Here is a 72,089-nt window from a genome sequence, read left to right as displayed (position 1 = left end):
AAGTATGTCCAAGTGTGTATCTCTGTCTATTGATTTTCCCAAAAGATCGTCAACATAATCTTCCACGGTTATGTGCATGAGATCATGAAAGATAGTAGTCATCACTCTTTGATAAGTAGCACCTGCATTTTTCAACCCAAAGGGCATGACGTTCCAACAGAAGGTTCCCCATGGACAAGTGAATGATGTTTTATGTTGATCTTCAGGTGCAATCCTGATTTGATTATATCCAGAAAATCCGTCCATTAAAGATAACATTTCATGACCTGCTGTGAGATCAACGATCAAGTCAATTTTTGGTAATGGGAAATCATCCTTTGGACAAGCCTTATTGATATCTCTAAAGTCTGTACATATTCGGATACTGCGATCTGGTTTGCTGACAGGTACTAAATTGGAGATCCATTCGGGATAATCAATTGGTCGTATGAATCCGACATCCAATAATTTCTCCAGCTCTGCCTTGACGAGTAATGCCACTTGTGGGTGCATTTTCCTCAATTTCTATTTTACTGGCTTTGCCCCCGGTTTGACTATCAAATGATGCATAACCAAATCCAGATCCAGTCCAGGCATATCAGCGTATGACCATGCAAAGTTGATTTGTCGTTCCTTGAAGAAGCTTATGAATTTTGCCCTTTCCGACTCTGTCAATGATTGAGCCAAGAATATGTTGTGTGGAACCTCTTCCATACCAATGTTTGTCTTTATAGTCTCCTCTACCAACATGGATGATTTTTCCTCATATGACGCTGGGAGAATGTCGAGCCTTCCATCTTCGGGTGCCTCAGAGAGGTTTTCGCCCTTAGATACGTCCTTTCTTTTTACTTTTTTAGAATCAGATAGCGCCACAGTGTGGTTTTCGCCATAAGACCCTTGTTTTGTTTTTATTTTCACATTTTTGCGACTAGAAGGTCCGACACCCTCACCAAAGTATGCCACATTGTTGAGCTCTATGGTGTATCCTGCCTTATGGTCCCCAAGGGGAAGATCATCTCGAATGCCAAGATAGTCGACAATAGCTTCGTCATTTTGAAATGTATCAAATTGTGCTGGTCCTTCATGATCCCAGTCAATGAGTTGGGGGTGAACAAGGGGAAGTTCTTTAGTGTTTTCAGAGTTTGTAGGGCTAATAGTGAAGATGTGGCTATATTCAAGTATGTCAAGGCAATCGTCGAGGTCATCGATGGCACTCTCCTCATTAGTTTTGATCGTGAGCGAATCCAAATTGTCATCACCAGTAGAGCCTTCTGGGGCAGGTGTCCTCATCCTATGTGATTTTGACCTAAGACCTTGAAACGAAGACTGTGTGGGATCCTTATGGTTTGGTTCTTGACCAACTCTGAATTTTTTATAAAATTCCTCCTCCTGTGTAGGTTCGTCTGGCTCTCTAAATGTCTCGGTGAGTTCATAGTCACTGGAGGATTTGTCTGAACCCCATTCCCATTCATTGGAATATGTAGAATAATAATCCTCTTGTTGAACTTCAATGACTTTGATTTGTGAGGTTCTTTCTGTTCTTTTATTGTGAATCTTGGAATTCAGAAAACCAAGTCCCTTTGAGCATTCCCTTCTTGTAGTTAACTCCAGTTGTAAGAGTTCCATGACACCTTCTTTGCATAACCCGAGAGGGATTTTTCCATCATACCCGAATCTTTGCAGAATTTTGAAGCATTTGCCATAGTTCTCACAGGGTATAATAATTTGAGCTTGTGTGTCCTCTTCAATGTCTTTATAGAGCATTTTATATAAATTTTCTTCTTCTAGTTCGCCCCATCTTTGAAAGGTAGTAGGATCCCATTTGAGTATCATGATGGAGATTTGCTTGTTAGGATGTGGCCTCCCATATTCTTTTGGAGAACTCATGACTTGCCGTAAAAACATGGTTTGATTCAAAGTGTATTCTCCCATGCCTTTGTTTTGAAACTTGCCTCTAAGTTCACCTTGTTTGGATGTCGAGGGTTTTAATGACTCAGGGTCAATGTATGCCGAAGAAGGAGTAGCCTCACGGTTACTGGGAATGATAGTCTCAGTATGTGATCTCAAGTTATTGCAATATATGAATGGATTTGGATCACCATTGACTGTTACCTCGACTCCATTATGAGGAAACTTAATGCATTGATGATATGTTGATGGGACTGCCCTCATTTCATGAATCCAAGGACTTCCTAGAAATATGTTGTATGTGAGATCTAGATCTAGGACTTGACAAACCACATCCTTTGTGACTGGCCCGATTCTTAGTGGTAAGGTAAATGTGCCCTTGGATGAACGCTCTTCATCATCATAAGCCTTGATGGTGATTTGGTTTGTAGAATTCACAGCTTTGTCAGAATATCCCAATTGTCTGATGGTGCTCAATGTACAAATATTTAGACCTGCTCCTCCATCTATCAGGACTTGCTTTATTCCATCTATGAGGCTGACTTATGGAGGCATCGTCGGCTTCTGTGAATGTGAGGGAGTGTGGAACGGATAGGTATCCCACCATGGCTTGAAACTGGTCCACGTTCAGATCAGTAGGGACAGCAGTGTCTCTCAAGATTTTGTCAAGGATGGCTTTATGTGCAGGGTAAGAGCTCAAGAATAGAGATGAGCATGGGTGTCTTCCCTAACTGTTCTACAAGGTCGTACTCAAGCTTGGTTGATGAAGGATTGGTATTCTTAGTGGAGGCACCTGGCAACGTGATTTTACCTCGATGAGTTGTAACATGACATTCAGAGGTATGCTCAGAAGAAGATCCCACACCCCTTAGGACAATCTTGGGTCTCTGAGAAGGATTCTCAGGATTTTTGTTCTTGATAGTAATAGTAGAGATATGATTGTCCATTGAGATGTGATTGATAGTAGAATCATAATTGTAAGGTGCTCTAGTGTAATTGGCTTGATCATCTGTGACTTTGCCTTTTCCTTTGTCATGTTTTGGGAATGGTTCCTTAAACATCTCATGCTCTTGATTAGATGAATGTCCCTCAATCTCAATATCACCTCTATCAATGAGATCTTGCACAATGTTTTTCAATCGATGGCAATTACTTGTCTTATGACCCTTGCTCTTATGAAATTCGCAATACTCATCATCATTCCACCAATTTGGTTTGACCTTTGGTTCATATGGAGGAAAATCTGGGACTGTGATCACTTTGTTTGCTACAAGCTTTTTGAATACTGATTCAAGTGGTTCTCCCAATGGAGTGTACTTCCTTCGTGCTTTAGAAGTTGTTTGATTGTTCACCTGATTGTTGGTAGAACTTGATCCAGAAAAGACGAACTTTGGTCTCATTGTATTGGCATCAACAACGCCATCATTGACTGTATTCTTGTTCTTGTTCCAAAATTTTGGTTTGTCCTTTCCTTTAAAGTCCTCTTTGTTTTCCTTGAATAGCTTGATAACTCCTTGTTCAATTAAGACTTTTTCTGTTGCTAGGCCCTTTTCAATAACATCCTTGAATGTAGACAAACAAGCTTTTCTGAGATCATAGCCAATAGCCTTATTAACGTTTTGAGTGAACATTTCTACCATTTGTTTCTGTGGGATTTCGCAAGAGCATCTGCTAGCTAAATTCCTCCATCTTTGTAAAAATGTTGCAAAAGATTCTCCTTCCTTTTGTTTCGTATTGCACAAGGTAGTAACTGAGACATCTGTTTCTATATTGTAAGAGAAATGCTGAATGAATGCCTCTGCTAAGTCACCCCATGACTTAATACCAGGAGGTAATTGAGAAAACCATTCCATAGCTTGATCGCCTAAGCTCTGTGGGAACAACCTCATCAAGTATGTTTCTTCTGTTGCTACCTCAATGCAAGCTGTGAAGAATTGTCTTATGTGTGCCTTGGGGTCTCCTTTCCCTCTATACTTGTCAAATTTTGGCGTCACAAAGTGTGCAGGAAATGGAGGCATTGGAATGCTCTTATCAAAGGGATAAGGACATATATCTCTCATAGTGTATGTTGGTTTTGATGTACTCATGTCCTCCATTTTCTTTTGTAAATCTCTTATTTGTTGCTCCAAATTATTTTTGGGAGGAGATTGATTTCTTGTAGCATACCCCATGTTTGAAACACCCATTTGAGGAGGAGCTTGTTGCATGTATGGATGATACTGATCGTAGACATGTCCATATGGAGGTCTATATTGATGTGGCATATATGGAGCACTTGGCATAACTTCATGTTGAGGGACCCCATATCTATTTTGTGCATATATACCATATTCAATAGGCATTTCATTTTCCATTGTGTTGCCCCCAATTTTGACATGAGGTCTCCTTGTGTCAAAATTTTGGGGATGCCTTTGTGTATCTACTTGTTTTGATTGATCCATACCTTGAGCATGTAATTGAGCATATCTATCCACATAAGGCCTCCATGATGGTCTTTGAGTGTAAGTATCATATGTTTGAGCTTGTGTATGTGGGATTGCTGGCTTTTGAAGAAAAACTGATGGTGACTCAGGCATCATATTATTCGGTCCTCTATTTCCTCCACTATTTGGTCTCCTTTGATCCATGTTGGATTGAGTTTGTTGTGAGGGTCGACTTTCCATAAGTTGAGACATGTCAAAGTCATGAGGTATTTTAACTCCACTTTGTGCCATCATGTGTAAAAAGTACTGTCGATCTCTCCTCATTATCTCTTCAACCAATCTATTGAAATGAGGATTCATTATGGATTCTTCTATGTCTGCTGATAGTATTGAAGAGTTGTCCACATTGTCATTGTGTGTAGTATTGTTGTTTATAGTGTTTGCACTTTCCACATTTGGATTGTTTCTATAAACATCCATGTTTGGTAATGTAGTGTGCTCAGGATTGAAGAATAAATCATTGTCATACTCATAAGAACTCATGTTTGCGGATTCTTGAGCTTCTTTAGCTATTCTCCTAGATTTTTGAAGGCGTGTTTCAACCATGAACTAGGTATTTGACCAAGATGTGAGAGACTAGATGAAAAATGGAAAAAGTATGGAAGACCAAGAGTTGTATGGAGTGTAAGTGAATCTTGAGGTGTACTTGCAATGTCCAAAGTGTAAGACCAAGTATGTAAGTAGTAGAGTAGGTGTGACTTCCAAAGAGAGGATAGTTTCTCTTGATGAGGTAAGTTGACCTTGACTCTAAGTAAGACCAAATGAGACCCAAAGGTAAGAAACCTTGATGAGGGACCACTTAGCAAAGTGTAGTTGTATGTAGTGTGTTGACAAAGTATGATGAGGACAAGCAAGTGACCTTTTTGACCCAAGTTTAGACAAGTATGAATGTAAAATGAGATGTGAAGCAATGATGGACTGTATGAAACCTTAGAACAGGCTGAATGCTAGATGAAACCTGAAGAGACAACCTAGGAAGCTCAAGTATGCTGAAACTAATTTTCTCTGTTTGCTGGACTGTTAAAGTTTTCAATTCCTGACACAGACGCCTCTGTATACTTCACAGACGCGATTCTCAGACACAGACGCTTCTTTGTTTGACACAGACGCTATTCTACCCTTCACAGATGCGATTATATGACGCAGACGCGATTAAAACAGACACAGACGCGTTTCTGTAACCTTAGTGCAATTTTTTCCGATCTGTGAAATTGTTTTGTTGTGACCAAATCCGACTGTTTGACTGTTTTTCGTGACAAGAGGACACAATGTTGATGACTCAATGTTTGCAAACTGTTTAGACTCCAAAAGTGTGTTGTTTGATGTAAAAAGTTTTGCATACACTTGAAGACACAAAAGACACAATGTTTTTTTTTGTTTTGTCTTGAATGTTTGAGTGTTTAGCATAAGACAAGCACAAATCTTAGGGCTGGCCAAGACAATAGTTGTTGATCCCACATAGGGTTTTACCCCCGAGGCTACGCTATTCAGAGCGGATACTTAGATGCTTGACCTCATTGGCTCCACCCTCGGCACTCACTTCTCGGGTCAGCCAAGCATCAGTCCCCATGAAAACTCCCCATGGTGAACTTTGTATCTCTACTAAGAACCGTATGTGTGTGGGCCGCTACCAGAGGTCCGACCTCCTGCCTCAACAACTAGAAGGATTTGGGCTTCTAAAACAAATAGGTGCTAGTAAGGGCATCCACTCGTGTGGCCATACATGCGGCACTTTCAGCTCTGTAAATACAGAAGGCTCCCAGCCGGTAGGGGTTACGCCCTACAAATGATCAAATAAATTTGATCAAACGGGTTTATGGGGAGACATAGTGTCTGTATGAACTAATCAGCACACATTATTCATAGTTTTCACCATGAATACATTTGATTATAGTGGTTTGGAAGAAGATGGCTTTTCTTTTGCTACCACTTGGGTCGTTCTCTTCTCACTAGTAGTCCTAATGACCACACGGGAAGACAGGCCCTCTAAAGATTAAACAAAAACAGCCTATTGCTCAAGACACAAAAGAAAATGATTCAATTTTAGTGCACCAATGGAAGTGTTTGCTAATCTATGAAAACAAGGCACACAACAAAATTACAAAACCCTAGCTAAGGCCCTGCAACAAAATTGTTAGTAGTTTGGGTTGTTTCAAATGATAACCCCTTCTTGCAGGCACACAAGTTAGGTAAATTTTAGAAAACCCAAAAAGACTTTGTGAAAAGGGGCCTTCAACAAAAACATTTTTTTGCCTCCAAAGCAAGCTACACAAACTTGGTTAGCTACATCTGCAAGGGTTAGCTGAAAATAAACCAGATCTGAAACCCTAAGTACAAAATCCGAAAACCCAAATCAAAGAAAAATTAAAAATTGTAAAACAGAAAGCACAGATGCAGTTATACCAGACACAGACACGTCTGTATTACACAGACGCGGTTGTGTGATTCACAGACGCGCTCATATAACGAAGACGCTTTTCCTGAACACAGACGCGATAATATCAAGCACAGACGCGGTTTTAATTCACAGACGCGGTTCCAGAAACCTGCAAAAAATAAAATCCGGCAAAAACACAGACGCGATTCACGATATTGCAGATGCTTCTGAAACACAAAAACGCGATCCGAACTCTCGCAGATGCGGAAAAACCTAAAATGTCGTCGAAAATTGTCCGATCTGCAACTTCAAAAATGCAAAATCTGCAACAAAAATGTTAAATGCAAAGGGACAAGAGTCCCACCGGGCGTGCGAAAATGTTTATGGTGAAAATGGATAACAAATAACAACAATATTGAAAGGCTAAATGAATTCAACCACCAAACCCTAGCCTAACAATGAACAAAGATCCACCATAACATATGAAGATTACCTAAGACAATGCAAATAACTCAAAATCACAAAGATTATACCATCACATGTCCAATAGGGTTTTGATCTCCATTCTTCCTATCTCCATTGATCTTGCTTGATATATTTGCTCTCATATTTTAATATGCACAAGAGCTCAACAAAGAACGGAATGTGGTTGCAAGTAAGATCGTAGTGAAGCCAAGTACTCCAAAATCAGTCATTAGGGTTTTGACAATGAAGAAAGCATCTCCTTAAATAGAAGACACAATAAGAAATGGAGGGTTAAGATTGAGAGGTGTAAAAAGAGAGGTCGGCTAGGATTAGAGGGTAGGTAAAAGAAATACCAAAATAATGAAAGAGGTAGGTAGTGTATGAATTAAGAGATGAATGACATGTGTCATGTGTAGAAAAAGATAATGAATTAATTAAATAAATAAAGATTTATTTAATTAATAGAAGAAATAGGACAATTAAACAAATAAAATATTTATTTAATTTAGGAAAGGGATAATTTAAATGTATTTATTTAAATGAGAAATAAGGCTAGAAGAGGATAAATGAATTAATTAAATAAATAAAAATTTATTTAATTAATAGAAGAATTAGGCTTAGATAATTAAATAAATAAAATATTTATTTAATTAGACATGACAATTTTGGGTGTCTATAGTAATCACCTTGTTTGGTTCGACCTTTGGTAGGTTAGTCTATGTTTGCATTTCTACAAAAAAAGGTTTGGGCTTTTCAGTTTTGGCTAGTGGCACTGTCTCTATCTGAACTTGTCTCTCAACCTGTACTTGTTCCAGTTTTTCCATTTGTATCTCAGAAGGTTTCTCTGATCTCTCAACAGCTGGTTTCTCAATCTGTGTCTTTGTATGCACTTCTGGTTTCTTTGTTTGTACCTCTGCACTATCCATTTCCAGTTCTCCTGACTGTTTATCAGTTGTATCTACCAGTCTCTCTAATGGTTTACCAGTGGTATCCTCTGTCGGTTGCTCTATCTGAGTAGGTTTTTCTGTGTTTATATTTATAGTTTCATTTACCTCAACCTCAACATCTGCAGTCGGTGACTCAATAGTCACATCTATCTTCTTGTCCTCAGTGGTTTCTCTATCAACCACAACATTTACTTCTTGAGTATCTATATTCACAGTGTACAAAACTTTAGACTTAGGATTTGTATCCTCTAATGGAGTCTTAATACTCTCAGTAGCCAGTTGACTATCTGTAGTATCTACCAGTGGAGTATCCGAAGGAGGTGGGGTTAAGTTATCAGTTATTTTTAGGCTTGGAGGTCCACCTACCTTACCTTTCCCCTTATCTCTATCCTTTTGGTATACTTTAATAGTCTTTGGTCTGAGTAATTCTTCTTCTTTTTCTTTTTCCACAAAATATATCCCATGCATCTATTGTTTCCTCAGAGACTTCATTCACTCTACCTGCCATTAGTGCTATGTGTCGGCGAGCAGTGGAGATTAATGTCTAGTTTGCTTCACTGATTAGTTTATCTATTTCATCAGGTGAGTTGACTGGATGTACTACAAATAATTTTTCAATTTTAACTTTCTTGTTCAGCTCAATGATGGCTAACCTTCTAGCTTATAATCTCCTATACAGATCATTTGGTATTTCATCAACAACTTCCATCAAAAATTTCTTATATATATATCCAAGTGTAAGGTTACACTGTTCTCTATGATTTCCTTGTCATCTGCAGATAGTGTGTTGTATATTTTACTAATGTTATTCAATTTACCATCTTCAGTTATTTCACTTAGAAGTTTATCTAGTGGAGCAATATCTTGTTTTACCTTTCTTTTCTTCTTAGGTGTCAACTTATTTTTCACTAGAGGCCTCACTGCCTATTGTTTTTGCCTTGTTTTCCTGGGTGTAGGTGAGGGTACCGGTGAGGGTTTTCTTTTCCTTTCTACCCTTTTAAATACCGCTAGCATATCACTCTCAAAGGAGGTTCCAACTAGTGAAAGATGAGCTTCTGGTTGAAGTCCTTCCAACTCACTTTCCTTTATACCAGTTTGCTTCAAAACATCTTCCTTAATTGCTTTTGCCTGTCGGGTTCCTTTTCTTACTATTTCTTCAATCTTCTTAACCCTTTTTCTAGACCGAATTCCACTCTCAATTGTTTCAGCATTTCCAAAAAATTTCTCAGTGGGTTCCTTTGGTGCTTCAAGGAGAGCTTTTGCATAAGTTTCAATAATATTGTCATCTATTTCATAGCCCATTTCAGTTACCTTGATAGTTCTACGGACAACTGCTTCCATCCAGATTTCATCCTTTTTAATTACAAAACAAATTTCTTTTTGATATTTGTCCACAATAGCTTGTGACAGTCTTACTCTAGTTTTCCTTTGAGCTTTCAATGCATGAAAATATTCATTTAAGTTTTTCTCCCTCTTATCTCCCATGTTGTTCAATAGATCCAATAGTTGCTTTCCTACCGGTATGTCAAAGCCAAAATCTCTTGCACCAATACTAGGTACTTGTTTAGTTATGTACAACATTAGACAAACAAGCAAATTTCCAAATCTGAATGTTCCTTTCTTATCTCCTTTAATCTTCCCTAGATTGTCTATCAATTCATCTTTGAGCCATTCACATACATCTATTCTTGCATTATCATTAACCATGTCATAAGCACTTTTAATACATAGGCTAGAAACTGAGTTCAACCTATTTGCATTTGTAGCTTTGTAGCCTAAGATCATACTGATAAATCTCACATTTATGTCCTTTACATCATTTACCCTTAAAGACCTTTTGTCGAATGTTGCACCGGTTAGGTTTATCACTGTGTCATTTGAGACCTTCTTTGTTTTGTCAAGTCTGCTATTGGTGGAAGGTAACCCTGTTACTACGTTAATGGCTTCCTTTGTGATTTTATGAATTGTATCCAACTAGAAGAATTCACCATGAACTCTTCTTAGCACAATCCTTATAATATCCTTGGGAAAATCTGGGACACTAAGGATTTGAGTAAAACCTAGGGTTTCCACTATCTTATGTTTCGGTTTGATATTTCCAGATTCATCAAAAATCATAGTGCTATACATGTTTTTGATCTCATCATCACCTAATTCCTCTATATGACAATTTATATACATCCTAGGGTCTTCAACATATACTAATCCCTTAGGATTTTGAGAAAATGCACCTATTCTATCATCTTTCTTTGCAATTTCAGGAACTAGTTCGAATACGGGTCTAGGGCACTTAATTACTTCAATCACAATAGGGTTTGCAATAAACTCAGGAGTGGATGAAGATGCCATGATTATAAATACCTCAATCTGCCTTTAGGATGAATGCTTTGATGAACTGCTTCACTTTTTCGCAAGGATGCCTTCGCTTGGGAATTTTCGCGCTCTCAAAGGTTTGAATGCTCGGTGAATGAAAAAGGAGCCAAAACACTTTCTTTATAATGTTATTTTCTCCAACTACCACATTTAATGCTCATCGGTTAAGTCACAACTTAGCTCATCTGTCGCTATAGAAGTAATTTCAAATTCTCACCATCAACCGAGGGAATAATAGCATGTTTTTCATTTTGTTGCTAACCCCAAAGGATTTTCCTTCAGTTAGATGAAGAGTCTCATGTCGGTGGAGTGATACTTTGTTCTACCAGTGGAGGGGTGTTCCCTTCAACATTCTAATCTAAATTTCTGATCCATTGTTTTGAGAATTCTTGCTTTACCTCTTCAACCTTTTCTTTACCTTTCAAACTAGGACCTTTGTTATTTGCCGATGGGGACTTGCTTCTACAAAATTTTGTAATATGTCCAATTTTGTTATAGGCATAACAAGTCACATTTTTTTTTCTGAATAGCTTTCCCATATCCTATGCCAGTATGTGTTCTACATTGATTAAATAAGTGTCCAAATCTTCCACAAACATAACATCTTACATTCATTTTGCAATTTACTGAATTATGACCAACTTTGTTGCATTTAGAACATTGACCAATGGGTGTAATAGTGTTCTAATAATTTCTAGATCTACACTCATTTTCTCTATGACCATACTTGTTATAGTTAAAGCATTTCCCATTGAATTTGTAAGCATTAGGTTGTCTTACCAGTTTGCTATGATCATGATTATTTGCAGTACCAGAGCTTTCACCAGTTTTAAAGCCAAGGCCATTTGTATCACCATTAGGTTTTTGATTCTTCAGCATGTCAACAAGTTCCTCTGAACTTTTCTTGAATTTCTCCTTCTGTTGATTTGCAGCAGTCAGTTAATTCTCCAAGATTCCTTTTTGTCTTATGAGTTCAGTTCTATCATTTTGTGTGTGCATTAAATGTGTCTTCAACATATTATTCTCATGACTAAGTCTTGTGTTTTCATTTCTATCATCGTTTAGTCTTCTAACCAAGTCTTCTTCATTCTTCTTTCTGTCTTCAATTTCTTTACAAAATCTCATAGTCATCTCTTGCATCTCATTCTTTGTTGTACTGATTTCTTGTCTTAGCTTGTTTACCAAATCATTAAGATTTTCCTTTTCATCTTCCTCTTACTGTATCTTCTCACAAATTTCTCTTCTTTTATTCCTTTCTATAGTGTAATTTTCTTGAAGTGCTTGAATGATATCCTAAGAAGCCTTTAGATCATCCTCAAGTTTGATATTTTTCACCTTTTCTGCATCATAGTCTGAAAGAGTTGTTTCCAATTGCTTTCTCAAGTTTTCCATCTCTATTGGTGTCAAGATCTTCCTCAAGCTGTTAGGCTTCTTAAAATAGAGGACCAGGCTCTAATACCAATTGTTAGGATTCCCAAAGGTATTGAGAGGGGGGGGTGAATCAGTATCTGACTAGTAATAATATTTTCTTAAGTTATAACATGAAAAGCATATTAAAACTATGTATTGGTAAACCAAAAATAATGCAGCAAATAAGAATAACAACCACAACATGAAAAGCACACCATAACACAATGTTTTAATGAGGAAACCCGGTGTGGGAAAAACCTCAGTGGGATTTGTGACCCACAATATTCACTTACTGGCCAATAAGAGAATATTACTGCTACAATAGGGGCCTGCACATGCAGGAAGGCCAAATGCCTAGAGCTCACTGCTTGATTACAAAAGAAGTCACACTAACTTACAAAAATGGATTATACTAATCCAATGTCTTGTACTGCTTCAAATTAGCATCTGCTATGCTAGATTCAGTACCGGTTTAAGTTCTGCTACATACATAAACCCGTATCCAATAATTTGCATAATAGGTCTGCTACCTTCCATCTTTTGCATCATACTGTAACATATATAAAATGATCTACAATGATCTCATACATATATGAGTCATATTACAATCCGCCATGTCATCTTACAAAAGATTTTACAATTAATTACAAAATACATTAATACAAAATTGTTGTTGACGAGGGTGCCGATATTCTTCCTTTTCGGTGCCGATGTTCTGTATGCCGGTGTAGAGTCTGTTGGTGCCAGTGCTTGTGTCTGTTTTCCGGTATCACATGATTGTAAGGTTTCCATCAATGACAATACCTTCAATCACCTACAATATCTCATTGGAGTGTGCATTTTCCAACACTCAAGTCCCTTGAGTTATAAGATCTGAAATATCCACTCCATGTTGATGTATATCTGCCTCTGACATCCACATGGCATCTGAATCAAGTAACTCTTTCCACTTAACAAGATAGTGCTTATAGACTCCTTTCCTTTTCTTATTTACTATCTTGGTATCCAAGATACTCTCTAACTCAACCGATTGACTAATTGGAAAATCCTTTGCCCAATCTTCATGAACCGGTGATGGCATGTCTATTTGATTTGTTGGTGTCTTTCCCTTGTATGGATAGAGGTCACATACATTAAAGATAGGACATATTCCCAAGGTAGGTGGAAGTTCAACCTCATAGGTATTCTACCCATACTTGTGCACCACCTTGAGAGCTCCAATTTTTTTCATCATAAGCTTGATATGCTACCCTTTTGGAAGTCTCTCCTTCCTAAGTTATGCCAGCACTAAGTCTCCTACTTTAAATAGTAGCTTCCTCCTTGTTTTATCATCTTGAACCTTGTACTGCTTGGATTTTTGTTGTAAGGGCCGCCTTACCTTATCATGCACCTCTTTAATGCCTTCTGCAAAGTTCTCCCCTTGTGCACTCTTGGGTGCCATTGAACTGAGATCTCTGAGCTCTAATATTCCCCTAGGATGGAATCCATACACTATATCAAATGGAATTTTACCTATGCTACGATTCACTAAGTCATTATATGCATATTCTATCTGTCAAGTACTAGATGCCAAGTCTGCCCATGTTGTTTGGCAAGGAATCTTAGCAAGTTACCCAATGACCGGTTGACTACCTTTGTCTGACCATCTGATTGAGGATGATAGGTAGACTAGAAAGATAACTTGGTGCCTAACTTCATCCAAAGTCTCCTCCAAAAGTGGCTCAAAAACTTCACATCTCTATCACGAACAATGCTGATTAAAAGACCATGAATGCTGACTATCTCCTTAAAGAAGAGGCCTGCAATATAGGTAGCATCATTGGTACTCTTGCAAGGTATGAAATGTGCCATTTTTCTGAGCCTATATACTAACACATACACACTATCAAATCCTCTTGGTGTCCTAGGCAAGCCTCTCACAAAATCCATGCTCAAACATTCCCAAGGCCTCTGAGGTATAACCAAGGGCCGATATAGACCTGCATTACTTGAGGTTCCTTTTTCTCTTTGGCAGATGGTACATTTCTCTACAAATCTTCTTATTTCTGATTGCAACTTGGGCCAATAATAAAACCTACCAACCTGCTCCAAAGTCTTATCAATGCCAAAATGACCTCCTAGACCTCCTTGATGCTTTTCTTGAATAATATTTTGCCTCACAGAACATTGAGGTATGCAAAGAAGATGACCTTTGAACAAAAAGCCCTCTTGTATCATGTATTCTAAATAAGAGACATGTGAGGTATTAGAAAAATCAAAACAAACATTATATATCTCTACAAAATCCTTATCATCCTTGTAGAGGTCTCTTAACTCACTCAAACCCACACTTTGCAATTGAATCTCTTGCATGGTCATGATTCTCCTAGTTAGTGCATCAACAACTTAGTTGGCTGTCCCTTTCTTGTGTTTAATAGTGAATGTATAAGATTGTAGGTACTCAACCCACTTTAGGCATCTTTGGTTCAACTTCTCTTGCCCATTGAGAAAACTAAGGGCATGGTTGTTAGTGAAGACTACAAATTCTTTGGGCAGCAGGTAGTGATGCCATTTTTTCAATGCTTGAACCATTGCATACAACTCCAAGTCATATGTGGAGTACCTTTTCTTAGCTTCATTTAACTTTTTTGAGAAGAAAGCTATAGGATGTCCCTCTTGGCTTAAAACTACCCCTATTGCCCTTTGGCTTGTATCACATTCTACTATAAACAACTACTTGAAATCAGGCAATCTAAGGGTTGGCAACTCTTCTATCTTGGTTTTCAACATCTCAAACCCCTTATTGGCTTCCTTTATCCACTTAAAGAGACATTTAATCCCTCCTTTAATGGTATTAAGAATAGGAGCACAAACATGGCTAAAGTTTCTCACAAATTTCCTATAAAAAAATGCCATTCCATGAAAGCTTCTAACTTCACTTATGCCCTAGGGATAGGCCAGTTAAGTATTGCTTCTACCTTACTTGGATCCATTTTTAAACATCCATGAGAAATAACAAAACCAAGGTATAAAAGCTCTGTTTTCAAAAACTCACATTTTTCAAAGTTGATCTTGGGTTGAGCCTCCTTCAACTTCTTCAAAACCATCTCCAAATGCTTGAGGTGTTCCTCCTTGAACCTATTGTCGATCAAAAATTCATCAAGATATACAATTACAAATCTACCAATAAACTCCACTAAGACTTCGTTCATGAGCCTTTGGAAGGTACTAGGTGCATTGGTGAGGCCAAATGGCATCACCAACCACTCATATAGGCTTGCATTGGGTCTAAATGTTGTCTTCCATTCATCTCAAGGTTTGATTCTAATCTGATGGTAACCAGACTTTAAGTCCACCTTTGTGAAGTAGCTTTCACCTCCTAGATTGTCTAATAGGTCTTCAATCCTTGGCATGGGAAACCGGTACCTTATAGTAATCTTGTTAATTGCTTTGGGAACATGGACTCAAACTCTTCTTGATAAACCCTTTGTCTAAGAGTTCTTGCACTTGTTTGGTGATCTCTTCATTTTGACTAGGTGTCATTTTGTAGGCAACTTTGTTTAGTAAATTGGCCCTTGGTATTAAGTCTATTTGATGATTTACATCTCTCATTGTAGGCAAAAAATTAGGTAAGTCATCCCCTATCACTTCTACATATTGTTTGAATAGACCTTGCACCTCTTGAGGCACTTCACTCATTGGATCTGCCCTAGCTTATTCTCTAAGTTTCAATACTATAGCATGGCCTTGATGTTCTTCTTGTTTCAACACTTTGAGAAACTCTTTTCCACTCATCAGCATCACACTTGAGCCTATTTTATTTTCTTCCCTTGGTTCAGGTAGTGGATCCATTTGATACTTCTTCCCATTTTTGGTAATAAGATAGTTGTTCTTCTCCCCATCATGAGTAGCTCTCACATCATATTGCCATGGACAACCCAACAGAAAATGACAAGAATCCATAGGCAATATGTCACATAATAATTTGTCCTTGTACTCACCAATTTCAAAATCCACCCATGATTGTTCATCAACCAATACATGTTGTCCCCAGTTGAGCCATGATACCTTATAGGGAGTGAGGTGAGGCAATCTTTTTAGTTTGAGTTTGTCCACCATTTCAACTAAGACAATATTCTTAGTGGAACCTAAATCTATAATTACTTTACAAATCTTCCCATGTGACCTACAAGTGGTCCTAAACAAGCTTTTTCTTTGCGGTGGCTCTTGAGCTTGGGGTATCTTGAGCATTGCTCTCCTCATCATCAAGTTTTCTCCATCTATCACTAGCCTTGCCTTGCTGATTGAAGAAGTTACACTCTGAGTGTCCTCCACTTGCAATAATTGAGTTTTTTTTTCCCTCATGTATGAGCTTGTGGAGCTTGAGGCTTTCCCCGAGCACTTACTCATGGTATGTGCAACTTGATTGCAATGGAAACACCTACCGGTGAAAACTATATTTCCTCTACCTGAGTTTCCAAACCTACCCCTAAAATTGCTCCTTCCTCTATAGGATCCTCTAAATACTACTCTTTGAGAGTCTCCACTACCTTCTTGCCCTTTTTTCTCTTCACTTCTTGGTGATTGCTGCCCTCTACCAAAGTTTCCTCTACCTCTAAAATTATTTCCTCCTCCACGTTACTAATTTTGTTCAGTCCTCCTTTTGATCTTCTCTTCTATCCTTAGGGCCAACTGATAACACTTATGGACAGTGTCTAGTGTGAGGATACTTATCCTATCTTGTATATTCTATCTAAGGCCATTCATATACCTAACCAACTTCGCCACCTTATTCTCATGCTTCCTAGCCCTCAAACTGAGCTTATGGAACTCTTCAATGTATGCACTAACATCTAACTCCCTTGGTTTTAGATTTTGTAGTCTCTTATGAATTTCAACTTCATAATCTCCTGGAAAGAATTGTGCCTTAAGTCTGATCTTCATACGCTCCCCTAAATTTATCTTATTTTTTCCTTCTTGTATCCTTTCTTCTTGCATCATAATCCACCAAACCAATGTTGATCCTCTCATTCTCAATTTGGCCACATTGACTCTTTTCTCCTTTTCTACCTCTTTGTAATCAAAGTGATTATTGAGAGCTTCTATCCAATCTAACAACTCCTCTCCATTGAGGTTTCCTCCATATGTGGGTAATCCATCCAGGTTGTCTTTAGAAATGGATTTGACTACATCTAGGAATAACTTTTGGTCTTAAGGCATAGCTATCGCTGTTGGTTCCTCTCCATATCCACTTCTTCATCAGTCTCATCACCCCATTCTGTCTTAACTTTCCCCTTCTCATACTCAACCTCCCTAGTTCCTCTACTTCCTTCTCCATCCTTCAATCCTTCTATCATCTCTGCTACCATCTGTTGGATGGCTTCTGGAGTCATTTCCTTTGGAGGCATTGAACTTGCTTTTGATTCTTTACAATCTAACACAAACCAAATCTTTCAAAGAATGGCTTTGATACCACTCTGATGCAGAGAGTCTTGGGGCCTTGTTTGATTCACCTTCTTGAGTGACTTGTCCTACTCAACCCTACAACTACTCAAGTCCTTCCTTTGGCACTTGGTAGGGATTATGATAATGAGACCTCCAAGGTCTGAACCTTCTTGACTTGCCTCCTAGGTATAGCCAATGGTTTCTGGACAATCAACTCCACCTCAATTACTCACACACTCCTCTCCTGGGCTCCAACCACTCCTGCAAGGATCTTAACACACAATCTCTTCCTATGGCTTCCCAATTAATAAACAAAGTGTCTTGAATTTTTTTTAGGTATAAGACTCACCAAATCCATCACATTGGCTTCTTAGCCCTTCTAGGTCTCTACCAACACCTAAATAGGCCTAATTGCATTAGCCCTCCCTAGGCGGTTTTAGGGGTTTAATTTGCAAAAGTCCCAAAAAAGCCTAGAAATAAATCATGGATTTGAGTACCCTTTTGGAAGTTACAGTAAATACTAAAAATTGCATTTGGGTTATTCGTACAAGTGGGGTTTCCGATGCTGCACTATTTTGAAGGCTTTTAGGCCTAGCCAATGAATTGGCAAGATGGGTCTAGAAATCTTCACCAGTCAAAAATACTACTCCAAAAACCTTGGTAACCTTCAAGGGTACTCAGAGGGATTTCCATTCATATGCTACTTGGTCATGCACCAATCTCCATGTGCTCACAAATCACATTTTTCTCGCTGTCCTAACTCACCTACTCCCAGTGTTGAGCCTAGGGCTTCATTTTTTCTCCTCCTCCTAGACCTGCAACATCACACACCCTATTCCTAATCTATGTACAGACCCTAACCTATCTTTCTTGGTGATTTCAATAGGTGCCATCAAATAATGCCTAGGTTAGAGCCATTTCTTTCTCTTAAACCCTACTTGCAAGGGTTTTGCTCCTAGTTGCAAAGAATGAAAGAAATCTCTACAACTTAGTATAATAAAACCTGAAAATCAACCTTAATGAAAGCAAATACAATAAACATACAATTATGGTAATGATTTTACACCATCTAGTCCATACTGGACCGTACAAGCAAGGAAAAACGAGACAAAACTATCAAAAACCAGTGGAAACAAGGTTGCTTCACAAACCAAAAACTTTCTCTTTCATTTCCAATCCTCCAATCCATATAATGTAGTGAAATTTGTCTTATATACATTTTTTTAAGTTGGTTCAACCAACTTCCTAATGCCCATAACCAAAAATGCAACTTTTGCAAGAAATCACAAAATGTTGCTCAACAACTTTTGATTACGTTTTCTCTAGGATGCAATTTTGCATTCTATAGCCTTCTAAGACTCTTGAAGGTCCTCAAACACCCTAGAAGACCTAAACACAACTCAATTGACTCCTAACACATGAATACATTCTTCTGGAGTATTTTGCCTGTGAACTACTTAAGCATCTCACTTCTCAGGCTAACAACATCCTGAGCACAATTGACTCAAGCCAAAATTTGGACAACTCAACCATGGCTCTACTAAGTCCTCAATGGTTGGTCTATTATTACATCACAAATTAACACAGAAACTAAAAATAAATCAAAGGTTTTATTCTTGGAGTGCTAGGTGCCCTGCACCAACCACTCTTATTCATTTAAACAAATTTAATTGTAATTGGTGTTCAACATTAATGTAACCTTTAGTATTTCAACCCTAGAAGATCTAGAGGGTGTTCAACATGTTGTGGTTGAGGCTAGACAAAATGATATTGCCCCATCGTGTAAAGAGTGCCACGATTATGTTCTTTAAATTAATGAAATACTTGTAACAATAATAAAAAATGTTTTGAATTTAACCCATTTATTTGTTATTGCAGAGGACCCCCCTCCGCTTCCGTGTCCTTTTCCTTAGTATAGGAATATGCATACATTGAGATCATGAGTGGAGGGCAGAACAATTAAAGAGGGGGGAAATGATGAAGAACACGATGCTCCACTTATTCTTTACATATCTTCAAAGGAAAAACAAAAAAAAATGATTGTAATCTACCTTATTTGATAATGACTAATTTTTATGTGTTAATGAATGTAATTATGTGCTAATGAATGGTTATGAATGATATGTGTTAATTAATATTCATGAATTTGCATTTTAACTAATGTTAATCAATGTTATGTGTTAATGAATGTTATGTGATATTAATGAATGAATGAATGTTATATTTTATTATTGGTAGAAGGAATGAATGAATGTAGATGTTAATGGGGAATCTAGAGTGATGTTGGGGGAGGAGGGGCCAAATGAGCTTCCACCTTCATGTGTTTGGCTCTTTTAAGTAGAGAATATTAAACTATTCTCAAAACCAAGTGAAGCTCAGTAAGATAACCCACTTTTCAATATTTCATTTGTTAGGAACTGGAAGGGCAACTGAGAGGGGGAGGGGGGGCGAGGTGAATCAGTTGTCAATGAATTTAAACCCAATTATAACTTAATAAGACTTTATACTTAATACTAGTAAACCAAAATTAATGTCGGTTAACATATTAGTAGTAAATATTAATACCGGTGAAACTTAATGTATAAAATAGAAAGAGAAATAACATCCACAACACATAACATAGATATTTTAACGTGGAAATCCTATAAAGGAAAAAACCACAGTGGGAAACCTTACCTATAATCAGATGATACTACTACAGATAGTATGTGTATACAAATAGGGTCTGAACATTCATAAAGGCCAATCGCCTAGAGCATACTGCTCAAATGGGAGTCACAATGACTACAATAGGATGGTTAAATCCTAGAATAATGTACTACTCAAAATAGCATCTCCAATGCTGGATTCAGTACCGGTTAAGCTATGATAAACACCTTCAAACCTTCCTTGAACCTTCTTTATGGTCTACTCATATGATCTTCAATATTCACATATACCATGTTACAATAGCATAACCTTACATACCATACATTGCTCTATGTCATCTCACAAATGAGATCTTATATATATACAAAACCTAAGACCAAATGTGTAGGTTGGCTCACTAAGAATATTACAATTTAAATAAATTGCAAATAAGTCTAGATGCGATGCATCATGTCGGCTCAATACATTTTAAATAATATCCAATCAATAAATCATCTCCATAATGTGTCATGCTAATCTGGAACAGATAACACATACCGGTCCATAACCTAGACCAATTTGCTTGTAACAACAAATATGTCAACCCGAATAGACCAATAACCAAAACACCAAAACCCAATATCCAAACCATGTCTTCGCATTAATCAAGTGATCTCCAGATGATAACAAGTCATCATCAGTGTTGATGAACCATATAACCTGTCGGTGAACAATATACCGGTGACTGTGCATAAGTCACTGAACTTGCTAGTGAACACAATGTGCCAGTTCAACATAACCATAGATCTCTAGAAGGATAAGTGTTGACATCAATGACAAAACTAATGCAACACATCCATAATACCAACAATCTCCCCCTTTGGCATTGATGGCAACACTAGATGGAAAAACATCTAAGTGCCAAAACAGAATGCCAAAAACCAAAAACCAACAATCTCCATAATAGATCAATACCAAAAATCAAAATACAAATGTATATCTCTCTCTCAATGAATAATGTCTCCAAAATAATAATCTCTCCCCCAAGGATAATGTTTTTCCATAGATATCTCTCCTCCTTTGACATCAAATGCCAAAGAAATTAAAATACAAGAACATACAACCAACTAATATAACCAATTACTCCCCCAGAGAAGTAGCTCCCCTCCATCAAAGCCGGAAAAAAGATTTCTCTATTAGTTTATGTCGGTTTGATGCCAATGTTCAATTGTCTAAGTCTCTATCAGTGACGGTATTACCCTAAGCCACTCTCTGAGATATTCAAAGGTTTCCTTAGGCAAAGGCTTAGTAAAGATATCTATAATCTGCTCTTTAGTATTCATATAAACCAATTTCACTTCATTTTCTTCAACATTCTCTTTCAGAAAATTATATTTGATAGAAACATGTTTAGTCTTAGAGTGAAATACCAAATTATTTGATATATCAATTGTTGCTGAATTATCACAATATATGATTATAGGTTCTTTGCATTTTACCTTTATGTCCTTCAACATTTTCTTAATCCATAATACCTGAGTACAATTAGTTGCTGCTGCAACATATTTTGATTCTGCTATTGATAATGATATACAACTCTATTTCTTGCTTAACCATGAAATCAATCTACTACCAAGATAGAATGCTCCGTCAGTGGTACTTATTCTTTCATCTACATCTCCTGCCCAATTTGCATCGGTGTATGCACATAAATCAAAAATTTCATCTTTAGGATACCATAAACCAAGATTTTTTGTGGCTTGTAGATACCAGAAAATCCTTTTTACTCCTGATTCGTGATTTTCTTGAGGATTACTCTGAAATCTTGAAACAGTACATGTTGCATTCATTATATCAGGTCTTTTTTGAGTAAAATACTAGAAACCTCCAATCATAGATTTGTATCTTGTCAGATTAACAAGAGCTGAATCATCCTTCAATGTCAATTTATCAGTTGTAGACAGAGGAGTAATTACCAGTTTAGAGTTTTTCATACCAAATTTCTTCAATAGTTCCTTCAAGTATTTTGTTTGAAATATGAATATACCTTTATCAGTCTGTGAAATCTGCAATCCTAAAAATAATTTTATCTCCCCAATCATAGACATTTCAAATTCTTCCTACATCTTATTAGCAAAGTCTTTACACAATCCATCTTCTCCTCCAAAAATGATATCATCAACAAAAACTTCAATAACCAAGATGTCATCATTAGTCAATTTGAAATATAAGTTGTTGTCAGTATTACCTTTAGTGTAACCAAGCTTCAAAAGATATTTGTCCAGTCTAGCATACCAAGATCTAGGAGCTTGCTTCAATCCATGCAAAGCTTTCCTTAATCTACAAACCATATCTTTATCATTTGTCAATGAAAATCCATCAAGTTGTTCATTGTAAAATTCCTCTTCAAGATCACCATTCAGAAATGCACATTTTACATCTATCTGATATACTTTATAGTTCTTATGTGCTACAAATGCAAGAAATAATCTAGCTGCCTCAATTCTAGCTACCAGTGCAAAGGTTTAATTGTAATAAATTCCCTCTTTCTGTGAATATCCTTTACACACTAATCTTTCTTTTTTCTTGATTACCTTATCATCTTCATTAAGTTTATTTCTAAATACCCGTTTAGTTCCAATTACATTTTTGTCTTTAGGTCGGGGAATTAATGTCCATGTATTGTTCTTTTCAATTTGTTCTAATTCATCTTCCATTGCTTTAATCCAATGTTCATCTTGATGTCCTTCAATAACAGATGATGGTTCAATTTGAGAATTTAAACACACCTCTTCATTTTCCAGTCTTCCTCTTGTCATAACACCTTGATACTTATTCCCAATTATCTGACTTTCTGAGTGATTTAGTCTTACATACCTAGGTTTATTCACATGTTGCTATTCTTCAGTCACTGTGGAATTCTTTGATGATGTCGGTGTGATTGGATCTACATTTTGTATCGGTGCACTCTATATTGGTTCATTTATGATCATCTCAATTGTCGGTTCAGAATCTACAGACCTTGAATTTCCTCTAAAGTGTTCATCTATCTTCACATTAGCACTCTCAATGATCTTTTGCAATCTTATATTAAAACATCTATATGCCTTTCTCTTAGATGAATAACCAAGAAATATTCCTTCATCACTTCTAGGATCAAATTTACCAACATACTCATCTCTCCTAATATAGAATTTTCTTCCAAATATTCTGAAATATTTAAGAGTAGGAGTATTACAAAACCATAGTTCATAAGGGGTCTTACCGGTTTCACCTTTGATGTGAACTCTGTTGAAAGTGTAAACCATTGTATTCACTGCTTCTCTCCAATACACATGAGGTATATTTGCTTCCAATATCATGCTTCTAGTTGCATCTAAAATAGTTATGTTCTTCCTTTCCACAATTCCATTCTTCTGAGGTGTCCAAGGTGCTGATAGTTGTCTTTTGATTCCATTCACTTCACAGAATGTATTAAACTCCTTAGATGTAAATTCCCCTCCTTAATCAGATCTCAAACATTTGATTTTCTTATCGGTTTCATTCTCTACCATGATTTCCTTGAATAACTTGAATTTTCCAAAAGCCTCTGATTTCTCCCTGAGAAAAGTAACCCAACACATTCTAGAATAATCATCAATAATTAGCATAAAGTATCTACCTCCCTGTAGACTTCTTTTTCTTGTCGGACCACACAAGTCAATATGAATTAAATCAAGAATATTATTGGATTTCTCATAAATACTCTTAAAGGTTTTTCTAACTTGCTTTCCCATTTGACATTCTTTACATACCGGATTATGAGGTTTCACAATCTTAGGTAAATCTATTACTGCCTTAGTTGAACTGATCTTTACAACGCAATCAAAATTCAAATGACAAAGTATCTTATGCCATAACCAACTTTCATCAATATGTGCAATCAAGCATGTATTATCACTATTATTCAAATGAAAGATATTACCTTTAGTCTGATTACCGGTTGCAATCTCCAATCCAGTTCTATTCATGATTTTGTAGTTTCCATTCTTGAATTGTAACTGAAATCCCTTTTCAACTAATTGACCAACACTAAAAAGATTATGCTTCAAACCTTCAACGTAATAAACATTTTCAGTATTGTGCTTACCATCCAAAGATATAGTGCCTTTTCCTTTGATTAAACAAACTTTATCATCGCCAAATAATACTAGACCTCCATTGTATTGATGGATAGATAAGAATTTACATTTATCACTAGTCATATGATGTGAACATCCGGAATCTATAATCCATTCATCTTTTTTTACAATTTTAGCTACTAGGGCCTGCTCTACCGGTGGAACGGTAGGTGCCGGTTGATCTTATTTTATTGCAACAAAAGACCATCCATTGTCTATTAGTTCTTCATTCAAATTATCTGTAACTCCTTCATTAGCATAGTAACAAGATTTATCTTTGTTCTTCTTAAATCTATATCTCTAATATTCAGGGTTAGGCTTATATGTCCTTTTAGCTTCTTCTCTCAATCTTGCATGTCTATTAGGACATCTAGATGCTATATGACCAACTTTATTGCAGTTAAAACATTTAAATGGTGCTTTACATTCATACTTACTTCCAATTGGACCTTTAGGAATTTTCCTTGCAAATAGTTCTTCAAGTTCTTCCAGTTCTTCATTTTTCTTCTTGATATCTTCAAGTTATTTTGCATAAAGTGATTTCCAATCAGATTTGTCAGATGATGATGATGATGATGGTGAAGATGATGATGCTTTGAAGGCTAAATCTGTCTTAATTATAGCAACAAGACTAAATTCCTCAAGCTCAAATTCTGAGAGTTTTCCGACCAAGGTATATTTAGATACTGATGTATTAGGCATTGTTCTCAACTCATTAATAGTAGTTACTTTCATTTTGTATGTTGGTGAAAAAGCTCTTAAAAATTTAGAAACAATTTCATCTTCACTTAAGGATCCTCCACAACATTGTATTCCTAAAACAATTTCATTAACTCTCTCCATATAAGAAAAAATTCTTTCATCTTCTTCCATTTTCAAGTTTTCATACCTAACCCGGAAACATTCCAATTTTGCAATTTTGATAGTGGTATCTCCTTCATTCAATGTCTCCAATTTATCCCAAATAGATTTAGTAGTAGATCGGTCTGATAATCTCATGATTTGCTGATATGATAATACGCTCAAAAGTGCTTCTCTTGCTTTGCAATCATTCTCTTGATCCTTACCCAATGTTGGCAGATTAGGTTGATTCGTAGTAGGACCAACATAGCCATTCTTTGTAACTTCCCATATGTCTCTTCCAATGCAATTTAGATATGTCTCCATTTTGATCTTCCATATACCATAGTTAGTTCCATCAAGTTTTGTACTGTCCTTCCTGAAAAATTTTGTTGCCATAGGATCTCCTCAAGCTATTGGACTTCTACAAAAAGAGGACTTAGCTCTCATACCAATTGTTAGGAACCAGAAGGGCAAATGAGAGGGAGGGGGAGGTGAATCGGTTGTCAATGAATTTCAACCCAATTATAACTTAATCAAACTTGATACTTAATACCGATAAACCAAACTTAATGCTGGTTAACATATTAGTAGTAAATATTAGTACTGGTGAAACTTAATGCATAAAACAGAAAGAGAAACAACATCCACAACACATAACACAAAGATTTTAACGTGGAAACCCTGTAAAGGGAAAAACCATGGTGGGAAATGTTACCCACAATCAGATGATACTATTGTAGATAGTATGTGTATACAAATGGGGTCTGTACATGAAGAAAGGCCAACCGCCTAGAGCACACTGCTCAAATGGGAGATGCAATGACTATAGTAGGATGGTTAAATCTTAGAATAATGTACTGCTCAAAATAGCATCTCTAATGCTGGATTCAGTACCAGTTAACCTCTTGTAAACACCTTCAAACCTTCCTTGAACCTTCTTTATGGTCTTCTCATATGATCTTCAATATTCGGACATACCATGTTACAATACCATAACCTTACATACTATACATTTTCTCTATGTCATCTCATAAATGAGATCTTATATATATACAAAATCTAAGACCAAATGTGTAGTTCGGCTCACTAAGAATATTACAATTTAAATCAACTACAAATAATTCTAGATGTGATACATCATGTCAGCTCAATACATTTACAATAATATCCAATCAATAAATCATCTCCATAACATGTCATGCTGATCTAGAATAGATAACACATACCGGTCCATAACCTAGACCAATTTGTCGGTAACAACAAATATGTCAACCCGATTAGAACAATAAACAAAACACCAAAACCAAGTATCCAAACCATGTCTTCAACATAACCAAGTGATCTCCAGATGATAACAAGTCATCATTAGTGTCGGTGAACAATATACCGGTGACTGTGCATAAGTCACTGAACTTGCCGGTGAACACAATGTGTCAGCTCAACATAACCATGGATCTCTAGAAGGATAAGTGTTGACATCAATGAGAAAACTAATGCAACACATCCATAATACCAACATCATTATGTTGCACAGTTAATCTTATTGGATAATGTATATTGAATCTTAATTACAGGCTCCAACAGAGCCAACACGAACAACAACACCACAAGTTGATGGGTATAATGAACTCCCATATTGCCTTGTATGTACACTAACAATATGAGTTGCTTCTAGTGTTGATATCCATGGCGGGACTACAAAAGTTATGAATATGCCTCATCCTTGTAAGTTTTTTTATTAGTTGACATTTTCTTTAGCATTTTTAAATTTTCCTTATCATTTTAAGTCTAGCCACTTTTATATGGAATTTATTGTTCTAGTTTTTTACTATCTTCCAAACATTATCGATACAAGGAGTTGCATTGCATCCATTTTTTCAATTAGGTATTATAAAGGGTAGGTTGTATTTGTAAATGTCTCTTTGAGTTCATCCAAATTTAATAACTGTTACCTCACATCTCGTTATTGCTGCAACGGGGATTATGGCCATGATAGGCTATGATTGCAAACTCCCGGTGCCATAGAATCTCTTTGTTCTTAAAATTATAGCGGACTATCAGGTACATTCCCTCTTTTGCATTCCAAATTATAGCAGTCAATGCACATGACCAAATTTCCTTTGAAATCTATAGCATAATATTATCTTTTAAGTAATAGGGAAAGGAACCAAGTATTCAAATTTGTAACAAGTGATATAATATTACTATTGCTTCTATCTTTATTTTTTGCTTCATGGTTTAAACTATTCATTTGTTCTTTTTTGCTTCGTGTTTTGAACTATTCATTCAAGAAGTTATTGTGTTTTTCTTTAGTTCTATATAATTTTTTTATGCATCTTGGATTTGCAAGTGCATCATAACTCACATCCTCTAATGGATTTTGCTACTACTTGCATCTTTGAAAGTGCATTCAACTTTGCAAATGAATCACTATTTTTCTGCCACCAAAATAGTGTAACCCACAACCTTTTTGAACAGAGATATAGAGTAGAAATCATCAATTATAGATGATTATAATAGAGAACTGATTTGCACAATGAAAGAATCCATAACACCATTTGCAAATAAAGGAACTGGCTTTGTATTAATCTGAAAATAATGTATTATTCTTTAGCACAGAAAGAAAAATTGTTCTTCGCTTTTTTTAATCTATTTTCTCCTACCAAAAAAATCCCCTATCAAATGATTACATCAAATATCATGTAACATATCAAAAGGTCATGCCTTTTGATCCAAGTCTTTTGAAAACAAAAGAGAAATAACAACTAATCACTTGGTTAAACACAAATGCACACTAGTTAGATGTGCTAGATACTTCTCATTGTATCTGGTATGACAATCATGGATGGTGTCTCAGGCTTCTACTTCCATCAAAACCATGCTCTCTATGAAGTTTGCCACCTTTCCAACATCCTAGTCTTCTGCTACTTTTAGTGCACTCTGGAGTATATGCCGGCAGTCAGAGATCTAGCCCATATTTTCCTTTTGTTCTCCACAATTGTTGAGCAATGAAGGAATACTATTTGTTTTTCCATCGAGGAAGGCTTCTCCTTCTTCTCTCAACTCCTCTAGATATTCTTTGTGAGCCTTTATCAAATCTTCATAGTTTTGTATATCACTAGGCTGTCTCTCATCCCTATTGTGTAGTTCCAATATTTTCTCATGTAGCCTCTTATCCAACTTCTCATGTTGTTCTATGATAGTGTGGTTCTTGTTGTATGTATCCCAATATTTATCCATCCATGTCATCATATTAGTGAAATTTTTTGAATCAGGGCTGACATGGTTTCATTTTTTGCTATCTTCAACTGGGCCTGCAGTTGATAGTTTTTTGTAGGTCCTGGGGACAACTGAGAGGGGAGGGGGGGTGAATCAGTTGTCTAATAAATTCACACCAAAATCTTATTAACCAACTTAATGCTTAGTACTGGTAAGACAGTTAAGTATGTCGGTAAACAGTGTTAACAGAAAATTGTTGTACCGTAAGAATTAATGCATGAAACATAAACATGAAGTCATCCACAACACATGACACAAATATTTGTACGTGGAAACCCTGTAGGGGGAAAAACCATGGTGGGAAACCTTACCCACAATAAAATGTTACTATTGCAGATAGTAAGTGTACAAAGAGGGATCTGCACATGCAAAAAGGCCAACAACCTAGAGCTCACTGCTCAAACACAAATGGGAGTCACACTGACTACAGTTGGATGGTTAAATCCAATGAGAATGTACTGCACAAAATATCATCTTCATATGCTGGATTCAGTACTAGTGTAATGCTGATATACTTCTACAAAAACCTAACTTCACCTTCAAATGATGTCTTTGTGTATATTCCTGCTTGATCTCGCATATACCCTTCCTTAAATATTTTTTGCATTCCACACATGATCTTACAAATAAGATCTTACATTTATACCATACCCTAAGACCAATTTTAGTAGGCTGGCTCTACAAGATATTACAATAAAACATTTACAAATAATATAATATCCAATGCAATAACTGATTGAACATGTCGGCTTAATAAATCATCTCCATAGCATGCCATGCTGATCTGGAAAAGATAAACCTACCGGTGTAACCCTAGATAACCTCGACCTATTTGCCGGTAAAAGAAAATATGCAAATAAGAATATGCCAATGATTATTACTTCAAAGAAAGGTGTCCACATGATGTCTTTGACATTACCAGGTGTCTTCCATGTCAATGTAGGTACTGGTGAACATTATATCCTGTCAGTTAACCATATACCGGTGACTATTTTGAATAGTTTACTGATTGTCGGTGAATGTTGTTGGATCTCCAAAGTAGGTGTATTTAGTAGGTGTTGACATCAATGACAAAACCATACCAAAATACCAACATTTTCTTCCTTCAATTGATCAACCTTGGTTTGGGGTTGGGAAGATTCATCCTATATTAACAATCTTTATGGCTCCCCCTGTTTCATCATTTCTCTAATTCGATCAATCTCTATTATCATTTTTACAATTTCAATCTTATTTGATTGGTTTTCTTTCACCGAGAATTGAATCTATGCTTTATTCAGTTCGGCTATGTTTATCCCTAAACCTAATGTCATCATGGGGTCTGCCTCTCCAACCTGTAAGGTCATAATGTTCCCGAAGGCCTTCTGAGTATCAATAACCATAGGCTTTTTTCTCAGAGGATATAGTGACCATATTTCCATGGCATGCTTGTCAGGGTTGTATAGTGATCCCATATACACTTGGGTCACACCCTTAGGAGATAATTTGTGCTTTGCACCAACATCATGGAGAAAACTGTCAAAGATCAGGGTTGAATTCATATCCCACCCAGGAAAAATCAAAACACCAGCATCATTTAGAAGCTTCCTCACCTTTTTAGGAGTCATCAGAGCCATTTCTTGCTACTTCATTTTCTAAGGTGACTGATAGTTGTCTTTCGTTGGGGGTATTGACCTTATCGACATTTTCTCTGATTACTTTCCCTTTTATCCTATATAAAAATGACATGAACTCAGGAGATGCTATGAAATCATCATCAAATATCAGAGTGTCACATGCCCATTGCCTTGGATTATCTTCCACCAGGGCTCCTTCATTAGGATCTCTTATAGGCAGCATGTGTTCCTCAATCAGTATTTTAGAGAATTGTTCCAATGAGAGCTCATCCTCCTCTGATGATTCCTTATCCTCTAAAGATGATATGTTTATAGTCGTCTTCTCCTTAGCCTTTTGTTCAACATCTCTATTGTGATCATCTATAGCCACTTCAACATCCTTTTCATCTATATTTCTTATCAAGTCATCTCTTAGATATAGGATGTGTTCATAGGCACCTAGTTTCTACCTTTTCTCACCGAATGATTATACCTCTCTGGGTTAAAGTATTATCTCGGTGCTCCCAATTTCATGTTATAATGGAACAATTTGTTCCATGTGATCTCTTTTCCTTCTCTTCCATTTACAACAAATTCTCATATGCATAGAGTCCCAGACAGAAATGATTGCTTATCATGTGAAGCCAAATGCATATAATTTGATTCCCCCATTTGCCTTATGATCTCTAGATAAGCTATGTTGTTGGGAACTATTTTAGGCAACAATATTGGGGCATCTTTGAAGACATACACCCTTATGATGGTTACATTGGAGAAGCAGTACGAATCTCCCCAATTGTGTTTGACAGTTTATGGTCCCCCAAAGTCTATAGGCCTCAAGAATATCTTTACATCTTCTAAAAGTGCAAAGTGGTAAGGATAACTATAAAACCTATAGTGTTTTAAATAAAATATTCTTCAAAATGAATGTAATTAGATTTGACAAATCTGCAATCCCATATTGAAGTCCATAATTGGATTGGCAGAGAATGGTTGTTATCATCATGTCTTCTTATCTTCATCTCTTCAGACCATAGACCCATCTCGTGCCCATATAATAGAACCATATGCATAAGTAGGGAATAGTATGACAAGTGAATTTTTGTAGAAACCCTTTGGATGGTTGTGACTCCAAGGACAAGCTGTTCTGCTATGAATGTTGCATAGTCAAATTCTCTAGCTTTCTACGATTGAATGTTTGTTGTAATGACCACAGATTCAATTCTCATGAAATATAGAGTATTTAGCCCTAGTTCTTATCCTATTGAATAATATGTGTATTTGAAGTAGTCATTGAATAGATTTATATGAAATGTCAGACTTTCCTATATTTCCAACACGACCTCAAGATTCAACAAATGAAATGGTAATCTCCACCTAGTATAAGTGGTATCCAATCTTCTGTATTCCTCCAACAAATTTTCAAGAATGATGGGATGGTCATAAACTCTAGGATAATTAAAAAATGGCATAAAATTCTTCTTGTGACATGAAGAAACAAGGATTTCCATCTTGGTCACATATTTCTCTTTTGTTTGGATTAAAATTCAGTGCTAACAATTCTAGGAGATCAATATTAACAAAGACATTTGGGACTACAAGTTTTCCCAAACCTAACTGCCATGGATTGTAGATGGGTTCTAGTTTCTCTCATTTGTGATAGTGAAACAAAAACAATTCATATCCCCTGATGGTTGTGTACACGTCTCCAACATCAGTATAATTATCCTTAATTTCCACTTTGCAGATCTCTTAGGCTTTAGGGTGGAACCTGACAGTTGATCCAACAAGTTCTGATTTAGTTTTCTATCTTCATCCTTAGTTTTAGGACTTGTCTCACCTATTTTTTGTTTCTTTCCCTTACCCTTTCTTTTTTCCCCTCTTTGTCTTTGTAGAACCACTAGGGTTTTCCATTTCACAAGCAATTTAATAGACTATTCAAAACAATAACAGGGGAATCGATCAGAGCACTTACTCACTGTTGTCCAATGTGCCTTCAACATACCACAATATCATCTCAAAGTCTCTATAATTTTGAATTCAATGTTCTCCTGAATACGCTTCTCAGAAAGCGTCTTTTGTACAGTAGTAAATGTGCCTTAACTCTGTGAATTAATGTACCATCTTTTTGAAATTTGAATTTTCTGATGATGTAGGACATTGCCTAAACTGCTTCCATCACTGCTCCAAATTTGGCACTTTTCTGACAAATTAGTCACCATAGATAAATATGATTATATTAGTAACTGTCTGCCTCTTGTGTCATTTCGTCTTGAGCTATGCCGACAAGTAATCTTCAATTTGTTTAATTTTTTATCTATCGTCACCTATAATGTCTCGATCGGTGTCCATCAACATTGTTTTAACTATCGCCATATGCAAAGTTCATTTTCCTATCACTACAAGTTATCCTGATAAGGGTTTTATCCTTCTCTCATCTACTATTAGGTTGTTTGTTTCGTGAATGTTAGATTGGGACAACTTTTCTGATGTTGTTTCATTTGTAAAGAATCGAGATAACTACATTGATTAGAGCGACTTTTATGTGCTATTCCACTTATGTAAGTTATTTCAAATACCTCTTAAGAAGTGCTTTATCAGAATTACCTTTGCCATCGACGAAGTAGAAAGATGATATCCCATCTTTATAAGTTATACCGATATAGGTACTTAGAAGAGGATGCATTGTTAGAGTGTCTTATTCCAATGTTATTAGATATATTTATTATCGGGATAGGATCTTCTATCGACCTTTTGTTGATCCTATTACTCCCATTTTTATCAGCTTCGCTGATAAGGGTATCATTCTCTGTAATGCAATAGATTCCACTGATAGCCATCTTCCAACTGCATGTTTATAGTCAGGATAGTTTCCTCGATACCACCTTGTTTACATGTCATCAGGATACTTCTCACTGGTTAAAATGTCTCTAATATGTTATTCCGACTTCACCAGTTATCTCAATAAGCTCAAATGACACTTACTGCTAGGATTGATGATAGTCTTAAAGATACTGAAGGGGGGGGGGGTGAATCAGTATCTAACCGGTTTATAGAATATTTAACATTATTATGTGTTTTACATTCCAAAACAATGTACCGGTAAACAAGAATTAATGCAGTAATTAAGAATAGTAAAGACAACATAGAAATCACACCATAACACAAGATGTTTAACAAGGAAACCTGGTGTGAGAAAATCCTCAGTGGGATATGTGAACCACAATATTCACTCACTGGCCGATAAATGGATATTACTTACAAGAGGGGCCTGCACATGCAGGAAGGCCAACTTCCTAGAGCTCACTACTCAATCACAAGAGGGAAGTCTCACTGACTTACAAATTGGATTATGAAAATCCAATATAGTGTACTGCTACAAAATAGCATTTTCTATGCTAGGTTCAGTACCAGTTTAAGCTCATACAATAACCATAAACCCTTATACAAAATCTGCCTTAATATTCACTTATCACTTCTACCATCATGTGTCCATCCATCACTATTATCCTCTATTACAAAATGATTTACAAGACCTCATACATATACGAGTCTATTACAATATGCCATGCCGGCTTACAAAAGATATTACAATTAAATACAATAAACAAAACTTTATTCCTGTCGGCTGGGATGCCGGTGAACATTGTTGTTGCTGTCGGTGAAGTGCTTGTCGGTGTCGGTGCTGGTGCCGATGCCTATCGATATCCACAAGGTTGTTGATAAGTTGACATCAATGACAACACCTTCAATCACCTTCAATTCTCATTGGAGTGTGCAATGCCAACAATCTTCCCCTTTGGCATTGATGGCAACACTCAGGAGAAAAATCCAAAAACTGTATCCAAAGATGAAGTCCAAAATTTTACCAAAAATGTGTGCTCCAAAGTGTGTGCTCCCCTTGAGCAGATAATCTCCTCTGATGATCATTTTTCTCTATCCTACTACTCCCCCTTTGACATCAATGACAAAGGTTGTCAAAATTGTCAAATGAGTGCAGTCTTCAATTTGAAGCTTGTAACAGGTTGGTTACAATCTGGAATAAGTCTGCTAAAACCAAATTCAAGCTCTGAGTAAACCTATTACTGTCCTTCAAAGTTGCCTCTGTTCTCTAAATAGTACCGGTGAGATGATGTATTTTCTCTTCCAGTGTCTTTTGTCCTAGAATTAGTGCCACAAAGATCTCTTTCCTTAGAGAGATGAGGCTATCTAACTTTGGACTGAGTCTACATTTTATTTCTTTAGCTTTTCCCTTTAACATTTCCTTCTCTTTCTCTAACTTCTCCAATTTTTCCTCAAATCCAACAATTTCCTGTTCAATAATTGATATAGGTTCAGATGAACCAATTATATTATCAGCTATGCCATTAATCACCTTTTGAACTTTGCTAATTTCCTTGTCAATATCCACGGTCAAAAGATTTGTCTTGCAAGTGTCTCTATACAGTTCCTTGAACTCCATAATGGTTTTAATCAGTGCCGGTAAAAGAGTGTCAATGTGTTCCGTGCACTTCTTTATTGTTTCTTCAAATAATTTCTCTCTTTCCTTCTCCATTTTCTCCTTAAATGTTTCTTCATTTATTTGATCTACAGTCAGTGTATTGCTAGTAATGTATTTAGAAAATGTGTCTAACTGACTCAAATAATCCTTATTATCTACATTACACTTGGGTGAAATCAATTTAAGAATAGGAATTGTGTCATCTATAGCCTTATAGGCCAATGCATTACAATCTATAATTTTTTTTATTGAATCCAAGAGTACTTCAGTCACATTGGTGGGTCAAAATTGTGTCATTCAAGTACTAGATGACTGGCCAATTACCTTCACAATCTCTATGCTGCCGGTGGGAGTAACCAATTTTCCTAAATCAACCTTTGGTTGGTCAGTTTGTGTTTACATTTCCACTAGAAAAGGTTTTGACTTTTCAGTGGTTGCTGGTGGCATTGTCTTAGTGTGTACCTGTGAATCAACCTGTTTCTCTTCTTGTGTCTCTGCTTGTTTTACAGTGTTATTTGTCAATATCTTAGTTGTTGTCTCTGTTGGTTTCTCAATGCTAGCATCAGTGTTACCAGTAACCATGCCACTAACCAAGTGATCAATTGAATTTTCAGTTTTCTTTGACCTCTCTGTATGAGTCTCAATCCCAATCTCAGTGTTTTCAGCCGGTTTCTTAGTAGCAATATCATTTTTATTTTCCTCAGTGCTTTCTTTATCAACTACAATATTAACCTCTTGAGTGTCTATGTTCATCGTGTACAAAATTTCAGACTCAGGGTTTGTGTCCTCATGTGGTGTTTCCATATTCTCAGTAGCCAATGTACTGTTAGTCTGTACCAGTGGAGTAACTAAAGGTGGTGGTAGGTTATCAATCACTTTTATATTGGGTAGTACACCTACCTTGCCTTTTCCCTTGTCCTTTTGATATACCTTGAAAGTTTTAGGTCTTTTCAGTTCTTCTTGTTTTTCTTTCTCAACAAAGAAAATATCCCATTTGTCAGCTGTCTCTTCTGAAATTTCATTAACTCTACCGGCCATTAGGCTCACATGCCGGTGTCCGCTTGAAAAGATTGTTTTGTTTTCTTCACTAATTAGTTCATCAATTTCTTCAACAAATTTTACCGGATGTACAACCATCAGTTTCTCAATTTTAATTTTCTTGTCAAGTTCCATAGTTGCTAACCTCTTAGCATCTAACCGCTTATACAATTCACTAGGCAAATAATCTACAACTTCTATTAACATTTTCTTATATATGTCAAGATGTAGGATGATGCTATTCTCTATACTTTATTTTTCCTCATTTGTGAATGTATCATACAATTTGCTTACATTGGATAAATTACCATCACCTGTTATTTCATTCAGCAAGTTGTCTAGTGGTGGTAAGACCTATTTTTTCTTTCTCCTTTTAGGTGTCAGCTTCTTAGCTGGTGGCCTCACTGCTTGTTGTTTCATCCTTGTATTATTGGGTGTAGGAGAGGGTACCGGTGAAGGTTTTCTCTTCCTATCTACTCTTTTGAATTCTGTAGGGATTTCACTTTCTGAGGATGTACCAACCGATGAGAGATGAGCCTCCGGTTGTAGTCATTCTAAGTCACTTTCCTTTATACCAGTGATATTCATGACATTTTCTTTAATTTCCTTTACTTGTTTAGATGCACTCCTTGTGTATTTTTCTCTTCTCTTCCTTTGTTTTAATGTTTGTACATCACTTTCTATTGATTTTGCATTTCCAAAAACCTTTTCTTCCAGTTCTCTAGGGGCTGCTAATAGGGCTTTGGCATATGTTTCAATTATGTTTACATAAGCCTCATATCCCTTCTCTATCACCCATATAGTTCTAGGAAGAACTACCTCCATCTAGATTTCATCCTTCTTGATTACAAAACATATTTCCTTCTCATATTTATCTACAATGCTTTGTGGTAATCTTTCTCTTGTTTTCATTTTTTCTTTGAATGCTTGGAAATACTCAATGATATTGTTGTCCTTATCTATCCCCATACCAGTGAAGATATCTAACAGTTGTTTTCCTATCGGTATATCAAAAGCAAAGTCTTTCTTGCCAATACCAGGAACCTCTTTTGTAAGATACAACATCAGACATATCAAGAGATTGCCAAAACGAAATGTACCTTTCTTATCTCCTATGATGTTTTTCAGATTATCTATTAACTCATCCTTTAACCACTCACATATATCTATCTTTGCATCACTGTTAACCATATCATATGCAGTTTTAATACAAAGACTAGAAATTGAGTTCAGTCGGTTTGCATGTGTGGTTTTGTATCCTAAGATCATGCTTATGAATCTAACATTCACATCTTTTACATCATTCACTCTCAGGGATCTGTTGTCATAAGTTTCTCATATTAATGACATTACTATGTTATTAGGAACCTTTTTAGTTTTATCTGGCTTGCTACCGGTGAAGGGTAAGCCAGCCACTTCCCTAACTGCTTCCTTAGTGATTTTGTGAATGGATTCTAGCCAAAATAATTCACCATAAATTCTACTAAGCACAATCCTTACTACCTCCTTAGGAAATTCTGGGATGTCAAGGATTTCCACAAAACCTAAAGTTTCAATAACCTTATGTTTGGGTTTCACAATTCCACTTTCATCACAGATAACATTTTTATACATTTTCAATATTTCTTTTAAACCTAATTCCTCAATATGTAAATGAATATATATTCTAGGGTTTTTTGCATATGCAACTCCTTTAGGGATTTTTGAAAAAGCTCCTAGGGTATCATCCTATTTTGCTATCTTGGGGATAATCTTGAAAATGGGCCTAGGGCGTTTAACTACCTCTATAATAGTAGGATTTGCAATAAATTCTGGAGCAAAGGAGGAAGCCATTGATAAATACCTTAATCTGCCTGATAGGTTTGGGTGATTGAAAGAACTTTCTTCACTTCTCGCTTTGTATGCCTTCGCTTGGATTTTCATGCTCTTTGAAAGTTTGAATGCTCGGTGAATGAATAAGAGGGAAAATCAAATATTTATAATGTCTTTTCTTCCAACAACCACAATAAATGCTCATCGGTTAAGTGAAACTTAACACATATGCCAGTAGAGAAGAAGTCCATCTTCTAACCATCAACCTAGGGTAAACTTGCATGATTTTCAATTTGTTGCAATACCCCCAAGGGTTACTTTTCAGTTGGATGAAGAGTCTCCTATCGGTGGAGTAATATTTTGTTCTACCAGTGAAGGAATAGTCTCATCAACATTTTGATCTGTCTTTCTAATATATTGTCTTGACAATTCTTGCTTTACCTCATCAACCTTCTCTTTGCCTTTCAAGCTGGGTCATTTATTATTTCTCGGTGAAGTCTTGCTTCTACAAAAAAATTCAATATGTCCAATCTTGTTACAAGCATAACAAGTCACATTATTTTTTCTGAACAACCTTTCCATATCCTATGCCAGTTTGTGTTCTGCATTTATTAGATAAGTACCCAAATCTTCCACAAACATAACATCTTACATTCATTCTATAGTTTTCTGAATTGTGACCAATTTTGTTGCATTTGGAGCATTGACCGGTCGGTGCATTAATATTTTGATTGTTTCTATATCTATACTAATTTTCTCTATGACCATACTTGTTATAGCTAAAGCATTTCCTATTAAATTTGTAGGCATTGGGTTGTCTTACCGGTTTATTGTGATTATGATTGTTTGCTATACCGGAACTTTCACCAACTTCAAATCCAAGTCCATTAGTGTCTCCATTAGGTTTTTGACTTTTCAGCTTACCATCAAATTCTTTTGAACTTTTCTTGAATTTCTCTTTGTGTTGTTTTGCAGTAGTCAATTCATTTTCCAAAAATACATTTTGTCTGATAAGTTTAGTTTTATCATGTTCCATGTGAATCAGAACTCTCTTTAACATATCATTCTCATGACTGATTCTTAGATTTTCATTTCCAGCATCATTGAATCTCCTAGTCAAGTCATTTTCATTCTTCCTTTTGTCTTCAATGTCTTTACAAAACCTCATAGTCATGTCTTGCATTTCATTCCTCAAGGTCATGTTTTCTTGCCTCATCTTGCTTACAAGCTCATTAAGGGTTTCCTTTTCGTCATCATTACTTTGCATCTTCTCATGAAGTTATTTTCTCTTATTTCTAGCAATAGTGAGGTTCTCCTGAAGTCCTTGAATGAATTCTTGTGCAGTCCTCAAATCATCTTCAAGTTTGATATTCTTCAACTTCTCTGCATCATAGTCCACAAGAGCTCCACCTAATTGCTTTCTTAAATTCTCCATCTATACCAATCTCAGAATCTTCCTCAAGCTGTTAGACTTTTGAAAATAGAGGACCAGGCTCTAATACCAATTGTTAGGATTGATGATAGTCTCAAGGATATTGAGAGGGGGGCTGAATCAGTATCTAACCAGTTTATAGAATATTTAACCTTATTAAGTATTTTGCATTCCAAAACAATGTACCGGTAAACAAGAATTAATGCAGTAAATAAGAACAGTAAAGACAACATAGAAATCACACCATAACACAAGATGTTTAACGAGGAAACTCAGTGTGGGAAAAACTTTGGTGAGATTTGTAACCCACAATATTCACTAATTGGCCAATGAATGGATATTACTTACAAGAGGGGCCTGCACATGCAGGAAGGCCAATTGCCTAGAGCTCACTGCTCAATCACAAGAGGGAAGTCTCACTGACTTACAAAATGGATTATGAAAATCCAAAATAGTGTACTGCTACAAAAAAACACCTGCTATGCTAGGTTCAGTACTGGTTTAAGCTCATACAATAACCATAAACCCTTATACAAAATCTGCCTTAATATTCGCTTATCACTTCGACCATCATCTGTCCATCCATCACTATTCTCCTCTATTAAAAAGTGATTTACAAGACCTCATACATATATGAGTCTATTACAATATGTCATGTCGGCTTACAAAAGATATTACAATTAAATACAATAAACAAAACTTTATTCTTGTCAGCTGGGATGTTGGTGAATATTATTGTCGCTTCCGGTGAAGTGCCTGTAGATATCCACAAGGTTGTCGGTAAGTTGCCATAAATTACAACACCTTCAATCACCTTCAATTCTCATTGGAGTATGCAATGTCAACATTTACGCTTATACTTTCTTCGTCAGGACAACTTCACCTCATCATGTTGGCATTTTTGATGTTTACGTTGTGATTGTCATTGGTGGACACACACTTGCATTAAGATCCTCTTTATATGCATGAGTTAGAGTACAACCTGTTATCACTGATTAAAATTGGGTTTTTCTTTTCCCATGATTGGCTATGGTATGTTGAATTTTTCGAATAGGGTGTAATTCCAAATGCTTTAGCTTTGTTCTAGCCTTTAAGGGTTTAAGGGTTTTTGATTTTAGATCCTATCGTATTTGTTTTAAACCCTCTGGTTTCTAATCTTCCGTTACTTTATTTCACCTAAGTAATGGGTCGTGGGGTCGTAGGATGTGTTCCCCCTTGTTGTTTGCCTAGGCGGATTATGTTGATTAATCGAAAAATTTATGCCTTGTGTATTTTTCTTCTAAAGTTGTCGGGCCCAGTAACCAGTGCGCATCTCGCGGATTAATCCATGGCTCGTGCTATTTCGCTTGGCAAAGTTGCAAATAGTTTATACCCCGTGAAATAGCGAAAACCACATGGCATGCCACATTGATGATCCAGCTAGTTGTTGACAGGGAGTAAAATGGTGGCACGTGGCACAAGTCACAAAAGTCAGCGGGCCCACCCCTCCTGAGAGCCTTTTCAGAGGATTAAATGCCGATCACCTTGAGAGATGATCCAACGGTCCGCGGTATTTCGTGAAGGTAAGGTGCTCACTCTTTATGCCCATGAAATAGCAAGAGTGAATGAGAACCATCCACGTGTCATGATGATGACCTGACAGGTACAGCTGTTAATAACACCTAGAGCCCCGTGGTTTTCTTTTGGCAAATAACAGAGTGAAAAGTCAGCTTCGATAGTGACTGGGTGCCAGGTGTTCACGACGAGTCAGCGGGCCCACCCCTCCTGAGAGCCTTTTCAGAGGATTAAATGCCGATCACCTTGAGAGATGATCCAACGGTCCATTCTATTTCGCGAAGGTAAGGTGCTCACTCTTTATGCCCGCGAAATAGTGAGAGTGAACGAGAACCGTCCATGTGTCATGATGATGACCTGGCGGGTACAACTATTAATAACACCTAGAGCCCCGTAGTTTTCTTTTGGCAAATAACAGAGTGACAAGTCAGCTCCGACAATGACTGGGTGCCAGGTGTTCACGACGAGTCAACAGGCCCACCCCTCCTGAGAGCCTTTTCAAAGGATTAAACACCGATCCCCTCCTGAGAGAGGTGTTCATGACGAGTCAGTGGGCCCACCCCTCTTGAGAGATGATCCAACGGTCTGCGCTATTTCGCGAAGGTAAGGTGCTTACTCTTTATTCCTGCAAAATAGTGAGAGTGAATGAGAACCATCCATGTGTCATGATGACACGTGGTCTAAGAAGAAAGTGTGGGCCTGCCAAGGTGGAACTGTCGGTATAAAAGAAAAACACACAGACAGTATCAAGTGGAATGCGAAGGGGATTTCAAGGCCAATGATCAGCCACCACGTGGTATTATGTAGCCAATTAAAAAGCGGGACCTAGGAAAGCGCCAAAGCCGTCAGCTAATCTAACGCTCAATCAAGTTTCTTCTGATCGAACGGTTGGTGTTATTTCGCAAGACTAAGCTGCCCAATAGTTATTCCTTGTGAAGTTGCAAAAGAACAAAATGAAGCACTTGCAGGAATATTGTGACCCGTTGGAGCGAAAAATATGAATTCTTGTATGAATTCAATTTTGAGGGGACGGCCGAAGCATGTGGAATCAATGTTATAGTTGAGGCCCTGAGTACAAATATTTGATTTCTTAACAACCGGGTAAAGATATCTTTTAAAGGATTTTGCAGAAGAGCAGACGTAGAGTTATTTTCCTGATATACAGAGCAAGTCCGTTCAGTTGCAGAGCAAATTCCTTCAAGCAAAGAATAGTTTCTCTTGTATTTTTGTGTAGCAATTCTTGTGCAGTGTTCTAAAATAGATAATTAATTCTTCGCAGAGTTGTTTAAGAGTGGCATTTATTTTCTTACATTTACAAAATGGCTCCTAAAAGGGAATTCTCTGGCAAGGTTAAATATTTAGAAAGAAGTGTATGTGATGATTTTTTAGAACAGTTGACATTGTCAACCAATCAGGCATCAAAGGTTAAAGAGTTAGTGCCCAGGGCTCCTCGTCTAAAAATAGGAGAAGGATTATATGACAAAGGCAATTGGTTGAGAGACCCACAGGTTGGACTGTCTGGGTTGGGGTTATTTAAAGTGGGATTTGGAATGAGAATTTCTCCTACCCTGCAAAAGAGTATCTAGGAACTAGATGTTGGAAAACTAGTTGTCCCAGGAGTATTCATGGATACAGACCTGCTAACCCAAATGGCATTAAATTATGATCCAGTCACAAGATGCATCCGGGATGTAAATGGGAAAACCCTTGTTGAAATTAATGTTGAAGAGTTTAGGATGGCATTTGGGCTTAATGAGTTCACAAACTTCCTAGAAACTATAAATTTCACATCATTAGCCCAAATTTATGGTGCACAGAGAAGTCATCTCAGGAATGAGCCTCTCAAAGAACTTTTGTGAAAATAGGAGGGTTAACAGTTGTAGGACCCAACACACAAGAGCCCTTCTCATTAAGTATGTTTACCCTAAGGGCTAAAGGAATGTATTGGGCACTTTGTCAAGTTCTAGGAGAAGATGCTGAAACAAATATGCCAAATCATTACTTGCTAATGATTGTCTAGATTTTGAATCCTTCTCTTGCTATTATAGTTGATTATTCCTCTTTCATTGCCGATGCTATCCATAGAGGGTTGATAGGAATAAAGAATGGAAAGGTGGACAGACCTTTCGGATGGTATTCACTCCTAATGCACCTTTTTCTCTTTACAGGTGGTGATTATTTTGCCAGTGGACTAGACTTGGTTAAGGAGAAGGAAGGAGAAAAAATGCCAGTACAATTATGGAGTACTGTGTTGTCATGGGACAGAGAGGATGCTATTTTTTTGAAGTTTGATAAATATTTTGCATCCAAAATAAGGACTCTCCTCTACTCTGATAACCCAAGAGTCCCCAAAGTTCTTCTGGAATTCATAAGGCCAAAAGAATTCGTAGAGAATATAAAAATTGTTCATAACTAGGGTGACATTTATTTATATCTAGTCTCCACAGTTTTCAGAGTTTTTGGTTTCAGGGGCACTCCATTTTTGTTACCTTACCAGGTCCCTCTCAAAGTGGGAATAGCGGAGATCCTTAGGCAAATTGGTGGCGTACAAGAAGCAGAGTTGAGAGGCAGAGGTAAAGGGACTATTTTCCCTGTAGCTACCATAGCCCACCAATTTTTAATAACAAAGGGAGGCTGGAACTGCTTTGAGGATTTCCTCAAACCTTATCATTTGTCCACTGCAGTGTCCAGGTGTGCTAATCCAGAGGACTTCTTCAACGGTGTGTTTAGAAAGAAGGTAGCATGCAGAGGTAGACCTCATCAATTCCAGTTTCCTAAAGACCTCATTAGAAATGAGTTTGATCTAGATGAGTAGGAGCTAAGGAAAGAAAAGTGGGTGGCTTATAAGAAAGCCTTGGATTTTGTGCATTAGTTTGATGCTAGATATGACCCATTGTCTAGCTTCCTCCCACTAGAAGAGAAAATAAAGTTTTTGATTGTTTGCTTTGAGGATGTGATGCAAACACTGAAGGAGAAGAGGGAAGCTGTGATTAAGAGCAACCCTGAAAAAGCCAGAATGATCCTAAGCAAGTCAGCTTCGAGCAAAGAAAATCCTCCTTGTGATTACACATTGCATAAAAAATCAGGTTACAGTGTGCTGGTGCCTACAACAGGGGATACCTCTACATCAAAAGGAAAGAGGAAGATACAAGATGTCATTGACATCCAAGATAGCCTAAAGAAGCAAAGGGTGGGGAAGGAAGTGCAATCAGATACGCCTTTGTATTCCCCATCCCAATCCCCTATCCATATAGGAGATGAACAAGAAATAGCTGAACACCTCTTGTAGTTGGGTAGTTTAGGGGAAATTGCATACACCTATGATGAAGTGGAGGAAGGGATGCCAAAAGAACCCATTGATGCTGAAATGGATATCACCTCCACTGTACTTAAAGGCCAGGAATGGGATCCTGAGATAAAAAGGGCAAGTAGTGCCTTTCTAGCTGATGACAATTTTGTCACATCGGAAGCATTTATGCAATTCATTTGGAAACAACATATAGATAGATATAATGCTAGATGTGAGACAAGAAAGGCTGAGCAGCCCAATAAAGATCCAGCCTCAGTGGAAGAAGAAATAAAATAGGAGATGATGGAAGAATTCAAAACCATCACCCCTGAGCAGGGAAGAGATATGGTAGCACAAGCTGGAGTGCTTATCTTACAAGAGTGGGATATTGCAGATGCCCTTGTATTAGATGCAGTAAGAAAAGAAACTAAACCCATGGAAGGGGTTACTTTCAATAAGGATAATGCTGCATTAGTTATGTGGTCTCTCAAGAGGAATGAGAGCAAGAAAGGCAAAGACACCCCAGGGTCAAGTTACCTCATCGGAATGATGGTAAAGAGAGTGCAGAGTACGGGGGTAGTAGAGGCTGCTAGCACTATGTTAGAAACTGCAAAATTCAGTGTTGCAGTGGCAGAGAAGGAAGCCAAAGAAAAAGAGGCCCTCCAAATTAAGTTGGAAACAATTTTAAAGGCCTATAATAGTGCCAAGGAGGAGGTAAGAGGTAAAGATAGCATCATTGCTAAATTGCAGAGCTAGTTGATGGGACAATACCAATAAGGTGAGTCTTCAACACTGATGATTTCCTCTTCTCTTGCAAGACCTCCACCTACTAGCCCTATCATTGAACTTCGACCATCTCCAGCACCTTCCAACTCTCAGATGATTGAAATCACTCCCCAGGAGTTAGAAAATTTGAAATAGGCTCAGGCCTTATATGCAGAGAAATATGAGGAGAAAATAAGAGCTACAATTTCTAGTTTTGTAGATACAGTAAATGCCTCATTGCTTTATTACAATATGAGTAAAATTATGGAAATATGGAATGAGCTGAGGAGAGATAACGCCATTTTAACACCCATTTTTGACAGATGGAGGCCTAGGGAGCAAGATCTAGAGTTTATGTGTGTATCATGTGATGAAGCAAGAGCCAATCCCATTATTAAATCCACTTCTGGCATCGCTAAAGTTTTAATGCAATTGGCAGCAGAGGTGGACAATGTGGATAGGAAAGTTAATTTGTGCAAGAAGGAGTACATTGATCAAGTTTTTGAGTTGCTCTCAGGAATTTTTGCTAATGAGGATCATTTGAAAAACAAGCAGATATGGCTTAAGGAGATAGAAGCCAAATTGTCAGCAAGAGTTAAAGGAATCATTGATCTTGATGATACTTCTTTCTTTGTTGTGACAATACAAGAGATAGAAAAAATTGAGTCACATTATGGTTTTCTTAATTCAGAAGTCAACAAACTGAGGAATTCTTGGTAAAGGTTGACTAAAATTAAAGATGATGTGATTAATTTTTCATGGCCGACAGAAGAGATATATAGTGAGTGGGCAACTAAATATTCCACCCAAGATCCGGAACAGTTGGAGAGTGCCCCTGAAAAGATAGAAGAGGTTGCTACCGAATAACATGTTGAAGTAACTGCAGAGGATGAAAAGAGCTTGTAACTGCTTTTGCGAAAAGCTTGTAACCTCTTTATTTTGAAAGAAATAATTGTAACAAACTCTCCTCGAGAAGTCCGAAGCTTTGTGCATCCATGTTGTTATAAATGGATACCAGGACTAGAGGAAAATAGATCGCATAAACATTGTAAGAAAACGCTGCAGAAATTTATCTGAGCTTTTTTGAGTTTAATGGAGAATCAAAATTTCTTGTAATACTTTTTTGAACTAAATATCAATATACAGACCATCGGTTTTGAGTAAAGCTCTGTGTTGTCTTCAAGCTTTTTCGCAAATTTGTTTACTCTTTTCATTCTGAATAATCTAGGGTTGTTCTGTTTGAATGGAATTGCAAAGCAATTTTAGTATAAGTGTTCGTTAGCTTTTCTCTTTAGGAGGGAAATTAAAGAGGTGAGGATCACTCATACCAGTAAACTCTCTGGAATGAACTTTGAATTCTGATGACCATAGCTTGGTTTATAACGCTTGAGTGCTTGTAGGTGCCAGGCATATACAAGGATTGATAGAAACCAAGTCGACGGGAAGCATAGAGATGTTTTGTTTGAGGAGTCTTATTTGAGTTTAGATGACTCTGTGACCTTGGATAAGGCACTGGTATTAAATTGAAGTTGTTTATTGCATGCTTTTGTTTATCAAAATGCTGAACATAAGTACAATTTTCATTCTTTGTTTTCGGTTGATTTCAAGGTGAATAGACCCACGGGTTTTCTGGACTGGTTTGCTGTGGGTTTATGTTTAAAAGCGTGAATTTAATTCACAAAGGTATACCCACTGGGCTCTGAGTAAGCCTGAAGTGTAGAAGGTCTAATTAAACCTTGTCATATGTTGTCTTGAGAATTTCCTTATCTTTGATATCTCTTCTGCACCAAGCTTTAAACCATATTATTTTGAGGATGTTAAAGGGAATTAGATTTTGAAGACAACAAAAGTGGTGACTCTGCTGGGGAGAGTTACAGTCAAAATATAAGCATAGATCTGTGTTGAGGCTTGTAAAGAAAATTATTGTGTTTGTGGATAAGACTGCTTGTTTTCATAATTCCCATAGTTCTGTGGGTGGTGACTCTGTTACTTTGAACTATTCCTTGTGAGGTACAATTTTTTCTAAAAAGAAGACAAGCAAGATGCAAGGAGAAAAAAACACGAGATCATTCATGAAGAAACATCCTCGTGAAACTTTGCAAGAAGGTCTGCCAAAACAGTCACGGAGGGGCCAGAAGAGATCTGTGTTGCATGAGCCATCAAATGTTGCTTGGGTGCAGAAAAACAATACTACTGGTAAGATGCTTGACCGACTTGTTTACGCAAAGTCTAATTCATCTTCCAGAGATTCAGAACATGATATCTTAGGTTTTCATTTGGGATTGTTTGGAAATATTGATGATGCACCTATTTTAAATCAAGATATATCCCATGCTAGTGTTTTTGCAAAAGATAGAACCAGTTCAAATGCAATTAGGCACTTTGTTCCTAGGACAATAGATGGGAACATTAGTCTAATTGACATAGATCAAATTAATGCATCAGACTCTGAAGAAAAATTTCTTGATGAGGATAAGATGTCTCAAGAGATTGAAGATCTAAACAAAAGAGTCCATCATTTAATCTCCCTAAGAGCCCAAAAGGAGGCAAATAAGGAGAAGGAAGTTAAATCCAAATTAATGGAAAGAGATAGGCTTCTTAGACAGATAGTTGATCTTGAAATGCTTGTTAAGGAAAAAGAAAAAAGTGATGAGGAAGGCCCTGTGATTAGGGAAATCCTAATCCCTAAAACTAGACAAGCTTGTAAGTCGGTAGCCCAGCCAATTAGGGAAGTATTTAATGACCCCCAGCTTCCTAAAGCTAATTTAGACAAAGAAAAACAAAAATGGGTAGATGATGGAGTAGAATCTAAAACTGCAGAAGAGATTTCTCATAAGATTCTAGCACATGAGAGAGAGATGGAAAGGATGAGGAAGGAAAATGAAGACCTCCAAATGGAACTGGAAAAGGCTGAGTTAGAAGCAGCGAATCAGGAAGTAGAAAGAAAGATTAACTACTTAAAGGCTCCCCCTATTATAGTCCCATTAGAAGATCTTAGCAAGCCTAATCCCCAACACATTTCATTTCCTCAGGTTAACGCTCAACCTGCAGTACAGGCCAATGTTGCCTCGATAAGCCAATTACCTGTGAATAAGCAGTACACCCCAATCTCCAATCCCAAAAGCAAAAATGACCATGGGAAATAACAGTGCTATTACCCCTTTTCAAAGAAGGCCAATCAATCTAGAACAATATAGGCAATTATTTTTTGATGGGATCCCAGGGTATCCGAATCATGTTCCCACTGAGTTAAGAGACAGACTTCATAAATTTGCTAGGAACAATGCAATTAGTGCTTAGGAACATTTGAAATATTTTGGGGATTTAATAAATGATTATGAGATAGTAGATGAAGATGTTATTATGAAACTGTTTTTTCAATCCCTGGTTGATGATGCAAGAGATTGGTACATAGGTCTTCCAGTAAATAGCATAGGTTCATGGGAAGATTTTAAAAATTGCTTTCAAGAGCAGTATGGTGACAAGACTAATGTAAGTTTCATGCTAAATGAGTTCAATAACATTAGAAAATCTGAAAATGAAATGGTCACTGATTTCAATGTCAGATTCCAAAAAGCCATGCACAGATTGTATTAAGTGATGAGGCTAGATGATAACATGTGTCTTAACACATATTACGATGCATTTGATTCCAAGATGGCCTATATTTTAAGAGATAAAAATCCCCATAATTTGAGAGATGCTTTTAGAATTTCCATAAATGTGGAGAGTAACAGAAAAGCATCTGGAAAATTAGGAAGAAGGACAGATGGTAGATTATGGCAAGAAACCAAACAGCAACCCAATAAAGTTGCTAAAGAGGATGACAAAATAGAGAAGTTGGTTATTGCCATGAAAGACTTGACTGCTAAGATTAACAAAAATGATAAACCTCACTATAACTGGCAAGACAGGCTCCCTAGATTACATGACATGCCCTATAATACCAATTGGAAGGATGGTAAACCCCAAACTGAGAAGCCCAAAATTACCCAAAGTCAAGACACACCAGATCCCTTGAAAGGGAAAACTGTTCACAATATAGAAAATACCCCTTGGTGTATTGCTTGTGATGGACCATATTCTCCTCATCAGTGTGCAGTAGCTCAAGCTCTGGAAGAATCTATGAGACCAGAAGCGGAGCATGGCATTAATATGTTTGAAACCATCATAGAAAGTGATGAGGAATCTGTGCAAAGTGAATACAGTGATGTCCTGGATAATGAAAAGTTAGTGCAAGGATAGTTAGCCTTAGGTTGGCGTCCTACATTGAATGTGGTAACAATTGAAGATGAAGAGGTTCATCTTAGAAGGCCTAGTGAGGAAGAAGTCAAAAATCTCACTAAGGCTGCAATTTCTAAAGCAAAACATAACTATAATCTGAGAAGCACCAAGAGGGACACTGATCAGGGTGATTTGAGTTCTATGTTTGTAAAGGAAGTTACAAAAAAGGGGGCATCAAGTAGTACTACTACTGTTCCTGAGGTCGGTCAAGAGAAAGGAGAAACAATTAAAAATGTACCTAAAGGCATAAATGATACTAAAATTGGTGATGTACAAGGAGCAGAGACAGTGAAAAGAGCAAGTCAATTCAAAACACAAAAGGTTAATACTGAAAAATGCAATAATTCTACATTTGATATGGCCCAATCTCTAACTCAAATGAAAGTCACTATTCCATTAGTAGAATTGCTAAAGATTAAAGAACATAAGGATGCAGCTTTGTCTTTATTTTCTAGTATATCTGATAGTGACACAATATTACCCACTGGTTTTCTTACAGTATTAACCACTATCACCCAAGAGCCTTCTTAGGTAGATCCTTTCTATGTTACTTTGTTAGTCAATAACCGGTTGATTAAAAACTGCATGATAGATTCAGGAGTTGTTGCTAATGTAATACCTTATGGTGTAATGAAAGAATTAGGGTTATCAGTGACCACTGTGTATGGGAAATGCTATGCCATGGATAACAGAGAACTACCTGTGATAGGTACAATGAAAGACGTGGAAGTAAAAATAGCAGCATTTCCTGAAGCCACTTACAAAATGGATGTTATTATTACTAACACTAAACCCCACTATGGTATGTTACTTTCCAGACAATGGGCAGCAGCAGTAGGGGGAAATGTTCAACTGGACTTATCTTATGCTACTATTCCTGTTGGTGGTAATCAGGTTAAATTATACAGAGAACCACGAGCTCCTAGGGTAATTGAAAGTGTAGACCCTGGTATGCTTAATTGTATGATTGATGTAGATTTAGATAATTTTAGACTTCAACCAATTTCACCTCAATTGAAGAATACCGACCCAATTGTAGTTGAGCTACAAGCATAGTAGTATGGATTGTGGCAGATGTATTTTGATGGGGCTTGCTCAAAAGAAGGATCTGGAGCAGGGGTTCTTTTTGTATCCCCGTCAGGTATAACTTTTAAATACTCATTTTTATTGGCATTCCAGTGCACAAATAATACTGTAGAGTATGAAGCCTTACTACTAGGACTTGAGGTTGTAAAAAGACATGGAATCCAATTGTTGAAAGTGATGGGGGATTCAGAATTGGTTGTCTCTTAGGTAAGATCTAAATATGCATCCAAAAATGATAAATTAAAGCAGTATAAGCATGCTATTTGGGATGTTATTGAGCATTTTGATGTGTTTTCTATTAATTGGATAGAGCGAACAAAAAATATCATGGCAGATTTCTTAGCTAATGTTACTTTGAAAAATGATGATGCAACGTTGATTGGTATTTCCACTGTGGAAATAAAATCTAGGCCTGCTATTCTTGATAATGTGTACAATTGGCAAGTTTTTGCTGATGATGAAGACATTCTTAGGTTTATTCAATGTGTTGATGATTATGATGGACAAAAGATTGATTGTAATGCACTGGTGGAAGTGGTGGACAATAGAGAGACAGTGTTTGGAAATGATGTTGTCCAATTGGAAACCAATGAAATACCTAAAGGGTTGGTAGAGCTGGAAAGCATGTTTAGCTATAATGATAGTCATTTACTTCAGCAGTCTACCACCAAGTTGGAAGAATTAGAGGAGGTAAACCTGGGGACAAAATCATCCCCTAAGTTGGTATATATTGGAAATAAATTATCCCCTCGTGTCAGGATTAACCTTATCAATTTATTGAAAAGGTATAAGCATGTCTTTGCTTGGTCTTATGAAGACCTAAAGTCGTATAGACAAGATTTTTTTCAGCATGAAGTCCCTTTACTTCCAGATGCTAAGCCTTTCAGATAGAAACCGAGACCTATCAACCCTTTATTAGAAACTAAAATGCAACAAGAGTTGACCAAATTGAGAGAAGGGGGGATTATCAAACCAATAAGACATTCTTCATGGGTCTCTAATCTAGTCCCAGTAATGAAGAAGAATGGAGATATCAGATTGTGTGTAGATTTTAGGAATCTGAAGGTTGCTTCACTAAACGATAATTACTCATCCCCATATATGGAAGCAATGTTACAAAGAGTAATAGGTTGTGATCTTTTATCCATGATGGATGGTTTCTCAGGATACAATCAAGTGTTGGTAAAGGAGTCTGAACAGTTTAAAACAACTTTCACTACTCCATGGGGAACCTATGTATATGTGAGAATGCCGTTCGGTTTAAAAAATGCAGGAGCTACATTTCAGAGAGCTATGGATGTGGCTTTTAAAGAATTCATAAATATCATCATGGTGGTTCACCAAGATGATCTAACTTGTTTCTCAAAGAAAGTTGATGATCATTGTGGACATCTAGAAAAGGTGTTCGATAAAGCCCTGGAATTTGGTGTATCACTAAATCCCAAGAAATGTCATTTTGGGGTCACTGAAGGAAATTTATTAGGACACATAGTTTCCAAGGAAGGGGTAAGAATAGACCCTGAGAGAATTGAAGCAATCAATAGGGTGTCTGAACCTAAAAATGTGAAAGGTATCCAATCCTTTTTAGGTAAAGTAAATTTTGTTAGGAGATTCATTGCAAACTTCGCAGAGATAGTAAAGCCTATTGTCAAATTGCTTAAGAAGGACACAAAGTTTCATTGGGATCAAGAAGCTTCAAAAGATTTTGATGAGATAAAGAAGGCAATCCAGGAGGCACCAGTGTTGAAATCCCCTGATTATAGTAAGCCTTTTTCTCTGTTTTCTTTTGCTTCATATCACACGGTAGCTGTAGTACTTTTACAAAAGGACAATGAAGGATATGAACATCCCATAGCCTTCTATAGTAAATCTTTGCAAGCAGCAGAACTAAAATATGAAACCATGGAGAAACAAGCTTATGCCCTAGTTAAAGCTGTTAAGGCTTTTAGGCCATATTTAGTTAATGCCAACATTATTGCCTATGTCCCACACGCTGCAGTTAAAGATATTTTGTCTCAGTCTGAGGTTACTAGGAAGAGATGCAGATGGATTAATAGAATCCAAGAGTTCAACTTGGAGATAAAGATCACCAAATTGGTGAGAGGTTTAGGCTTGGCTAAGCTCATGACTGAGTCAAATCGCATGAATGTAGAAATACACAATGTTGAGGTTAGGGATGTTTTGGTCACTAGTATTGAAAGGCAACCTTGGTATACAGAGATAATCCAAGTGTTGAGAGGTGATATAATCCCAGAAGAAATGACATACAATCAGAAAAGAACTTTGAAAATCAAGTCCCAAAAGTATGTGCTCATTCAGGGTGATCTTTTCTGGAGAAAAAGAGATGGAGAGTTACTAATGTGTTTGGATGAATTTCAAGCTAAACAGGTGTTGATTGAAATGCATGATAGAGTATGTGGAGGTCACTATTCAGCTAAGACTACTATTGGTAAGACAATATGGGCTGGGTATTATTGGCCCACCTTATTTAAAGATACCATGCATATGTTCGGAGATGTGATCCATGTCAAAGATTCTCCTCCAAGCTCAAGTATGAAGGAGCCTTACCCCTAAATCTAGTCTCTGTAGGAGCTCCTTTTGTCCAGTGGGGCATTGATTTTATTGGAGAAATTGTTGAGAAGTCAGGGAGAGGTCATGGATGGATCATAATGGCCACTGATTATTTCACCAAATGGATAGAAGCCATCCCTACAAGAAGAGCTACTAGTAAAATTGTCATTGATTTCCTGATGGATAGTATTGTGACTAGATTTGGAACACCTGCAAAATTGGTAATGGATAATGCTATGTGTTTCAGATCAGAAGAATTTGTAGGCTTTTGCAATAGTCACGGTATACTCATGTCATACTCATCACCTTATCACCCTCAGGGGAATGGACAAGCAGAATCCAGCAATAAAAGCCTCTTAAATATCATCAAGAAAATCCTAGAGGAAAATAAAAGATCTTGGGATCAAAAGTTGAAGTTAGCTCTGTGGGCAGATAGAATAACAGTTAAAAAATCCATTGGAATGTCACCTTTTGAGTTGGTTTATGGTACCCAAGCCAAACTGCCGGTAAATAACCTACTTCCAGTTTATAAGTTTTTGTAGAATGAGGACATGGAGGTATCTGAACCAATGGAAAACCGAATGATCCAAATTGTAGAAATGGAGGAGCTTAGGACTTGTGCCCATAAGAAAAATCAGAAGATCTAGTTGCAGTCAAAGTATCTTTTTGATAAAAGGACATCACTAAGGAAGTTTCAAATTGATGACATGGTTCTTCAGTGGAATGCAAAAGGACAGGATAAAAGAAAGCATAAAAAATTTGAATCACTATGGATTGGCCCTTTTGTGGTTTGTGACCTAAATGGTAAGGATTCATATTTCTTGAAAAATATGGATGATGAAATGCAGGAATTTCTAGTGCATGGACAATTCCTGAAGCATTATTTCTCTTAATGTCCATGCACGGTAGGTCCTTTGTTTGTACATATTTTGTTTTCTTTCCTGCTTTTCTGGTTTTGGTCTATGTTTTGGTCTGTTTCTCTAGAGTTTCTGAGTTTTCTTGTGTTGATCTCGCAATCAACCATCCCCAGTCAGAACTGCTGTTATCACTGATTAAAATTGGGTTTTTCTTTTCCCATGATTGGCTATGGTATGTTGAATTTTTCGAATAGGGTGTAATTCCGAATGCTTCAGCTTTGTTCTAGCCTTTAAGGGTTTTTGATTTTAGATCCTATCGTATTTGTTTTAAACCCTCTAGTTTCTAATCTTCCGTTACTTTATTTCACTTAAGTAATGGGTTGTGGGGTCGTAGGAAGTGTTCCCCCTTGTTGTTTGCCTAGGCGGATTATGTTGATTAATCAAAAAATTTATCCCTTGTGTATTTTTCTTCTAAAGTTGTCGGGCCCAGTAACCAGTGCGCATTTCGTGGATTATTCCACGGCTCGCGCTATTTCGCTAGGCGAAGTTGCGCATAGTTTATACCCCGCAAAATAGCAAAAACCACATGTCATGCCACATTGATGATCCAGCTAGTTGTTGACAGCGAGTAAAATGGTGGCACGTGGCACAAGTCACAATAGTCAGTGGGCCCACCCCTCCTAAGAGCCTTTTCAGAGGATTAAATGCCGATCACCTTGAGAGATGATCCAACGGTCCGCGCTATTTCGCGAAGGTAAGGTGCTCACTCTTTATGCCCGCGAAATAGTGAGAGTGAACGAGAACTGTCCATGTGTCATGATGATGACCTAGCAGGTATAGCTGTTAATAACACCTAGAGCCCCGTGGTTTTCTTTTGGCAAATAACAGAGTGACAAGTCAGCTCCGACAGTGACTGGGTGGTAGGTGTTCATGACGAGTCAACGGGCCCACCCCTCCTGAGAGCCTTTTCAGAGGATTAAACGCTGATCACCTTGAGAGATGATCCAATAGTCCGCGCTATTTCGTGAAGGTAAGGTGCTCACTCTTTATGCCCGCGAAATAGCGAGAGTGAATGAGAACCATCCACGTGTCATGATGACATGTGGTCTAAGAAGAAAGTGTGGGCCCGCCAAGGTGGAACTGTCGGTATAAAAGAAAAACACACAGCCAGTATCAAGTGGAATGTGAAGGGGATTTTAAGGCCAATGATCAGCCGCCATGTGGTATTATGTAGCCAATAGAAAAGCGGGACCCAAGATAGCACCAAAGCCGTCAGTTATTCTAATGCTCGATCAAGTTTCTTTTGATCGAACGGTTGGCGTTATTTCGCAGGACTAAGCTGCCCAATAGTTATGCCTCCCGAAGTTGCGAAAGAACAAAATGAAGCACTTGCAGGAATATTGTGACCCGTTGGAGTGAAAAATATGAATTCTTGTATGAATTCAATTTCGAGGGGACAACCGAAGCATGCAGAATCAATGTTACAGTTAAGGCCCTGAGTACAAATATTTGATTTCCTAACAACCGGGTAAAGATATCTTTTAAAGGATTTTGCAGAAGAGCAGACGCAGAGTTATTTTCCTGATATATAGAGCAAGTTCATTCAGTTGCAAAGCAAATTCCTTCAAGCAAAGAACAGGTCCTCTTGTATTTTTGTGTAGCAATTCTTGTGCAGTGTTCTAAAATAAATAATTAATTCTTCGTAAAGTTGTTTAAGAGTGGCATTTATTTTCTTACATTTACAAAATGGCTCCTAAAAGGGAATTCTCTAGCAAGGTTAACTATTTAGAAAGAAGTGTATGCAATGATTGTTTAGAACAGTTGACATTGTCAACCAATCAGGCATCAAAGGCTAAAGAGTTAGTGCCCAGGGCTCCTCGTCTAAAAATAGGAGAAGGATTATATGACAGAGGCAATTGGTTGAGAGACCCATAGGTTGGACTGTCTAGGTTGGGGTTATTTAAAGTGGGATTCAGAATGAGAAATTCTCTTGCCCTGCAAAATAGTATCTGGGAACTGGATGTTGGAAAACTAGTTGTCCCAGGAGTACTCATGGATATAGACCTGCTAACCCAAATGGCGTTAAATTATGATCCAATCACAAGATGCATCTGGGATGTAAATGGGAAAACCCTTGTTGAAATTAATGCTAAAGAGTTTAGGATGACATTTGGGCTTAATGAGTTCACAAACTTCCTAGAACCTATAAATTTCACATCATTAGCCCAAATTTATGGTGCACAGAGAAGTCATCTCAGGAATGGGCCTCTTAAAGAACTTTTTGTGAAAATAGGAGGGTTAACAGTTGTAGGACCCAACACACAAGAGCCCTTCTCATTAAGTATGTTTACCCTGAGGGCTAAAGGAATGTATTGGGCACTTTGTCAAGTTCTAGGAGAAGATGTTGAAGCAAATATGCCGAATCATTACTTGCTAATGATTGTCCAGATTTTGAATCCTTCTCTTGCTATCACATTTGATTATGCCTCTTTCATTGCCAATGCTATCCATGGAGGGTTGATAGGAATAAAGAATGGAAAGGTGGACAGACCTTTCGGATGGTATTCACTCCTAATGCAAATTTTTTTCTTTAAAGGTGGTGATTATTTTGCTAGTGGACTAGACTTGGTTAAGGAGAAGGAAGCAGAAAAAATGCCAGTACAATTATGGAGTACTGTGTTGTCATGGGACAGAGAGGATGCTAGTTTTTTTAAGTTTGATAAATATTTTTCATCCAAAATAAGGACTCTCCTCTGCTCTGATAACCCAAGAGTCCCTAAGGTTCTTCTGGAATTCATAAGGCCAAAAGAATTCGCAGAGAATATAAAAATTGTTCATAACTGGGGTGACATTTATTTATATCTAGTCTCCACAGTTTTTCAGAGTTTTTGGTTTCAGGGGCACTCCATTTTTGTTACCCTACCAGGTCTCTCTCAAAGTGGGAATAGCGGAGATCCTTAGGCAAATTGGTGGTGTACAAGAAGCAGAGTTGACAGGCAGAGGTAAAGGGACTATTTTCCCTGTAGCTACCATAGCCCACCAATTTGTAATAACAAAGGGAGGCTGGAACTGCTTTGAGGATTTCCTCAAACCTTATCATTTGTCCACTGCAGTGTCCAGGTGTGCTGATCCAGAGGACTTCTTCAATGGTGTGTTTAGAAAGAAGGTAGCATGCAGAGGTAGACCTCATCAATTCCAGTTTCCTGAAGACCTCATCAGAAATGAGTTTGATCTGGATGAGCAGGAGCTAAGGAAAGAAAAGTGGGTGGCTTATAAAAAAGCCTTGGATTTTGTGCATCAGTTTGATGCTAGATATGACCCATTGTCACTAGAAGAGAAAATAAAGTTTCTGATTGTTTGCTTTGAGGATGTGATGCAAACACTAAAGGAGAAGAGGGAAGCTGTGATTAAGAGAAACACTAAAAAAGCCAGAATGATCCTAAGCAAGTCAGCTTCGAGCAAAGCAAATCCTCCTTGTGATTACACATTGCATAAAAAATCAGGTTATAGTGTGCTGGTGCCTACAACAGGGGAGCCCTCTACATCAAAAGGAAAGAGGAAGATACAAGATGTCATTGACATCCAAGATAGCCCAAAGAAGCAAAGGGTGGGGAAGGAAGTGCAATCAGATACGCCTTTGTATTCCCCATCCCAATCCCCTATCCATATAGGAGATGAACAAGAAACAGCTGAACACCTCTTGCAGTTGGGTAGTTTAGGGGAAATCGCATACACCTATGATGAAGTGGAGGAAGGCATGCCAAAAGAACCCATTGATGCTGAAATGGATATCACCTCCATTGAACTTAAAGGCTAGGAATGGGATCCTGAGATAAAAAAGGCAAGTGGTGCCTTTCTAGCTGATGATAATTTTGTCACATCGGAAGCATTTATGCAATTCATTTGGAAACAACATATAGATAGATATAATGCTAGATGTGAGACAAGAAAGGCTGAGCAACCCAATAAAGATCCAACCTCAATGGAAGAAGAAATAAAATAGGAGATGATGGAAGAATTCAAAACCATCACCCCTGAGCAGGGAAGAGATATGGTAGCACAAGCTGGAGTGCTTATCTTACCAGAGTGGGATATTGCAGATGCCCTGGTATTAGATGCAGTAAGAAAAGAAACTAAACCCATGGAAGGGGTTACTTTCAATAAGGATAATGTTGCATTAGTTATGTGGTCTCTCAAGAGGAATGAGAGCAAGAAAGGCAAAGACACCCCAGGGTCAAGTTACCTCAGCGGAATGATGGTAAAGAGAGTGCAGAGTACGGGGGTAGTAGAGGCTGCTAGCATTGTGTTAGAAACTGCAAAATTCAGTGTTGCAGTGGCAGAGAAGGAAGCCAAAGAAAAAGAGGCCCTCCAAATTAAGTTGGAAATAGTTTTAAAGGCCTATAACAGTGCCAAGGAGGAGGTAAGAGGTAAAGATAGCATCATTGCTAAATTGCAGAGCCAGTTGATGGGACAATACCAACAAGGTGAGTCTTCAACACTGATGATTTCCTCTTCTCCTGCAAGACCTCCACCTACTAGCCCTATCATTGAACTTCCACCATCTCCAACACCTTCCAGCTCTCAGATGATTGAAATTACTCCCCAGGAGTTAGAAAATTTGAAACAGGCTCAGGCCTTATATGCAGAGAAATATGAGCAGAAAATAAGAGCTACAATTTCCAGTTTTGCAGATACAGTAAATGCCTCATTGCTTTATAACAATGTGAGTAAAATTATGGAAATATGGAATGAGCTGAGGAGAGATAACGCCATTTTGACACACATTTTTGACAGATGGAGGCCTAGGGAGCAAGATCAGGAGTTCATGTGTATCCTGTGATGAAGAAAGAGCCAATCCCATTATTAAATCCAATTCTGGTGTCGCTAAAGTTTTAATGCAATTGGTAGCAAAGGTGGACAATGTGGATAGGAAAGTTAATTTGTGCAAGAAGGAGTACACTGATCAAGTTTTTGAGTTGCTCTCAGGAATTTTTGCTAATCAGGATCAATTGAAAGACAAGCAGATATGGCTTAAGGAGATAGAAGCCAAATTGTTAGCAAGAGTTAAAGGAATCATTGATCTTGATGATACTTCTTTCTTTGTTGTGACAATACAAGAGATAGAAAAAATTAAGTCACATTATGGTTTTCTTAATTCAGAACTCAACAAACTGAGGAATTCTTGGAAAAGGTTGACTAAAATTAAAGATGATGTGATTAATTATTCATGGTTGACATAAGAGATATATAGTGAGTGGGCAACTAAATATGCCACCCAGGATCCGAAACAGTTGGAGAGTGCCCCTGAAAAGACAGAAGAGGTTGCAACCGAATAACATGCTGAAGTAATTGCAGAGGATGAAAAGAGCTTGTAACTGCTTTTGCGAAAAGCTTGTAACCTCTTTATTTTGAAAGAAATAATTGTAACAAACTCTCCTCGAGAAGTCTGAAGCTTTGTGCATCCATGTTGTTATAAATGGATACCAGGACTAGAGGAAAAGAGATCGCATAAAAATTGTAAGAAAATGCTGCAGAAATTTATCTGAGCTTTTCTGAGTTTAATGGAGAATCAAAATTTCTTGTAATACTTTTTTGAACTAAATATCAATATACAGACCATCAGTGTTGAGTAAAGCTCTGTGTTGTCTTCAAGCTTTTTGGCAAATTTGTTTACTGTTTTCATTCTGAATAATCCAGGGTTGTTCTGTTTGAATGGAATTGCAAAGCAATTTTAGTATAAGTGTTCCTTAGCTTTTCTCTTTAGGAGGGAAATTAAAGAGGCGAGGATCACTCATACCAGTAAACTCTTTGGAATGAACTTTGAATTCTGATGACCATAACTTGGTTTATAACGCTTGAGTTCTTGTAGGTGCCAGACATATACAAGGATTGATAGAATCCAAGTCGATGGGAACCATAGAGATGTTTTGTTTGAGGAGTCTTATTTGAGTTTAGATTACTCTGTGACCTTGGATAAGGCACTGGTATTAAATTGAAGTTATTTATTGCATGCTTTTGTTGATCAAAATGCTGAATATAAGTATAATTTCCATTCTTTATTTTCAGTTGATTTTAAGGTGAATAGACCCATTGGTTTTCTGGACTGGTTTGCTGTGGGTTTATGTTTAAAAGCGTGAATTTAATTCACAAAGGTATACCCACCTGGGCTCTGAGTAAGCCCGAAGTGTAGAAGGTCTAATCAAACCTTATCATATGTTGTCTTGAGAATTTCCTTATCTTTGATATCTCTTCTGCAGCAAGCTTTAAACCATATTATTTTGAGGATGTTAAAGGGAATCAAATTTTGAAGACAACACAACCGGTATTTGTTTCAACCGGTATGTTGAAAGTATGTTTTATTATAGTCATTAGACTATTGATGTTTTGCAGAATGTGTTTACGGTCTAAAGCGACATGTTGACCTCAAGCGGTACAAAGGATTAAAGCGGCATAACACATTTTTACTAGTCTTCATTTTTGACGAACCGGTAATACTCTGTGATGAGTTACCAACTGGCATTTTGTGATGAGTTATCAATCCACTGATTGTTTGACAGTGCCGACACACTGGCGGTGCTTCTTGTGTCGTGTTACTGAGTATGTCTAGATTCATTGAACCTAGGAAATTGAAATGTAATCCTATTGGACTGACATGAAATTAGATTCCTTTAAAAGGACATCATGTCTAGGGTAAATAGGGATGTCTTTGCGGGGTGGAGGTATTGATGTGTCTTCCTCATCTGATGTATTAAGCTGAATGGAATCAAATTCTCATTCATGCGAGTCAGTCTCTGAATCACTTTCTAGCATCCGATTACTATACCATACTGAAATGTCCTTTGAGTTAAATACTGCAGGTGTGATCGATTGATGTACCTTTGTAGATGATATGATTGGTGCTGCAAGAAGGGTGATGGGGATCAAGGAATCCGATACGGGGAGTATCGGTAATGTTGACTCAGTTGCTTTTGCTGGAACTGTTGGTGTTGTAGATGCTGCTATAGGTTCTGACACAGTTGCTACTGTTAATGGTGTTGTTGATGTTATTGCTGCTATTGATGGGATTACTGGTTTGATTGGTGGGATGATTAGCATTGTAGATGGTTGTTTTGGGATTTTGAGCCTCGGTGGGGCAGGTGTGATGGTGTTTAATGTTGCTTTGATAATAAAAGGTGTCCTCTTTGCAATAGGGTGATATAGTGGTTTGCTAGGTTTTCCTTTGAATCTGAGCCTAGGAAAGATCTCCTTTTCAAAGCCTAGGCCTGCATTATCCTTGGGCTTTAATTCTGACAACAGTGGTTCATGTCATCCTTGTTTGCAATATCCCAAAGCACTCTGACCATCATACCCCATTCTTTGCATGATGAGGAGGCCTTTGCCATTTTTATCCGTAGGAAGCGTAGCTTGTGGTATATCAGTGGTGATGGGAACTTTATAGATCCATTCCGCTAGGTCCTCATCTTAGGTTTCTTCTTCTTGACTTTTTCCAAGGATGAAAGGCATTAAAGCACATGCTGGTGTGATTAGTGGTTGCTGGAGTACCTGCTGTGGTTTACCATGTGTTCTAGGAGAAGTGGGCATCTGTCCCGCACAAAAGAGTTGACTCAAGTTGTATTCCCCAAGACCTTCCTCTGCTATTTTCATTTTAAGTTTTTCTTGCTTTGGTATAGTGGTGTTTGAACTGGCAAGGGAGGTGGGACTTATATATGATGTGGAGGAAATAGCTTCTCTATTATTAGGAATGGTAATCTCTGGTTGATGGCTGATATTATGACAATATGCAAAGGGATTTGCATCGCCCAGGATTATGATCTCTACACCGTTATGTGGTAACTTGATACATTGATGGTAGGTAGATGGAACGCTTTGCATCGTCATAGGCTTTGATTGTGATCTTCTTGTGAGGATCCACTGATTCTATGGCATATCCCAATGCTGTGACCAACTATAGTGTACAAATATTTAGGCCTGCTCCATTATTGATCAAGACTCGCTTAGTCCTATGCTGGTTGATAAAGCCTTCAATGTGTAGTGAAGCGTTATGAGGTTGCTGGAAAGAAGAGTTGTCACTTTCGGAAAAAGTGAGACAAGGTGATGACTTTAGACTTCCAACCATGGCTTGAAATTGGTCTGTATTCAGGTTTGCAAGGACTGACGCCTCTTGGAGTGCTTGATCCAAGATAGTTTTATGGGATGGCGATAGGCGCAATAGTTCTAAAATGGATATAAGCGCAGGCATTTTGTCTAATTGTTCCACAAGATTGTACTACTTTGGGATGGAGGTGGTGCCTTGTGGAGCTGCCTTTATGGTGACCTTGCCATGACGTGTAACAACATTGCAATTTGAGTTGGGATTTTTGAAGGTTATAGTTGCAACTTGTTCATTGGCATCATACAGATGATTTATAGTGTAATTATATGCAGCTTGTGTATAATCAGTGGTATCAGTGCCTCACCTAGAAGTGGAAGGACCCCCCCCCTTTCATCTTGTGATGGAAGTGGATTTTTGAACATCAGATGATCATTATTTGTTTTTTTTGGGTCATGTCCTTCAATTTCAATTTCTCCTTGGTCAATAAGATCTTGAATAAGATCTTTCAATAGGTGACAATTACTTGTCTTGTGTCCTCTCCCTTGGTGGAAATCACAGTGTTCAGTATCTCACCACCATGCAGGTTTGACCTGAGGCTCATAGTTTGATGTTTTAGGTAAAGTGACCAAATTTTGGGAAATGAGCTGTCACAATACCGTTTCAATGGGTTCCCCTAAGGGAGTGTATGTTCATTTTTGTTTTTGCTGACGAGGTCTTGGTTCATCATGAGATGTGATGCGACCTTGATTGGAAGGAACATTTGTGTTATTCTGAGGTGGAGGATTCTATCCTACAAACTGAACCACAGGCTGTGCACTTTGTATAGTCCTGGCATCCACAACCCCATCATTGACGATATTCTTGTTTTTGTTCCAGAAGCTTGGTTTATCACTATTGAAGCATGGGTGAGGACTATCCTTTGGTTCATTATAGATTTTGATGAGTCCTTTCTGGATGAGTGCCCGTTCACATTTCAAACCCTTGGTGATCATATCATTAAAAGAGTCTGTGTCTTTTACATCCAGGTGAAATTCCATTTCTTCGTTTAAGTTGGAAATTAATATTTCCACTAGTTCTCATTCAGGTAACTAAAGAGAATGTCTGTTAGATATTTGATGCCATCGTTGCAGGAATACTGAGAATAGTTCACCTAGTTTTTGTTTAGTGTTGCACAGATCGGCCATGGTGATGTTGCATTCAATGTTATGAGAGTAATGAGCTAGGAACTTCTAGATGAGTTCCTCAAATGTTCTAATGCCACCTGGTAGCTAGGAAAACCATGATGTGGTTGTTTCTCCCAAGCTTTGGGGAAAAAGGCGCATTAGGTGTGTGTCTTCATATGCCACTTCGAGACAAGCAGAATGAAATTCTCTAACATGATCACGAGGATCTCTGTTTCCTCTATATTTTTCAAATTTGGGTGTTTCGAATTCTCGTGGAAAGGATGGCATATAAAGATTCCTGTCAAAAGGATAGGGACATATGTCATTAAGTGAGAATTGGTTAGTTTGGACACCACTATGAAGTTGTTGGGTGAGATTCTCGACTTGTTGTCGCAACATCTCCATTTCATTTGGAGGAGGAGGTGGTGGGTTACCTCGAGGAATGTTATATCTGATGGGATCTCTTCCTCTGTCCTCTTCATGGTGACTTTGTCATTTTGATGCTTGTCTTAATTGGGCCAGATCAAAGTCTGAGGGGAGTTTTGCTCCTTCTTGAGTGAGCTTTAAAAAGTGAGCATCCTCATTGCTTCTGAGTATTTCGTCAAAAAGTCTGTTAAAGAGAGGGTTATGCTGGGCCCTTTCTATTGTTGCAGGAGTGGGAGTACTTCGGTTTTCATCATTTGCATTTCCTCCAAGTGCTTCTTGAAATTCATTGAGATTTTCCTCTTCTTCTTCTTCCATTTCTATTTCTTGTTGCCTTGACTATGATCGGGTTTGGGCCATTTTGTTTACAAGCTTTTGTTGAAGTTGTGTGAAAATGATGATGAGTTTTTGATGAAATGAGAGATTGATGGTTGGTGACTTGTGTTCCATGTCAATCTCTAGCACTTTTAAGGTAGATGTAACCAAATTTCCTTCTTTCAATTGCTTGCTTGTTTTGATAAGGTTGGATGTGATAAGGTGTAGAGAAATCCGAGATGTGTTACAGATTTAACTACCTAGTAATGAGAGGATTCACTCATGAACTAGTTTTAACCTGCGTAGATGTGTCTCTTAGGATGAGCTTATCCTAGATGTAGAAACAATCTAAAAAGTGATGTGATGCGTTTGATTCAAGCAATATCTAAAAAGAGAACTTGGAGCAAGAACCTCTTAATGTTTTTGAGAGTTGGGACGAATTGATGATGAAGTGATGATGTATGAGTAAGATAATGGATGAAATGTTTTCAACTTCAATAAAAACTTTGTGTCACAAATGGAACAAACTCTACCTCTTCCCTTTCAGGTGTTGGTGGTGCTTCTAGAGCTATGTTGTATGTGATACAGATGTTTGGGAAAAGGTTGGGATTAATCTTACCTCCTTAGTTTTTGTGATAACTCAGAGCTCTATATTGCATAAAAGCTCCGCAGTTCAATGATTTTGAATCAAATTCGTTTGTTTTTCCTTGGAGGTAGAGGTGCATGTGATGCAGAAAAACTCTATGGGAGACAAAGATTTGTCTATTTAGATAAAAGAATTTTCTCCTTTTGATCAAAGCCTTTGAGCTTAATGGTCTTCTTTTCAAGTTGATATTCCGATGATGCTTCTTCTTTCGCAAGATGTGAAGAATGGTCATAAAATTTGACTCTTTGTTGTTTGCACTTTGTTTTTGATGTGTGTAGGTGTTTTGAGAAATGTTTGGTTGGATGAATACTTTGTTTTTGGAAGTGATTTTTCTGATTTTTCTTTGACAAGAAAACAAAGCAAGCACACAAACACAAGAATGTGGCCTAAAAGGCACAAATGAGTATGGGTCTAGATCAACCCAATCCTTGGACTTGTATATGAACCTTCATTTAGATGTATTTTGAGGTGTATTTCCAAAGCCTGAAGTCGGCTCAATTTGCACTTGGTCTTGAATAAAATGAACACACTTCAAACACTTTTTATCCCTAAGGTCAAATGGCCAGTTGTGATAAATTTAGCCCACATCTTGATATTTCTTTGACTTTGGTACTACATACCTTATGAATCCCGCTTTGGCAGGTAAGGATGTGATATACTAAGTCTTGCATGAGCATAACAAATAGATGATCCCTATGATGGGAGAGTCACCACTTTTATCAAGCCACAAGTGACTTTTCAAAAAGCTATGTTTCTACTCAAGGATATATGTATGGTGAGTATCTTGGGAGAAAAACCATCTATGCTCTTGCACTAAATTATGTTGCAAATATCCTCAATCAATAGAACGGGTGGGCTACTATTGAAAGGTTCACCAAATGATGTCATGGAAATGGGGACAAGGCAACAACAAAGTTCAATGTTAATAAGTTAGTTTCAACCATAAAAACAAAACAAAGAACTAAAAACCATTCCAAACATATCAAAAGAGATTTCAAAAAGCATGAAAGAAGTTTAACAAAATAGAAGAAAGGAGAAGAGCCTCCCTAAGATGCTTCCATGATGCCTTTTGATGCTTCTCCCTTGTTTCTCCCCTCTCCAAGTCCCAAATGAGTGTAGCTCTTAGCTTTTAGCACTAGCCATGGATGCCATATGGAGATTCAAGATGGTTGAATATGATAAGAAAATGCTATGCAAGTGTAGATAGTGATGCTATGAAAAAAACTCTATGCTAATACCAGTATAACAACAATACTCTAATGCTTCCCCTTTGCTTGAGGAGAAGGGTTCTATGTATAGAAGAAATGGGGAAATGAAGGGTTAAGATTGAGTAATCTTAACAAGGGTTAGGATTGAAAGATATTCAATCCATGTGAGACTTTCAATCCAATCCCATGTTGACAAGTGTCACCATGAGGAGGCTTGAGAGGAGAGATAAGGAGCATTAAATGCTTGAGGGGACATGATGGTTACCCTAGTCAAAGAAATAAATGCTTTGAAGAGACACATGGGTTACGTGAGGGTTAAGTTAGGGGTCAAAGTCCTTAACCATGGGTGCAAGTGGAATTAACCATTAATGGTCTTGTAAGAGCCATAAGTGGTTTGGAAGACTTTAGAGGTTAATTTGTTGAACACACAAAGCATTAATTGTTTTTCAAAGACTTTGGAGTCTTTGAGAAGTGACTTCAATTTGCTTAGGAATGTGACAATATTTAGGGGATGGATTAGGTTAATTAGGAAGGGTTTAGAAGAATCTAAAAGGGGTTTAGGCATGCAAGTGGATTTTGTAGGAAAATGCAAGTGGGAGGAATTTTGGTATTTTCAATTAAAATAAAATCATTTATTTCAATTAAATGGTGTAATTTGCATTTGGGTAAATATTCAAATAAATATTAATTTATTTAAATGAGAAAAAAGAAGATAAAACATTAAATGCTTGAAGACTTTAAGGGAAACCATTAAAGGTTTGAGAAGAATCTAGAAGGAAGCCATTAAATTTGAAGACTTTAAGGGAAACCATTAAAGTCTTAAGAAGACTTTAAGGGAAGCCATTAAGTTTGAAGACTTTAAGGGAAACCATTAAAGGTTTGAGAAGACTCTAGAAGGAAGCCATTAAGTTTGAAGACTTTAAGGGAAACCATTAAAGGTTTGAAGTGGGTGAGGATAAATAGGATTTTAAATAAATGATTTATTTAAAATAGTTGTGCAACTTGTATTTGTAGGAAAATGCAAGTGGGTGGAGGATAAAGGTGATTTAAATAAATGATTTATTTAAAATAGTTGTGCAACTTGCATTTGTAGGAAAATACAAGTGGGTGGAGGATAAAGGTGATTTAAATAAATTATTTATTTATTTAAATGTGAGACATGAGATTTTAGGGGAATTTAAATAAATATTAATTTATTTAAATGTGAGAGAAGATTTAATTAAATAAATATGATTTATTTATTTAATTAATGGTCTGAATTTGGTTAAGTGAATTAAATCAAATAAATTGAATAATTTATTTAATTAATAGGAGAAGAGGGTTAAGATGAATTAATTAAATATATTAATTTAATTAATTATTGATTGATGGTTAAATAATCAAATAAATACTAAATATTCATTTAATTAAGTGGACAGATTTATGTGACTACAAGTTGAACCACTTGGAAAGAGATATGGGAGAATACACCTTGAGGGAACTTACTCAATGACTCACTCAGTCTGAGCAAGCCTATGATGATCTTATGGTCAAATATAAGGCATCTCAAGCAAAAAGGAGAGAACATGCAGATAAGTTGATGGAGCTATCTGAAAATAGTTCTACAGATTAAGTAGACATGGAAGCCCTAATTGCAGAAGTAAATAAGTTGAATGAATCAAACTCCAACTTGAGAAAGGAGTTGGAAGGACTGACTATCCCAATGTGTCAAGAGCTTGAGAACCGGAGAAAAACTAAAGACCTACTGAAAGAAATAGATTTTGAGATCTCCAAGTTGAAACAAGAGATGAGTGCCCTAAATGCTCAACTCCATGCAAGCAAGGTGGAAAAGGCAGACATGCAAGGAGAACCTAACACTGCCATCTCTGAGAATGAAAACCTGTTGGAAACAAATGCTGCTATTTCCAAAGAACTCTTTGAGTCAAAGGAAATACTTGCCAAGTTCAGCAAAAGTACTATCAAGCTAGAGCAAAAGCTTGAGTCAGCTAGATCGGTAAAGAATACCAATGGACTTGGTTTCTCTAGACATGAGGAAGGAGAATCCTCAAGAACAAATGCTGAAGCATCAAAGAAGCAACTGACATTCAAAGGAAAAGGTAAGCAAAAATTCAAACCTATTTTCTTTAACTGTCTTAAAGAAGGACACACTGCCAATGTATGTAGGAGCAAAGCCTACAATAATTTTCCTTACTTTATTAACAATGTACCTAGATCTAATAAGTTCAATGGTCATTGTTATGCATGCAACAAGTATGAGCATAGAGCGTTTAAATGCAGGTCTGTCATGAATGGCATTGGAAAATATCCTCAGAGGACCCAAGGAGTTGGTCCTGAACCTTTTGTGAACTGAAATCATAACCGGTTTAATGTCTTCAATCATCAACCAAGAAGTGGTGGCTATCAAGCGACAACCAGATGGAGAGAAAATTGTATGATCTGTCATGGTCATGGTCACACTACTACAACATGCAGAAGGAAGAATGGAAAGATGAACAATGGACCTTGGAGAGCACCTGGATTGGTTTGCTATCACTGCAACAAACCGGGTCACATTGGAAGATTCTGCAGAAGTAGAAAGAGTATATCTGATGATATACCGGTCACTCCAAAAGGAGGAATAGATGTTGAAATAGTTCAAGCGAACATGAACAAAACCTGGAAGAGGAAACCAGTAATGTTGGAAGAGAAATCGATTTTTGCACCTAGTGTGGAAATATCGGAACTGACAAACTAAGCTTCAAAAGGCTTAGGGGGAGCAAACGGCAAAATGTTTTCAAACCCCCGGTTTATACCGACAAAAGACCTCAATTGATATATGATACCTGTCGCTTGGTAGAAGACCGAAAATGGTAAAAAGGCAAATTAGGGCTAATGCCCTAGTGGAGGAGCATTAATGATGGTAGGTGAGGACTATGTTTAAAAGCATTTTTGAAATCATTTCTCACTTTCAGTTTTCGAGCGAAGAAAAGTTTTTCAAAGAGTAGAGCGACGAAAAGGCGATTTGAGCAGAGATTTGGAGAAATTGAGAAACCGCGAAGGAGATTCAAATTTAAGTAGCAAATGGTCAAGTGGAGAATATAAAGTAGTGATTTAGCTACCGACAAAGTGAGTAGTGAAGGAGAATCGAAAATCCCTAAATTCGTGTGTTTTAAAAGGTATTTCTCGAGTTCTTAAAATTTCTACAATGGCTTCCACATCTCATACTAGTTCTAGTGCATCTATTGAGGTTGAAATTTTTATTCAACAGAAGTCAAAGTATAATGCCCTATCACAAGTTCCGGTTGGAGTGATAGTAGAAGAGGGAATTTTTAACTACATAGATTGCAAGATTGAAGACGTAGGGTCTCTAGCCATCCACTCCCAACTAGGTCTATTTTGTGGAGAAGATAAGATGATCAAACTGGAGTATAGTATTCTGGAGAAGAAGAAACTCCACAGTGTTGTTTACTTCCTGGAGGATTTCATAGAAGATCATATAAGGATTATTCTGAGCAGGGTCCATGGTGACAAAATGTACTTGGAGAGGATGCATGATATCACGCCGCAGACAATTCATGCAGTCACCAGTTTCTGCAATACAGGGGAAGTACCAGCCCTAAGGACAGTTAGCAAAACTGAGATTTCCAAGCTCACCGGTTCAGTGAGTGACTCATGAGGCATGACTATAAATTCAATCAAGGATGATTTGGTTAAGTATGCATGCATGGTGATAGGCTATCGGACATTCTCAACCAGCAGAATCAACTCTATATCTGCTCCAACGATAAATGCCACTTATCGAATGATAAAGGAGGATGCATCATTTGACCTATGCATCAAAATGCAGAGGCAACTCCTATTGAACCTAAAATCAATCAAACAAGATAATGCACTAAGGTTCAAGTTTGGACAACTATTGGTTGGGTTGTTTTTTTACTTTCAAGGATACTTCCTAGGAGTAGGAGATGTTCAGTGGTCTGGTGACCAACCGGTAACCAAGCAAATCAAGGAAAACATTGAAGCACTTGGAACCGGTTACCTTGATATTCTGAACAAGTATTTTGATGAGTTCAGAAGGAAGATGAGCCAAAGAGTGAGGATATCAGGAGACATCATCAAGAAATATGAAGATGATATCTGCTTCGCCATCCAAGTAGACAAATGTATAATGGAGGTTGTTGAGCCTAGAATGGAAGAAGTGGAGCCAATGTGCTATGAGGTGATGGACGACATGCTGGAAGGGTATGCCTCTACCCTTATTGCCTCACCACTTGATCCTAAGGTGAAGAGAACCGACACCTACCTGGAGAGGATAACACCAGCTGAGGAACCACTAGCAGTGAAAGAGAAATAATTGGTAGTAAAGAAGGCAAAGGAAGTGCCTGCAGCATCAGTGTCGGTTACTACTGCAACTCCAAAAGTGACCAAGCAGTCACCAGCTAAGAAGAAACTAGAAGTTGCACTGGGTAAAGTGTTCCAGAGAAAGAGGAAGACAAGAAGCAACCCTCCAGACTCAGAAGAAACTGTGTCTGTGGAGTAGCCCAAGAAGGCGAGACCGACAAGAAAGAAGACAAAGAATGAACCAACATCATCTGCACTGGTAAATATAGATATCTCCTCCTACAAACCTTTGACACATTATTAAAGAACTATAAAAAATGTTAGGAAAAAATTATTGAATGATTTAATTGATTATTTTGATGACTTTAATGATGAGGAAAAGGAGGCAGTGGAAAAAGAAATAATTCAATATTTTTGTATTAATGACCAGTCCCCTTTAGAAATAAGATCTGAAACACCGGATTCTTTGTATAAGTCCTTAGACAATAAATGGTGCATTGCCATAGAACAAGAACAACAAATAAGAGAAAAAAATTTTGCTAAACACTTTCCTGATGTATCAAATTTGGAATTGTTTGATGTAATGAACAAGTACAAAGGTCTTTTCTTCATGAGAAGAAGAAGACTCCTGTTACTAGAAGGAAAAGGTAAGGAAATGCTCAAGGATACACACACTCGCACCCTAGATGCTCTGAAGATGCATTGATTAGCTGAAGCCAACCGACAAGCTGAGAAAGAACCGGTTATATCCAAACCAGATGAAGCATTTGATGATGAAGGAAATCTAGTTGATGAACCGATCAACACTATTGATGTCGATGCCCTGGATAGAGAAGATGTTACCCAAGAGATACCATCTGAGGCAACAAGTCAAGAGCAATAGGCTGAATAGGAGAAGAAAGTTGAGGACAGTCAGGAAGCGGCAAAGAAAGAGGTCAAGCAGAGGAAAAAGGAAGAAGAAGAGAAGAGGAAGAAGGATGAAGAAGAGAAGCGTAAAAAGGAAGAAGAAGAGAAGAGGAAGAAAGATGAAGAAGAGAAGTAGAAGAAGAAGGAAGAAGAGAAAAAGAAAAAGGATGAAGAGGAAAATAAGAAGAAAGCTGAAGAGGAAAAGAAGAAGAAAGCAGAAAAGAAAAAGGCTGAGAAGGACAAGGAAGTAGAGAAGAGGAGAGAAGCGGAGAAGAAGAAAACAGAAGAGGTAGGAGAAGTGGCAAAGAGCACCCAGATGGAGACTCCGAAGGCAACTGAGTGTTAGGCCAAATTGGCTGACCTCTCCAGTCCTATAGATCTCCAGTCTACAAGTGAATCAGAGCTAGTGTAGAGCATCAAGGTCGCTCAAGAGTGCCTTGAAATCATTGGAAGGAAGAAGGAGTAGGATATAATTTAAGTGGTTGTGGACACACTTACCGGTTTGATACCCGGTACAAATCTTCCAAACACTGAACCATCACTAGCAAGACTCAAGCTACTATGCATAGTAGTGGATGATCAGGTGCAGAGCCTGGAAGAAGCAGCTGAGGCAAATGTCAAGAAAGAGAATCAAAAATCCCTTAACATTGCTTTGGTAAAGAAGTTGAATGAGCTCTGGTCTGAATTGCAGAAAGACCAAAAGGATATAAGGGATGCTTTGGATGAGGGAAATCTGCTACTTAGCAAAATCTGCCAACCCCATCAATTCTATGATTATGTGCTAGCTCAAAAGAAAAAGCTTCAAACAAACTTACAGTCTTACTTGAGCACATTCTAGCCACCCTATGATTCCTTCACAACTTATGGGCAAACCATTCACTGGTTTCATATCCAATCCACCAAAATGGAGCAAGAGATCAGCACACGATCTGGAGATTTGCAGGAGCTTCAACTAGTTTTACTTCCATGTCTGCAAATTCTTCAGAAGTGTTATCTGAACCTGGGTGCCTTGACAGTTGCACAGGAGATGAGCACAGTTGATTCCATGGAAGTACAGGTCTCCCAGATGTAAACAAAGAAAGAAGTGGCCACCTCCCTACTTGAGTCCTGGTCTCTATGAATGAAGCAATTCTTCAAGAACTATAAATCTATTTTTGACAAGTACTATTCCTTATTGTCATAAACTTTTATTATTTTTATATATCAAATGGAAATAGGGTTGTTTAGCGGTACTTTGTCATTGTTGGCAAAGGGGGAGAAATATTTTATTTTGGAGAAGTATAGGGGAGAAGTATCTAGTATTTAAAAATTTTCTATATGCTTTGATATATGCTATATGCTATGATATCTCAATGTTTATGCTCTGTATGCAAAATTGCTATACGTTGTATTGCTTAAGGGATAGTGTATATACTTAGGGGGAGCAATTTTGCTAATGGCATGATTTTGTTGTAAAACACTTAGATGTCAAAATTTTATTTTCCTAAGTGTTGCCATCAATGCCAAAGAGGGAGATTGTTGGCATTTTTTATGTTTATGTTGTGACTGTCATTGATGGACACACACTTGCATTAATATCCTCTTTATATGCATGAGTTAGAGCACAACCGGTATTTGTTTCAACTGGTATGTTGCAAGTATGTTGTATTATAGTCATTAGACTATTGATGTTTGGCAGAATGTGTTTAGTGGTCTAAAGTGGCATGTTGACCTCAAGCAGTACGAGGGATTAAAGCGGCATAACACATTTTTACCAGTCTTCATTTTTGACGAACCGACAACCGGTATTTTGTATGAACCGGTAATACTCTGTGATGAGTTACCAATCAGCATTTTGTGATGAGTTATCAATCCACCGATTGTTTGACGGTGCTGACACACTGGTAGTGCTTCTTGTGTCATGTTACTAAGTATGTCTAGATTCATTGAACCTAGGAAATTGAAATGTAATCCTAT

This window comes from Cryptomeria japonica, chromosome 7, assembly GCF_030272615.1.
Source record: "Cryptomeria japonica chromosome 7, Sugi_1.0, whole genome shotgun sequence".
Lineage (NCBI taxonomy): Eukaryota > Viridiplantae > Streptophyta > Pinopsida > Cupressales > Cupressaceae > Cryptomeria > Cryptomeria japonica.
Note: the sequence above shows the minus strand (reverse complement) of the source record.